Raw genomic sequence first — 68,771 nt, 5'->3', positions numbered from 1 at the left:
ACTGAACTCTTATTTTTGTTTTGCGATCCAGATAGCCGATGACAGAGAGTTCAGTTGGGTGCCTATGTGTGGGTTGGCCACCCTTGACTGGTTATGATCTCACCATGTCTGTGTGATGCTGGAGTGAGTAAGAGCCGGCCAGCCAGTTTCCATTACTAAACTTTATTAGCAATAACAAGGCTAATCAGAGAAGTATGAGGTTGACCGAGGGATTCTGTACAATACTTGATAAAATACAGTCCTGTGCAGCAATAGCACTGAGGAAATGTTGGCCTATATTCCTGTGCTGGCATGTCACCAGTGTTGTAGGGGGATTGTGTGCCATCATGATCAAATACATATCCTACTGTATACCACTATTGCATAACCTACAGAACCAGTTTGGTTATCCTGAAAAGCTTTGCTCTTGACCTACGTTATTGAAGAGGACTGTTGATCCAGTGGCTGTCTCTCTGGATGCCTCTGTCGTCCTCTAAGAGTTCTTCAATACCATGCACCACAGGGAACAGAAAATTGAACACTGACGCTGAGAATTCCTCAACGCAACCACTAAACTGCTGTTCTCTTTTGTAAAACCAAAGAGACACACCCGCCCAGTTGTTGACTCTCTGATGTGATAATTATTGCCTTTAGCTCGACTAAAAACCAAGAATCCCTCCTCCCTCCGTCTGTCGGTCTTGTGCCACTGTTGGAACTGCGGCTTAGCCAAAGCGGGGGAAATGGCCCGTTTCCCGACAAACGGTCAAAACCAAACAGCAATTTACTTGTCACGGCCGTGCAAGTCAGCGTACTAACGTGTGCGCGACATGGAAATAGCAGGAAGGAGCTAATTGAGGGCCTCGCTGTTCGCTGAGGGGTCAGGTGCGTCGATATCAAACAGCCTCCTCTTTGTCCGTAGACAGCAGTAATCGGCTTCGGTAACTCGATAGTGTCAGTCATTTTATACAATTCCGCATACACTGGCTGAAAGAACACCGATTAGAAACTCCCACTAATTCTGTGATCTTTCAATTAAACTAATTGCTTTCATACCAGCCTGCCTCAATGTAGCTGTGCACCTGCTCATAGAATCAAGGTCAGGAAACAAAGTTGTCACAATCGCTAAATGTAATCAAATGAGAACACCTGCCAGTGCTGGTCTGTGAGCTTCCACAGTGTCTTTCCTCCAGCGGTAAATAAGGATTAAACATGCTTTTCATTAGAACCTTACCCCCCCCCCCCCCCCCCCCCTCGCCCCAGCCCCTCCACACACATACAGGCAACTAGGAAAAACAAATATTACTATGTTGGAATATTTATGTTTATAATCACATTTATAAATCATGAATTACTGCACTGTCATACTGAATAATCTTATATCAACCCTTGCCTGGTTAACAAGTTGGTAATGTGCTTGATAATGTGTCAACATAATCACGTTGAACATGGTGGTTTAAATCAAATCACAACACTGAATCACTCACTTTGTGCCAAGTAGGCACTGCAAGTTTTCCCAGTATGATTGACAGGTGGCACTGGGAGGGAAAGCAGACACCAGAGTCATTTGTTTCCAATCATGTGAAACAGCATCCTGAAACAGGAGAGAAGCTGGCTGAATGAGGGGGACGTGTAAATATACTCTCTCTTCATTAGATTAACATACACCAGCAGAGACACACACTGGTCAGCTATGAGGTATTTGCTACACACACAAATGCGTTTATACATGCATACATACACGCACGCACACACCACACCCCCGCATGTATGCATACTCACACACACACACTTATCTGTCCAGCTTCAGTGCAACTCCATGCCCTCCAGTGTTGTCTCTGGTGCATCGTTGGTGCATGAGTTTATACTGGATGCTATTTTCTCTGCAAACTCAATAAAAGCTGGTTATTTATCAGGTCAGCTTATGGGACGTGACTGAGCCCAGCTGTAAAGTTAAAAGTGAAACCAGATGTTGCTCAAATTGAATTAGACTGGCTTAGTAATGTGAAAAGCAAGGGCAGTTTAACAGTTTATTAAGAAATCATCTGCTGCCCTATCAAACGCATTGCTACCAGCCAATAAACTGATTTCCACTGTCTTACTAGTGGTCTCATTCAAGTAGGTCCTCTCCTCCCTTCTCCTCTCTCCAACACTCTCCTGTACTACAAGGTGGGAACACATATCTCTCATCTGATGCTTCATTCATTGAAACCTCACTGACTACCAACCACTGGCCAAATATCTGGGATCCTTCTCTGAAGTGCTTGTCATTAAACTGATGACAGAACCGTGTGTGTGTGTGTGTATGTGTGTGTGTATGTGTGTGTGTATGTGTGTGTGTATGTGTGTGTGTCATGGGGATGAGAGGTCATTAGGGTGTTGGTCAGGCATGTGTAGACCGCCTGGCTCAAGTAATATTGAAGCAAGGGTCAGGTGAGTGGAGAGGCAATGGCTTTACCATGTGGCCTAGCACCTGGTCTGTGTGTGTGTGTGTGTGTTTCCTTGATAATTTCTCAACTGAGGCCTCACACTCAGATGTCATGTCATTCATCAGAAGGAGTGTTAATGAACTAAGCAGCCTTCATCCTCCATACACACACAAACAAACCTGCACACACACACACACATACAGATTCCTCACACACACTCTTGCCCTCTCGAATGATGATTCTCTACAAATGTAACAGGTACGTCCACTGAGGTACAGAGTTGTAATTTTAGTTGCAGTCAGACACACACACGCACACACAGACGTACACACACAGGCCTTGGTGAGAGAGCTGTCAGCACTCTGCTTAAAACCAACAAACACCACACACACTCTGACCCTGGCTGTCTATCACATTCACACACATCCCAACTCCTGGAATCTATGAACCTGGTATGTTCTATCACTCAGGCCCTATGTGTGTGTGTGTGCCTGTAATAACAATCTTCCATATCGACTTTCTCTTGCATCAGAAATCAGTTTTGGGGGGTTTGGTAGGACACTAATCTGAAACGTTATATATTTTCTATCTTCTTCTCTCTTTTTTCTCCCCTTCTTTCTCTCCTCTCTCTCTCTCTCTCTCTCTTTCTCTCCTCTCTCTCTCTCTCTCTTTGATGAATGCTCCTCATCTCTGCCTGCTTCCTGTGTGTGACAGGCTATCATTCCTGAGACAGAGAAAGATAAAGCGAGGGAAACTGATAGAGCGAAAGAGAGAGAGATAGGATGCTCCTGAGCCCGTGTATCAGATAGCAGCAGAGGGGCTAGGGCGATGGTTAGGGGTGGAAAGGAGACCAGTGATTTAGTGCTGGCCTGTGCACTCCTCTCCTCTTCTCCTTGGCCTGGGTCTTTCATGTTTCAGCCCAGGGTCGTCTCGCCTGCTGCCCCAGATGGTGCTGTCTGTCTGGGCTACCTTCCACAGGATGTGCCCCTCTCACCCCCTGAGCCTCAGACCCTACTCGGTTAATTGATTTCAGGGGGAAGGCCTCTGCTCTCATCCTGAGACGCATACATACGCACACACACCACTCACACCCTGGCCTCAGGCTGGCTGCACCCCCAGAATGCACACACACACGCGGCCGGCACAGCGCTGTCAACGCTAATTCAATTAGAGACGCGGGAGTGTGACTAAGAGCAGAACAGCAGAGTGTTTTACCATATGCACTACACACACACATATCGCTTAACAAACCTGGCCAGATCCCTTCAACCAAACACACACACACACACACACACACACACACACTGGCCATATCATTTAGCAGAACGTGCAGACATACTAGCCCAGTCCAGTTGCTTAATGAATTTCTCCTATGCACTTACAAGCCCATCCAAATGTATACACACACACAAGCACACATATTTTTTTTCCATGAATGAAAACAAGCTTTCCTTTCCAAACATTATTTGCAATGTTTTTACACCTTTCTTCCCTCTCATTCTCTTCTGCTTCTCTCCTTCTGGGCCTCCCTCACCAGATTTCATCAGGAAGGCATTCCTGTCATCAGCTATGTGTTGAGGATAACACCTAATTAACCCCTGATCCCTGAACCTCCAATGCAGTAGACACACGCACACACACACTCTCATCCACACGCTCATAGTGACAGATGGAAAGTCAAGCAGAGGGTCAGACAGCTCCTGCAGAGATGAGTAGCGAGGGCAACAAGTCAGTGTTCACTGGTTGTTGGGTTGTTACGGTGACGCTGTAAGAAATATTAGAGGTGTGTGAGGTTAGGTGACGGTCAGGGGGAGGGATGTGGGGGGTTAGGAGGGTGAGTTGAGGGGTGAGGGTCAGGAGGATCAGGTGTATGTGTGTTAATAGGGTTTCCATTGTAGGAGTGTAAGCAAGACTGTTTAACCTTGTTTGAGTGTCTTCTGGTAAAGCGGGACTGATGGGGCCAGCTGTAATATGGTGTGTGTGTGTGTGTGTCAGGCAGTTAAAAAACTGATTAAAAGCAGCGTTAACACATCTGACAGGAAACGATGGTCAGGAGGTGAGTGGAAACTGAGGAAAGCCCTGGGCTGGAACAATTGGACACACACACACACACTAACATGGCGGCAGGTGAAAATGGGCAAAGCCCTGGGCAGCAGCGATTGGTCACACATGCCCGATGATACCCGAGCAGAACCAATCAGCTCAGCTTCCTGTGTTTGACCTGACCCCTCACACGCAGTAATTGAATGTTTCAGACAGGAGGGGAGACGTCTCTCCCACCGAAAGAGGGAGAAAGAGTGATAGAGACTTGATTTGAGCAGAGTTGAGGAACAGTACTCTGGCCCGACAAGCTTCCTGAGGCTCTGGCCGTCATTCTAAATCTTCCTCTGCAGTAGGCTCTCTCATAAGTAGCCAGGGAAGCGCTGCAATGGGGCTCATCAGATACCAGCGAGCGTGTGAGTGTGTGTGTGGCTGACAACGAGGTGCTATTCCAGTTGGTGGGCTCAGAGCGGATGTGTACTCTGTGCTGCACTAAGTCACTCTCCCAGGGCCTCTCAGCATCTCTCTCCCCCAGCCACTAGACACCATGGTGGGCTGTGATGCAGCAGGCAGCCGGGAGAGGACCACCGGATCCAGGTCTGTCAGCACCCCAGGGCCGCCAGGGGACACTACCCTGCTTGCAGAGCGACGAGAGAGGCATAAGAGGACCCAGCGAGTCCATCTCAACGCCACACACACATCCCCAGGTGCTCAAACTGGAGCTAACTCTTCCACATATGGTGAAGGCATCTGAGTGCAGGAACAGACACACAAACACACTTGTGTAGTAGTCTGTAGAAATCAGCATGTAGAAGTGATTTGCTTATAACTTACAGAATCTGGGTCATTCTTTTGTGACCATGGAATGAATAGATAATCAATACCTAACATTGTTAAACAATAGTTATATCATAGCTTGTACAAACATAACGAGATGACTGGAGGAATTTCACATCAGTCATGCCTATTCCTGACAGAATGATTGACAGGTGTTGGAGCACTCTGGTCAAAGGAAAATAAAGACGTTTTCAGGGTCATTCAAGTCATTAGAAGAGATGAGGGCAGAGAGAGGCCGAATTTCTGACTAACAACTTGTCAGAATGTCTGCTGTAATGAGCATAATGGACACTTTTGTCTGTCAGGGGCCACTGATGATTATGATTAGGTGTGTGTAGGTGCGTGAGTTTGTCTGTGTGATGATTGTGTATAGTTGTATGAGTTTGTGTGACGATTGTGTGAGTGAGTGTGTAGGTGTCTGAGTTATTCTCTGTGTGAGGATTTTGTGAGTGTGTGTGCAGACATTAGATTGTGTCTGTGTGATGATGATTGGGCAGGGCACCATTTTTCCAGGGTCAGGGGTGGTGGTGTGTCACCCTACTTGAGTTCCATAGGGTATGTGTGTATTTAGGCATGTCTGTGTGTGTGCGCACATGAGCAGCACCTGTAATGGCTCCCAGCTGAGTCCTGCCTCCCCTAGGGAGATAATAGGGCTAGGCATGTGCGTGTGTGTCCATGTGCGTGTGTGTCCGTGTGTGTCCGTGTGTGTGTGTCTACCTGTGTGTGTGTGTGTGTGTGTGTAATGAGGCGCTGGCATGCGAGCGACGGACAGCCACTTCCTCTACAGGTGACACCTTTGACCTCTCATCTATTCTCCGCTGGAGGAGAAGAAGGGGAGGGGAGAGATGGAAAAAATGGAGAAAGAGGTGGGAGAGGACAGAGAGGGATGGGTTTAGATGAGTATGCAGCTGTGAAGGCAGAGAGAGGATCCACACAGCGATAGTAAATGTTAAAAACTCTTTATTGACTTTTAGTCCTATGAGAACAGAAAAGCTTTTCAGCTGAGCTGACATGAGGACAGAGGATCAACAATGGATGGGATTTTCTCTCCACACAAAGCTCAGAGCCACGCAGAGGGAACACAAAAAGAAACACTTGGAAGGTCGATTCAATGCCACGTCAACGCATACCAACAGGAGCACTAGTGACGTCATCCACCTCAACCTCCAAAGTATTTCATCATGCTTTGTCATTGGCTTTTTTTCTTTTTACATTAAAAATGTGGGCATATCTTGAGGATGCATGGATACATTCCGGGGGCATGTACAGCCGTTTGTGACGCCGTAACTAAGGCGACATTTGAAGGAAATAAATATTAAATATGATTAAATAAACATGTGCAACTCAATACTGATATGGTGACGAGTGTGAGGATCATAGCTTTTTTTTTTTCTTTTAGGGAGGGGTGGAACTGAGAGGAGGGACGGGGGGGCAGATCAGGACTGGCCATTGTTGTCACTACCACTGTATGTGATGATGTGACAGTACTTGATAGGGAGCACAGAGCATGCTCCTCCTCTGAACCAGTGACAACAGCCCACAATCACTTCTGGGGTGGTTGGGGGATCATGGCTCCTGTAGGCACAGAGCACTCCTCCTCCATCCTGCTCTCTCCTCGGGTCCTCCTTCCCTTTCTCCAGTTTAGACCTGGTCTCTCAGTCTGGCCAGCCTCTGAGAAAGCTCGTCCTGAAAACGACGAACAAACACACGCAAAAGCTCTGCAGGTGAGTCAAAGAACATGTGAATGTACAGTAGGGAGTTCTTTGGATACAGTCTGTGTGTTTTGGTGTGTGTGTGTGTACCTGTTCTGTCGATGCCACGCTAGCGCCCACTGAACCAGTCTGGCCCTGGGGGAGCTCCATGGTCAGATCCAACCTGAACATCACAACACAAAACACACTGTAACCGCGCCATCCCACTTGTGTATGTAGGGAGACAGGAAGAGAGAGTCTGTGTATTTAGGGAGACAGGAAGAGAGAGTCTGTATATGTCGGGAGACAGGAAGAGAGAGTCTGTATATGTCGGGAGACAGGAAGAGAGAGTCTGTGTATGTCGGGAGACAGGAAGAGAGAGTCTGTATATGTCGGGAGACAGGAAGAGAGAGTCTGTGTATGTCGGGAGACAGGAATAGAGAGTCTGTGTTTGTAGGGAGACAGGAAGAGAGAGTCTGTGTATGTAGGGAGACAGGAAGAGAGAGTCTGTGTATGTAGGGAGACAGGAAGAGAGAGTCTGTGTTTGTCGGGAGACAGGAAGAGAGAGTCTGTATATGTCGGGAGACAGGAAGAGAGAGTCTGTGTTTGTAGGGAGACAGGGAGAGAGAGTCTGTGTATGTAGGGAGACAGGAAGAGAGAGTCTGTGTATGTAGGGAGACAGGAAGAGAGAGTCTGTGTTTGTAGGGAGACAGGAAGAGAGAGTCTGTGTATGTCGGGAGACAGGAAGAGAGTCTGTGTTTGTAGGGAGACAGGAAGAGAGAGTATGTGTATTTAGGGAGACAGGAAGAGAGAGTCTGTGTATGTAGGGAGACAGGAAGAGAGAGTCTGTGTATGTAGGGAGACGGGAAGAGAGAGTCTGTGTATGTAGGGAGACAGGAAGAGAGGGTCTGTGTTTGTGCTCACCCTGCTTCGTCAGCCATTTCATGCATCAGCAGATCAACTTCATTCTGAGGAACAATGAACAAACAGACATGATCAGACGATATACTTCTCTCACTGGCCTCTCATGGTTCTAAGTGACAGTAGTTGGCGTGTGTGTGTATACTTGTGGTGTAGTCAGGGTGGTGGTGTTGCCCATCGTGTCCTCCATCTGAGCTGTCTGCACATCCAATGTCTCAAACTGGTGCTCAAATTTATCCATCAATGCAGAGATCTTCAGATGGAGAGGGAAGAGAGAGGTATACTTCTTATGCCTGCCTCATTTACATGTATGTCCTTGACACAGACCACATACAAGCAGTATATTTGACTTGAGTGTGAATGTGTGTGTGTGTGTGTGTGTGTAATCCTTCCTAACCTTTTCCAGATTCATGCTCTTCAGTGTGGCATCCATAGACTTCACAACCCCAGCCATGGACTTGGTGACCTGAAAACACAACAACAAAGATTTGACCAGACGATATTGATGCTGACTGCTAAATGGCAAGACTGTCCCTGTGCAGTTCCACCATTGTACCACTAGGTGGTGCTCTACCTTCACTAGGGCTCCTGTTTCAGGTGGAAGTTTGGGGTTTTAGGTCATCAGGACTTTAAATCTAGCTGGTCATTTGTGGGCATATCATCCTAATATCATGGGAGTTATGAGCTGACAATGGCAGTACTGGTTCTTGGGAGAAGGTTGAAAAAGTTTGCCATTTGATTATCGCTGGCAAGTCTCCTACTAATTTCTCAAACCCTTAATCAACCATGGGAGTGTTACTTGACCTTTGACCTCTTGATGTATCTACCTGGTTCATGGTGACGGCAGTCTGAACCCGCGCTGCCACCGCATCCACACGGGCACTCATCCTTAGGAAGTTGATGGACTGGTTCTTCTGACGGATGGCATTCTCCGCATGGATCCTGGCAACCTCAGTGTTGCCTTTCTGGATCGCCTGGAAAATAACAAGGAGAGACACACACACACCCAAAAAACACTTTATCACTGCATATCTGCTTACACTTTGTGTGATTTCTACCAGATTCTGCTTTTATGTTTTTTTTTACTTATTATGTAATTGTGCACACAATGTTACCTGAATCCTCAAATGTACTTAGGATCAATAGAGTGAATTCAATTAATTAAAAGTATATGATAACGAAGTGTGTCTAATTTCACCTTCTTCACTTTGCCCTTCTCTGCCCTTTCCTCTTTGTCACATTTCTTTGAGTTGCGTTGTAATTCTTTGGCAGCAAATTTAAGGTTGAAGAGGTGTTCTGTGTAGTAAGTTAAGGGTTTGCAAAGAGGTCTGGTGTAAATAGCTAACTGTTAGCACTTATCTATCTTTTTTGGGGGTAGTCTGGTGGCATTTAAAATTATAGTAGAAATATAGTGCCATGTTAATCTTCATGATACATCATTACATGTCAGCAAAACGTTTTCAAACATTACGACTATTAACGGAATTATCTAGCACGCTGGTCACAAAGCCAAGCACCCTATTCACCATTCAAATTTTGCTTACAAGCTATAGTAGGCAGTAGCCTACTAATTGTCAAACTAACCCATCGATCACTTTCTAGCTAGCTGGCAATTTAATAAATGTATCGTATAACTTGGGACACAACTTCCCTAAGATGTAAGTCGATACATCCAGGGCAAGCTTCAATGACAGGTAGCTAGCTAACTAGCTACATACTATTTACACTGTTGTTAGGCTATAGCTAACTAGTTTGTAAGCAAATAACGTGAGACAACTTGCAGCAGGCAGATTCAGCGTTCGCCTGTGTAGAGCTCATGAAAGGATACTCTCCATATTCGACATTGTGTCTCTGTTGAACTGATTACAGTTATGTATGCCCCGTATGTGTCCAGAAACATCCAAAGTAAAGATCCAATCCAATGCTAGCCCATCCAATGCTTCTTCCTCTGTTTGTTTTGGTTCTACGGGACGCTTGTAATTGACACTTCCGGCTACATTAGATGTACGTCATGAGACGATAACGAATTCAAGGGCGTGCTAGCCCAGTTTACGTCACGATCATTCGGGAGGGCTCAACAGGGCGCGTGTCCAAAGCAGTTTTAAAATAGAATGTTCTGTCGGTCGGTTGTTGTTCAAGTCTAGTGACGTCATTTTTATTTTTGGATCAGGGTAAAGTGACCTTTCAACTGGCACATTCATCTTCAGCGGCCGTGTTCTTTTGACGCGTGGGCGTACTGTCCAGTGATTCCTTGCAATTTACGAATTCTCCAGTAGGCCACATCCTCCATTAGACTGAGATCTGGGGGGGAGACCATGAAAGGAAAAGAGGGAGGGATAGGAGAGATAAAGGAAAGAGCAGAAGAGGGGGCTGCTTACGTGGCAGGAAGGAGGAGGGGTAGATTGATGATTTGGTCTGCGTTTAGTCTTGGCTTCATCACGGGACATAGCAGCCAGGGATGACTCACCCTCTTGCCTGATACAATATTCACTGTGGCCACAACACTGCATCGTGATTGTATGTGCGTGTGTGTGTGTGTCTGGGACTGTATGTGTGTGTAGCCCACGGGGGGCACAACAATTACCTTTTTATTATTATGCTAAAGCTTCTTTCGAGTTTTCTCAAATATTTTAGGCCTACCGTTCTCAATAGTTGATATAATCAGGCAACATTTAAATGTGATTTTTGAAGCGGATGGATATCAATGTCCTTACGTTTTTACTTAAAACCGACCGCAAGGCTGTTGGTGCACCCACTCATGACACCTGTAGTTCGCCAGCCCCCGCACAATATAGTGTTGGCCAATGTGCCTGCCTGGACCCTCTGTGCCTATGGCTGGACCACCCCAAACAGGATGACGGCAGGTCGTCATGGAAACTGCGTTACGCTAGGCTCTGAGCAATAAGGGGGGAGCAGGGGTAGAAAACAAGAACGAGAAGCTAAAGAGTTTCATTTCAGAACCACGCGCTCCATGGACAGCGCCAGTGAGCTCTAAGCTTTGTTCCACGCCGAAAGATCCTCTCAGACGAAACTCCAGACGAGCAGATTCACATCACCAGTCCACAACCCAACAAAACTAATTGGACCGGAGGCTTGTGAATACCGATTCAACTAAAGAAGGTTCGAAAAGGCCACTGCAACAGGTGAGTTACATCAGTTACATTTTAGGGCATTTTCGTTTTACGGGTTTTACAGGATTTTTACTGGTGTGCTATGTGCATTTTTACACTTTTGTTTGAGACTTGATGGATGCAAACAGATTGATACGGCAACTATTAAGTTTATAATGAACGGTCTAACTACGAAACTTGGGAATGGTAGGCGATTCTGATGAATGTGAATATGAATGAATATCTGAAAATAGTTTTTGAAGAGTTGAAAAGGCACACTGCTTTAGTTGTTTTCTAATGAGCATAGCTGTTTTGCAGTTTGGGCGCGAGGAGTTTAAAATAAACTATTCTCAGTCCGTTCGATTTTCTTTTATATTGCACAGTCCCGTTTGACCTTTTGAAGGCTAATAATCAGCAGTCGTTCCGTTAACGTTGGCTACAAGCATTCTCTGTCTGCGTGTCGCAGGCGCGGAGGGGCGAAAATGCGCGCGGATGACTCACCGGGTTGTTTGCGGGAGAGGGGCGGGGGAGCCACGGGAGGTAAAAGGAAAACAAAACCCCGCAGTGTGTGTCGATTCTTCTCCTCACAACATGTTGTTTCTCTTATCTCTTCGTTTCTGTCTTGGTCTTCTCGTTCAGCACTTTAATTAACAATACTTCGCCAAACATCCTGAGACTAACATGAAAAGATTCATCTCCGTGGTTTTTGCAAACCAGTACTTTTCGATGCTGCATTCATGAATTCCATCCACCCCGTCCTGCTTTGTCATACCCAAACATACCTAAAACAAATGTATCTTCAATCTTGTATCCTCTGCAACGGGTTCAAACTGGGTTTTTTTACACTCAGAATGATTCACAAAATTATCTCACGGTCCCATAATGTGTAGCTATTGACCAAACAAAACAACACAATCGTATTACCAAACACACTCCGTGCCAACTGCCACCGGGTTGGTTACTGTCTAATCTGATAGATGGAGATGGACAGACAAGGCTAACAGGCTGTGTTTATGTGTGTATGTGTGTTTGTGTGTGTGTGTGTGTGTGCGGGCGTGCGTGCGTGTGTGTGTGTGTGCGTGTGTGTGTTTGTCTGTGTTTGTGCGTGTGTGTGTGTTTGTTTGTGTGTGTGTGTGTGTGTTTGTGTGTGTGTGTGCGTGTGTGCCTGTGAGTGTGGAGGAGATAGGTGACATGTATGAGTGACAGAGCATTTAGACAGGAAAATTCAGCTGATAGCATATCACAATAGCTTTCATTAGAATGATTACTCATCTGGACTGGAAGCCTTGATATGTGCACTGGCAGACCACTGAGTTTGCCTGTGTGTGTTAATGTACAGCAAAGAGAGATTAGAGAATGAGAGGGTATGAGAAGGAGTGTGTGTGACAAAGTAGACATGAAAGGATATACATGTGTGCACACAAGCATTGAAAGTGCGTAGGAGTGATATTGATGATGTTGTACATACATGTGCAGCATAGGGTTAAGCACAGACACATGCACATGTGTCTTTAATTAGTGACATTGGTGTGATTAATCAATTTTGCCTGCGATGAGTCATTCTGCTTAACCCTTACTCCCCTGGAAAGAACACAAGCCATAAACACAACCTCGTTCTGTCTCCCCTCATACTTTCTGCGCCACTTAGTGCATCTCTTAAGTCAATCCATCCATCATCTTCCGCTTATCCGGGGGTCGGGTCGCGGGGGCAGCAACCTAAGCATGGAGGCCCAGACTTCCCTCTCCCCTGCCACTTCCACCAGCTCTTCCTGGGGGACCCCGAGGCGTTCACAGGCCAGCCAAGAGACATAGTCCCTCCAGCGTGTCCTGGGTCTTCCCCGGGGCCTCTTCCCAGTGGGACGTGCCCAGAACACCTCACCAGGGAGGCGTCCAGGAGGCATCCTGATCAGATGCCCGAGCCACCTCAACTGGCCCCTCTTGACACGGAGGAGCAGCGGTTCTACTCTGAGCCCCTCCCGGATGACCGAGCTTCTCACCCTATCTCTAAGGGAGAGCCCGGACACCCTGCAGAGAAAACTCATTTCGTCCGCTTGTATTCCCGATCTCGTTCTTTCGGTCACTACCCACAGTTCGTGACCATAGGTGAGGGTAGGAACGTAGATCGACTGGTAAATAGAGAGCTTCACCTTTCGACTCAGCTCCTTCTTCACCACGACGGACCGATGCAGAGCCCGCATCACTGCGGACGCGGCACTGATCCGCCTGTCAATCTCACGCTCCATCCTTCCCTCACTCGTGAACAAGACCCCCAAGGCATCTCTTAAGTGTTGAGTTTATACTGTGGAGATAACATTCATTATTGTGATGTGAATAACACTGAATTCATTTCTGCGCCCACCTCGTGGTTTTATGGTAGGTAATCCAAGATTTGAAACATGTAGCAAGTAAATGGTACAAGTATGAAAACATGAATTATCAAGCTACATAACAAAACAGGACAGATTAATATGATTATGATCTACTCTTCCCTGGTTGGTTAGGAATCTCTAACTGATTAACATAACTTGGAGAATCTAAGCAGGGTGTTGTTTATGCCAAACTCATTTACATAATCTGACACATCCTCCTGTCAATCTGCTCGCCACAGCAACAACACAAGGCTCGTAGAGAAGCTGTCAGCTAAACAGACAGCTGAGGGCCGTGAGATCATGAATGTGTGTGTATGCGTGCGTGTTTGTGTTGATAAAGCAGAAATGGCACCGTGATAGGAAAGTTGTTTCTGTTTGACTGTGGGCACTTAAAAGCCAACCAGTGTGACTTTTCTACGAAAATGCTCAGCTCTCCGCTTTGAGCTGAGTGTGGTTAGGCTAGAACAGGATGGTTCTTGTTCATTCCTGTATGTCTAAGTAGTCATCAGAGATAGAGAAAACAGACAGAGTGTTTGTTCACTATTCCCATCTCATGAGCTGCTAAGCAACAGTGTATGTAGCTGCCATAAACCTGTACCATAAAGCAGGAATGAACTATATGATCATAACATTATCTCTTTTTATCTATTTCTCTCTGGTGGGCTCCCCCCCCCCCCTCTCTCTCTCTCTCTCTCTCTCTCTTTCTCACTCTCTGTCACTTATGCACACTTTTGCTCTTTTTTCCTTCCTCCCTTTATCTCTCCACCTGTCTCTGTCCCTTCGTCTGTATCTTTCTATGTGTCACTCCCTGCCTCATTCCTCCCATCCTCTCCCACAGCATGACGGACCAGAGCACCGCTCAGCGGTTCCACCACCTGACTGCGGAGCAGGTGGAGGTCCTGGATCAGGTTCTGTCCGAAGTGGTTCCCATCCACGGCCGTGGAAATTTCCCAACACTGGAGCTGCGGCCCCGTGACATCATTGCGGCGGTCCGCACCCGTCTGCAGACACAGGGCATCACCGTGAGGGACGTACGTCTGAATGGATCCACTGCCAGCCATGTTCTGGTCCGAGACAACGGGACCAGCTACAAAGACCTGGACATCATCTTTGGTGTGGAGCTTCCGAGGCAGGAAGACTTTCAGGTACGAGGGGGACCCAAGGATTTACACACTCAGATATTGCAATATCAAATAATGATATTGATACTATATAATACAATGCAACATTATATGTTTTATAAGATCAACATTAGACAGGGTAATAATAACAATATTTCAGCGCTATGTGTATCCAGGCATTTCTGCATTACTCTCATCCTCTTGATCTTGCGCTTTGTGCCCCTGCCCCCAGGTGATAAAGGAAACAGTGATGGGCTGCCTGCTGGAGTGTTTACCTGCAGGGGTGAACAGAGAGAGGATCAGCAGCTCCACCATGAAGGAGGCCTATGTCCAGAAGATGGTCAAGGTCTTCACCGAACACGACCGCTGGAGCCTCATCTCCCTCTCCAACAACAGCGGCAAGAACCTGGAACTCAAGTTTGTGAGCAAGCTCAGACGGCAGTTTGAGTTCAGCGTGGACTCATTTCAGATCATCTTGGACCGTATGCTGGAATGCTACCTGCTGGAGGAGGAGTCACTGCAGGCAGCCAATAGACTGGAGACTAAGGAGCAGGCTTCAGCCAACCAGAGCAAAGAGTCTGTGTCTTTGCCCACCTCAAGGGTGGAGTCCAGGGATAAGGACATGGAGATGGAGCACTCAGACCAGACCCAGCTCACAAAGCAGACAGGATGCACAGCACAGAAGCCACTCTCAGACCAAAAGGAAATCCAAGTCCTGACACAACACTCAGACCAGACAGAACACTCAGACCAGACAGAACACTCAAACCAGGCGGAACTCTCAAACCAGGCAGAACTCTCAAACCAGATGGAACACTCAAACCAGGCGGAACTCAAAGCCCAGGAACCACACTCAGACCAGACTGAACTTCTCATCCAGACAAAACATTCAAAAGAGACGGAACACTCTGACCAGACAGAACTATCGGACCAGAAGAAAAATTCTGACCAGCCAGAACACTCAGACCAGATGGAACACTCAGAGCAGATGGAACCCTTAGACCAGTCAGATCTCTTAGTTCAGACAGAACACTCAGACCACAGAGAACACTCAGAACAGACAGACCTGTCTGATCACATAGAACTCTCAGACCAGACTGAACTCTCAGACCAGGATATTTCTGAGTGTTGGGCTGATACCAGAGAGACACCAGAGACACCAGTAGAAGGACTTCTTGACACAAGAGTCACCAGTGAGGGAACAGATCCAAACCAGTCAGAGACTTGTGCCTGCATTTGTGAGATGCAGGGCAGTGAGTATGTGTCAGAGGAGAGACCATGCTACAAAGCTGAGTCTACGATCCCACAGAACTCAGATGATTCAGAGGCAGAGGAACAGAACAAGACAGATACACACACAGACACAGAGACACACACAGACGCAGAGACACACAAAGACACAGAGACACACAAAGACCCAGAGACACACACAGACACAGATACACACACAGACACAGAGACACACACAGACACAGAGACACACAAAGACACAGAGACACACACAGACACAGAGACACACACAGACCCAGAGACACACACAGACACAGAGACACACACAGACACAGAGACAGACACAGAGACACACAAAGACACAGAGACACACACAGACACAGAGACACACAGAGACACAGAGACACACAAAGACACAGAGACACACACAGACACAGAGACACACAGAGACACAGAGACACACACAGACACAGAGACACACACAGACACAGAGACACACACAGACACAGAGACACACAAAGACACAGAGACACACACAGACACAGAGACACACAAAGACACAGAGACACACACAGACACAGAGACACACAAAGACACAGAGACACACACAGACACAGAGACACACACAGACCCAGAGACACACACAGACACACACACAGACACAGAGACACACACAGACACAGAGACACACACAGACACAGAGACACACACAGACACACACACAGACACAGAGACACACACAGACCCAGAGACACACACAGACCTTAAGTCTTTAGATACAACAAACACAACCGATCCTCAGGATGCTCCACATACCCTGCCCAACCAAGCCTTGGAGAGGAAGTCCCCCTCCCCTCCCCCCTCCAAAGCCCCCAGGCTGTCTCAGATGGTGGTCCTGAAACACTCCTCTCCCAAACCCCCCCGGAGGATGTGCCGTAAGGTATCCCCAAACATCGCATCTATCCCTGACCCAGCCACCGTCCATAACCTTGACCACTCCTCTGAGCCCAACTTTAATTTCAGTCCTGACTCTGACCATTCTTTATCTCCCGATGTAACTCTTCTCTTTGATCCCAACCCTGACGCTACCCCAGCAGCCAACTCTGCCCCTAACCCTGCCACAGCAACAGATCCACACGGCAACCATGACCTTTTACCTAACACTGACCGCAGTGCTGTCCTTGATCCACAATCCACAACAAATATTGCCTTAACCTCTCAGGTTAATCCTAATCCTATCCCAGACTCCAACACTGACCCTAACCCTACCATAAACTCCAACACTGACCCTAACCCTGCCATAGACTCCAACACTGACCCTAACCCTACCATAAACTCCAACCCTGACCCTAACCCTATTCCTAAACCTGATCCTAACACTAACTCTACTCCTGACCCTATCCTCACTCCTGATCCTAATCCTACAACTGAACCTAACACCAACACTTGCCCACAACCAACTCTGGACCTGAATGCTGCAGAACTACATGTTACCTCAATCTCTCAGGTCCTCAGAGATCTGTCATCAGAGATACAATCATCTAAGATCTCAGACTCCGAGTCAGACTCCGCCCAGATGATTGGTGACTCGTCTGTGACAGAGACCCATTCTGAGCCCTCAGGCAATGCTTCAGAGGGAACACTGCAGTCAGAACCCCCTGACTTGCTCACAAACACTTATATTAGCCACACAGGCACCACCACACACTCTGACACTACTACTCATACACAGACCTTGGAGGCAGAGTTGAGTGATGATGATGATGATGATGGAGACATCTACATTCAGTTGTCCGAGGAGTCATCTTCATCCCCCAGCAGAGTGAAACCTGTAATTCATGTCACACAGCACGAGACCCAGGTGCGATTGACAAGCCTTGACGCCCCTCCACCTCTCTGCGTCACTCCTCCTCCGCTCTCCCTCACCCCTCCTCCCCTCTGCCTCTCTCCTCCCCCCCTCGGCCTCGCTCCTCCTTCCCTTCCCCCTCCTGCCTTCTGCATTGCACCTCCTCCCTCCCTCAAGCCAATCACCGACCAGAGTCCTCCTCGTACACCTCCCCCTACCCGTAGCCCTCCTCCTCCCCTTGTTTCTCCTCTCTGTTTTACCCCACCTCCTATCAGTGTCACCCCTCCTCCCCCCAGTCCTCCTCACTCCTCCAGCTTTGGCCCCTCTCCTTTCTCCCTCACCCCTCCTCCCATCTGCCCTACATCATCCTTCCGTCTCTCCCCACCTCCTCTCTCCCTTTCTCCTCCCCCTCTCTCCCTTTCCCCTTCTCTCCTTCGATTTTCTCCTCCTTCTCTTCCCCCCACCCCTTCTTGCCCCTCCCCTCCCTCTCCTCCCCTCTCTCCGTCCTCTCCAGCCTTCTCCCTCTCCCCCTCTCCTCCACTCTCCTTCGCTCAGCCGGCACACACAGTGGAATCTATACCCTGTGTTTCCCTGTCTTCAACCCCGGAGCCTTCGTCAGAGAACACAGGGACTGAGAGACAGCTGTCACAGCCATCCTCTCAGCCAAACCTGCCTCGACAGGACACCCTGATAGTAGATAGTATGTCCCTAAAGGCCCTGCCTTCCCCCCAGGCCTTAAAGACTGCCTCATTCACACCTGCCACTTTCAACCCCTCCTCAGTCCCCCTGGCTCAGTTGGCCCATCTACCAGGTAGGACACATGATTCAGCTTCCACAGAGGTGTCTGGAGTGGACAGCAAGGCCCCAAAGGCATCCGGAAACACGCCTGTGCAGAAAACCATCCCTCGCACCTCCAGTGGCTTGCCCGTCGTGGAGGTCCTGGCAGAGAGCATGTATGGGGACTTTGAGGCCGCCATGGATCACCTGAGGTACCGGCTGATTGCCACACGGAACCCGGAGGAGATCCGGGGTGGGGGTCTGCTCAAGTACAGCAACCTGCTGGTGAGAGACTACCGCCCGGCCAGCGAGACCCAGATCAAGACGCTGGAGCGCTACATGTGTTCGCGCTTCTTCATCGACTTCCCTGACGTGCAGGAACAGCAGAGGAAGATCCTGTCCTACCTGAGGAATCACTTCATCGGCGAGGAGCGCAGCAAGTATCAGTACCTGATGACCCTGCGGCGCGTCGTCGACGACAGCACGGTGTGCCTGATGGGACACGAGAGGCGGCAGACGCTCAACATGATCACGGTGCTGGCGCTGAGGGTTCTGGGAGAACAGAACATTATCCCCAACACGGACCATGTGACCTGCTATTACCAGCCCGCGCCATACCTGGCCGAGCACAGCGCCTCCTACATTGCCGAGCCAAGCTACTGCAGCTACTATATACCACAGGGAGGTTCGACCCTACTGTACCAGCCCTATCCTTTACATCTACACACACAGACTGGCCTGGTCTAGCAAAGGACACACTGTGTAAAAACCACCAACACTGACCTAGACCTAGACCAACACTAATATATCATGTAGGTCTTTTTCCACACACACATAGCAGCTCCGTCTGTGTGAGGTCTGTGGTATGATTATAGGTAATTATCCACCCTTTGTGGCAAAATAATAATTCTCCTGATATTGAAGACATTCTGTGATGAATGTATGAGTCACACCTTGGCTCCCGGTCTCCCTGGGAAACGGGTGCACAGTTGATACACAAGCACAGGCAGGGAGAGATACACACACACACACACACACACACTGTTTCTCCGCTACACAGTCGAATGCACCCATATTGTGCTCACACACACAAAGCTCTATCTCTTCCAGACTCAAGAATCCTTGTTCAATATTTCCATGTTCTTATTGTGTTGTTCTAAACAAGTTTGTTCTGAGTGCGAAAGTGGCCTGTTGTTGGATCTTTCAATATTTTGCATGGGTAACGAGGACTGTTTCTCCCCACTGCCAAATACTATGTGAGGACTTAGCTCCCAAATCTTACCTAAAGGGGTGTGTGTAGCTGGATTAGTGTTTGTGAAATGCAAAAAGATTAAGAGGATAATTATATACAGTATTAATCTACCAGCGGGGGTGCCACATGGGCTGCCTAAGAAGGTTAATGGCATTTAGTGTTGCACACACAGACATAGACACAGACACACACGGTTTTTGCAATTTATACATTATAACATGTACATCCATAATTTAAACAACCAGAAACAGGTTCAGAAGCTTTTTTATAACTTAGTCAAAGGTCGGTAGGACAAATCAATCTATTTTTACAAGACTTTCCGAGAAATAAGTAAATTAATATAAAGTCAGTCACACACACTAAAACAAAATCACGATGTCTTTGCAATACACTGTACAGATGACTGAATACTGGATATTGTACACCAATGCACGATAGGGTATTGTTTTCAGGTGAATCATGTGAGTAATGTCATATTTCTTGTGGAGTCTTGGGTATAATGTGATGTATAAGCTACTGTTACTGTGTTTTGACTTACTGTGCAAATGTTGACTTGTTAAGAGGTCAGTCAAGTGACCACCCATGATGTGGTCAGGTTTTGGTCATCGTTTGGTCATGTCTAAGGCCTGATAAGATATGTAAAACCAAACCTGTCAGAAAACACACACACTCACGGAACTAGTCTGAAACCACAGAGAAAGAAGAGAAAAAATACAAGATTCATATCCACTCGGAAGCCCTCATAAAATGACTGTGACCAAAGATGGCCTAGGAGGAAACTCAAGTGCCTAAATGAGAGACATCAGCATGCCTGTATTACTGCACTGGGGTATGGGGAGGGAGGTGGGGGCATGGGAAGGGAGGTATGGGGAGGGAGGTGGGGGTATGGGAAGGTAGGTGGGGGTGGGGGGAGGGAGGTGGGGCTATGGGGAGGTGGGTGGGGGGAGGGAGGTGGGTGTATGGGGAGGGAGGTGGGGGTATGGGGAGGTGGGTGGTGGTATGGGGAGGTGGGTGGGGGGAGGGAGGTGGGGAGGTGGGGGTGGGGGAGGTGGGTGGGTGGGGGGAGGGAGGTAGGTAGGTGGGGGTGTCAGTTGTCGACTGACTGTTTTGATGTCCTATCTTATCTCATGTAGTCCTTTGTGGTTGCTTATTCATGTACATTTACTAAATAAAATGACAACAACAAAAAAACTCACAAACAGCCTAGCTTGATGAATATCATTCCAGAGGCTGCCCACAAACACCTCAGCCCTCACTTCTGCACCCTCAAGAACTATCCACTATAACCTTTCCCCTCTCTCACTCTCTCTCACTCTCTCTTTCTCTCCCTCTACACCTCCCTTTATTTATTTCTCTCCTCTTTCTCCACCCCCTTAGCGCTTTCCCTGAGGTCTGTGTAGCTAATCCCCCTCCCTCCCCTCCTCTGTTCTTCCTCCTGTCTCTGAATTTGCGTATGTCTGTGACTGAGTTGAGAGTCCTGATGAGACATAGCTCCCCAATTACAAAGGGCCTGGGTATGGGGCCAAGCTGGGAAATAGCTTGGTGACACCAGGGCCCTTCAAAATCATCTACCTGTCCTTCACATTTGTCGTGACGCACAGGATGTGCTGTGAAACAGGATCTTGCTATGTTTGAGTGTCTATGTGTGTGTGTGTGTAGGGGGGAGGGGGGTGAAAGAGAGACAGTAGGAGACAGATTGTGTTTGTGTGTTTGTGACAAAAAGAATGCTTGTGTGTGTGTGTTTGTGTGTGTGTGTGTGTGTCAAAACTGGCATCAAATCAAAGGCATCAGGTGGTTCACTCAGACACTTGGTAATTGATGGAGTCACAGTAATGAAATGATATTGTCTGACTACCACATTCCCCTTCCCTCCATCCCTCCCTCCCTCCACCCCTCCTCCCTCTCTTTCCACCTTCCTCCACCCCTCCTTCCTCCATCCCCTCTCTTCGGCTCCACTTCACACCCCCGATTAAACCAGGGGCGAGATGGAGCAGGGTGTGTGTGTGTGTGTGTGGTGTGTGTGGCGGCACACACATGCACGTGTGTGTCTGTGTGGGCAGCGTTTCGGACCTGTATTAAACCATTACAGTGTAACACCAGCAATGCTGGATTGTAGGTTTCCACAACAAAAGATACATGTTTGCTTACGTGTGTGTGAAAGATTGCGTGGATTCAAACTGTAGTCTGGCTACGGTGAGCGTGCGTGTGTGTGTGTGATAGGTTACAGCGTGCCTGTGTCCACGTGTTCTGGCGGGGTCTGTATCTGTAGCACGCAGACGACCCAGCCTCTTGTCCACTCCAGGTTCCCATGGAGACGCAGAGACTGACGAGCCGCGGAGAGAACATGAGTGAAGACGGCAGGGAGCGAGACACAGAGAGGGGGAGCGACGGAGAGAGAGGAGGGTGAGACTAAAGGAGGGCAAAATGAAAGAGTAAGGGGCATGGACGCAGGAAGTGAGAGAGACGCAGCAAGGGAGATAGGAAGAGAGGAAGACCGAGGAGCAGTTTCAGGTTAGAGGGGAAGGGGGTGGGAGAAAGGAGGATAGACAGGGGGAGGGAGGGAGGGAGGGAGGGAGGGGAGTTGTCAGGCCCTCAGTCACAGGGGAGTCACTCTGAGGTGGCTGCAGTGACGGCAGTAGTGACGTCAGAGAACACACACACACAAACACACGTACAAACACATTCACACACAGAGCAATTTCCTTAATAGCATCCCCTCTTTGCACCTAAGCGTACTCCACCTGATGCTCAATTGACAGCACAAGAGAAAATTAACACTGAGATTCTTTATTTAAATCCATCTTTTAATGTGAGGACAAGCTGGAATGTAGTAAAAATAAATCGGGATATTGCGTGGGTTGTTCAAAAGCTCCCTTTGATGGGGCATTTCTTGCTCAGATGTGTGTGCTTACATGTACAAAATCTGTATATGCGTATATATTGAAGAGGAGGTCAAGGTGCTCCTTACCTTCAATGCCCAAAGTAGCTCTGAGGAAACCTGGGGGGATATCTGTTGACTGCTATAACTGTTACACAGCATTTACAGCTTTCAGCCAACTGACTCATAAAGCTGCAGCACTAGTTACGGCTGGTGTATGTGTGTATGGGTGTATGTGTTGGATCCAGTGACCTAGCTAATCCATTCCGTTTGAAGAAGCCCATGTACAACTGACGACTCACTAAGCAGGACTCCTTTATTAATTAATCCTGACTGGAACGTACTGGACAAGCACTTCCTGTCTGGATGGAGGAAGTGAGTCCATAGCTCAACATATTACTCATATAGGCCCAAGGGGAAGGATGTGTGTGTTGGGGGTGGGAAATGTCTATAGGGTGGATGGTGGGCTAATTGTCAGTTATCGGACCTTTATCCAATCAGGTGAGTCACCATTAACAGATCGGATTGGCTCTGTGGGGGAAACAAGCATGCACGTCACTGCACCTCATCTCCATCTCCTCCGTCGACCTCTCGTCCACCCCGCCCCAGCTCATATCCTCTTGACCTTTAACCTCTCCCAGCCCCCGCCATTCAGCATGTTACTCCCCCTTCATCACATCTTCGTCTACACCAATCATCTCTTAGTTTAATGAAAAGCCTTCTCGTCCATCCATCCTTCCCTCTCCTGCCCTTTTTGCTCATCATCACTCCCACCTCTCTCCCTCCCCCCATTACACCTCTGCCCTCCCCCTCTTCTCACTCTGTTCTCCATCCCTTCATTCTCTGCTCCCCCTCAACACCGTCCCTCCTTACCTCTTCCTCCCTCCACAACCTCCTCCTCCTTCCTCCATCCACCCCTCCTCATCTTTCCTGCCTATCAAACAATAGTTGATAGGCAGGAAATATATCAAAAGTTGATAGTCACACACACCCACACACACACACACACTCACACAGGATCCTACCTGCAGCAAAGCACCATCCCACATGCCTGCATCTCTGTATCAAATAACACTTCCCCCCCCACACACACACACACACCCCCACACAGACACGCACACACCCCAGACTACCCCAAAACCCCCCCACTTCCCTCCCCATCTCCAAACCCGGCATGACTCAGTCTTCCCCCAGGCCAAGATGCAGAAAGGTAAAAATTACAGGAAAGAAGAAGACGTTTTTACAAGAAGCAGCCAAGAAAGACATTAAAAAAAGGTGGGGGAGAGAGGGGGAGGGTGGAGAGAGGGGGAGGGTGGAGAGAGGGGGAGAGAGGGGGAGGGTGGAGAGAGGGGGAGGGTGGAGAGAGGGGGAAGGTGGAGAGAGGGGGAGAGAGGGGGAGGGTGGAGAGAGGGGGAGAGAGGGGGAGGGTGGAGAGAGAGGGAGAGAGGAGGAGGGTGGAGAGAGGGGGAGGGTGGAGAGAGGGGGAGAGAGGGGGAGGGTGGAGAGAGGGGGAGAGAGGGGGAGGGTGGAGAGAGGGGGAGGGTGGAGAGAGGGGGAGAGAGGGGGAGGGTGGAGAGAGGGGGAGGGTGGAGAGAGGGGGAGAGAGGGGGAGGGTGGAGAGAGGGGGAGGGTGGAGAGAGGGGGAGAGAGGGGGAGGGTGGAGAGAGGGGGAGAGAGGGGGAGGGTGGAGAGAGGGGGAGGGTGGAGAGAGGGGGAGAGAGGGGGAGAGAGGGGGAGGGGGGAGAGAGGGGGAGGGTGGAGGACAGCAATTAGTAAGGCGAGTCTCTGCCGCAACACCGCCACTGTGTTCAGTCCCGCCACACCTTTCCTCTCCTGCCCGCATATTAATGCACGATTACCGCTCCCGTTAATACACTCTTTAGCATTGAAATTATGCAGCAGTATGTGTCAAAAATAGTTTTCTCGTCATCAGGTGTCGTCACCACTTTTTCCAAGAATAAAACCTCATAATTTATTTGACCAAAAACAGGATGGGTGATTATCTTGCAACACTTCTAGAATGCTCACTAGGTTGCACAAATTCACGCTTAGTACAGTAGACAGTGTGAAGTTTCCCTCACAGTGGCTCTGACGGAGTCTGGTGGTGCATCACTGCACCAGAGTCACCAAGAGGTCAAATCATTAACTATGCAAACAACGCTTGGTGTGATACGTCAGTGAGACTGGTTGCACGTGAGCTTAAACACACACACACACACTCAAATCTGCAATAGAAGTGGGATGCGAGTCAAAGAAAGAGAGGAGAGATAGGTTGTGTTTGTGTGTGTGTGTATTTGTATGTGTGTCTTTGAGTGTGTGTCTGAGTGTGTTTGTGTGTGTGTGTGTGTGTCTATGTGTGTCTCTTTATGTGTGTGCTTCTGCTACCAGCGGTGTGCTGATCAGCAGGGAGCTGAAAAGAGGAGGGGTGTGTGTGTGTATTTGTGTGTATTTGTGCTGATTGACGTCACAGACGCCCACTTGTTTCCATCTCTCGTCTGCGTGGCAGAAAGAACAAATTCCCATCCACAACCTTCTCCGTTCTTCTCCTCCTCCCCTTCCACCCTCTCCTCCTCCTCCCCCTCTCCTCTCCTCCTCCTCCCCCTCCACCCTCTCCTCTCCTCCTCCTCCACCTCCACCCTCTCCGCTCCTCCTCCCCCTCCACCCTCTCCTCCTCCTCCTCCCCCTCTACCCTCTCCTTTCCTCCTCCTCTTCCTCTTTTGTAAGGAATCTCTCTTTCTCCCCATAATCCGTCACTCCTTTGTTCTCCTCCAACCATCTGCTCCTCCTTTGGCTCGTCCTCCTTTTCCCCACAGACTCACTCTCTCCCCATAATCCCCCACTCCCCTAACACTTCTTCCTTTTCCTCCTCCTCTCACCCTTCCTCCCAATCCTTATCCGTTCTCCATCTTCTACCTCCTCCTAGAATAACCCCTGCCCCAATCTTTCCTGCCCTCCACCCCTCTTCTAGTCCACCCCTCTTCTAGTCCACCTCTCTTCTAGTCCACCCCTCTTCTAGTCCACCCCTCTTCTAGTCCACCTCTCTTCTAGTCCACCTCTCTTCTAGTCCACCCCTCTTCTAGTCCACCCCTCTTCTAGTCCACCTCTCTTCTAGTCCACCCCTCTTCTAGTCCACCTCTCTTCTAGTCCACCCCTCTTCTAGTCCACCCCTCTTCTAGTCCACCCCTCTTCTAGTTCACCCCTCTTCTAGTCCACCCCTCTTCTAGTCCACCCCTCTTCTAGTTCACCCCTCTTCTAGTCCACCCCTCTTTCCTCGTCTCCTCCAGCACACTCTCCTTCTCCTTGTTTCTCCCCCTCCTCTCTACATGACTTAGACCTCAGATGGAGTTGAAGACATGAGATATTAGTGCATGTGTACCACTTCAGCGTGACTACACCTCATCAGTACTTAGGAGGTGGTATGTGTGTGTGTGTGTGTGCTTGTTTCCTTAAGCATGAAACACCAGGGTGACAGCAGATGCTGGTAACCGTGGCAATGGAATGACCTTGTTCAGGACAGTGGCAGTGATGAAGTCACTTCTTCATCAAAGGTCAGCCTCGTTCTCAACACCCCTTTCTCCTGTAGAAGACAGGAACATTGAACAGTGGGTTCTAAAAATACATTATTTTTTATAGAAACATGAAATCAAAACAACATAGTTATAAAGTACACGACCGTGTGTATGTGAGAAGGGAGGGGAGGATGCGCACTGTGGTGACTCAGCCTGAGAGAAGGAAGTAAATAGAGAGGGAAAGAGAGAGATAAAGAGAGATAGAGAAAAAGTCATACACATACATATATCTGTACATATACATCTGTACAGACAGACAGGCAGACAGGCAGATGGACAGACAGACAGATGGACAGACAGACAGATGGACAGACAGACAGATGGACAGACAGACAGGCAGGCAGGCAGATGGACAGACAGACAGACAGACAGGCAGGCAGGCAGGCAGACATTACAGTGGTTTATCTGATTTTCTGTGTGAGGGATGAGACGAGCCGAGTAGGCGTTTGAATCTCAGCATCACAGAATAAAGTGAGCGTTGATTATAGACCTGATCATAGATGAATAGATGGGCTGATGGTTGGGTGGCTGGATGAATGGACGCATCAATAGGAGAGGGAAATATGACTTCGGTAAGCTCTCAGCAAAGATTAAAGTGTTTAGGAGACATGGATGTGTTACATTATCTGATATACTTTACGCCTGGCTAATCAATGTCCTCCCTGTTTTTCAGAGTCATCAACCCCTCTCACATCTCACTACTCTTCAGCACGCACCCTGTTCACTTTAAGACCTATATCGAGCAGGATATATCAACTTGCTCATTATAGTCATTGGAGAGTCACTTATAGAGTGAATGAAGCTGTATTGAATGGAAGTGAGCGAGGGAGTAGTTATCTAACTCACTGACGGAGCTCGCCAGGACTCAAAATAGCAGGGCCGTAGCGTACAAAGCACACTCCTGACACCTAGAGGCTGTACAGTGAAACAGCATGCCAAAATAAATCCTCACAAAATGGAGACTGCTCTCATATTGAGCCCTGGGCCCGGTTTGAATTGAAAATATGCATCCGTCCTTTTTCCTTACTTCTGTATATTTTATCTCATATCACTGAATTCAGACCAGCTGTGGATAATTACTTAAAATGAAACCTGCCCTGTTGTGTCAAGGTTAGAAATGACCTTACAGAACATCTTTTGGAGGGGATATAGATTGACTACTGTCACTGGAGGTTGACTGTCAAGATGTCTCATCATAGTGAATAAAAACGTTCTACATGGCTAAGAGAAGCTTTTCTAGCTCATGATTATAAGCTTTATTAAGTTTATACGTGGGAGTTTAGACCAGGTCCTGTGTTTGAGGGACCCCTGCGCCTCTGATGTAAAGTCAAAATCATTAAGCCTACTCCACAACATCTAGACAGAAATGATGGTTACTGTTTAGCTCGTAAGAACTCACGGACAGTCGTGCGCATGTATCAGTAACACTCCTTCAAAGCAGACAGAAGATGAAAGGAGGAATGAGACTAATGATGAGGGCGACTGCACAAACACAAAGCTCCCTATCAATATAGAGGCGCAGCAAGGTTGTATGTCTCTCTCTCTTTCTCTCACACACACACACAAATCAGCTCTTTAGCTCCATTTAATTCTCTTCCACATCGGCTCAAGAGCCCACGCTTCCTCTGGAGGCATATTTTGGGGTGATGTCTGGAGCTGGTCTCTGATGGCCATAGAGTGACCTTGTGTGTGTGTATGGGTGTGTGAAATCAAAGTGGGTCATGGTGCTCACGCTCCACTTCCTTAGTTGTCTTTGTGTGTGTGTGTGAGGGGGGGGCTTGGGCAGAAAGGGGGGTAGTAGCCCAGGCAGGGTAGTGTGGATACCACAAGGCCTTTCACTAGCACTGGCAACCACTCTATTGGGCTGCAGTGTATGCTTTTTTATCCACACTTACCACCATGCCAACCTGGCAGTCCTCTCTACAGCCTCCATCCCTTGTAGATTCTGTCTTTATTGAAGACAAGCTGTTGCCAGGCGGTACAGCCTCACAAACCCGTAGATTACATTGATGCAACACCATCTCAGGTATGACTACCTGCAGACTCCATTTTCTAAATTTTTCTTTAGCCAGTTTACTTGAAGAATGTAGAGTATGTGTGTGCGTTTATCTGACCAGTGTTGTGAAGATGCAGTCTTAGAAGACGGAGAAGCCACACAAGGACCAATGCCGGCACAAAACAACAACAAAAAAAGACTCAAATCACGAGCGGTTTGAGGAAAATTCCCAGGACTTCTTTTATTAAGAGAACTCCAGAACATAAGAGAAGGGATCAGACACCTGCAATTCGTCAAGAGAAGGTTCCAAATTCATCTTAAAAAAACCAGAGTTGTTTAGAAAAGCTGAACGGACAGCATAGATCGATGGTGGAGTGGGGGGGGGGGGGTAGGGGGCTGTTTTAGACGGAGGGGGTTGTCAGTCGGCAGGGTCGTCTAGGAGACAGGTTGGACGTGTCGCTGTTCCCGGAATGTTTCACATGTTCGTCTTCCTCTTTCTTATGGACAACACGCTTCAACACGCTTTTAACATGATTCAATGAAAAAAAAAAAAAAACAGGAACAAGAGACATAAGCGAAGGGAACTCACTGCACATATAGAGAGGTCAAAAAAAGAATCAGCCATATTTATGGGTGAACCGTTAATAACACACAAATAAGGTGGGGGCACATAGGGAACCGGGAAGAGGGGACAAGAACACACAACTCACAACTAAGCCAATCAGGGGGGTGGGGAGGAGGGAAGGAGGGGTGGGGTCGGGGGGACTCACTTCCTACACCAAACAAGCCTTCAACAATCATGAAATGCCATTTAAAAAAGATTTTAGTGTGTTCGTCTTGCTTGCAGACACTTTGATATGACCACTGCAAATCTGCAAGGTGCTTCCGTTATTCAGCGTTGCGTTTGTGCTAAAAATCTGTACGGATACTTATAAAATCATTGATAAAAATATTCCTCTGTTAACAATACGCCTTGGAGGGAAACCACGTGAGAGACTGAGGCGGGGGGGCTGGCTGGACTGAGGGGGGGCAGGGGTTGGAGGGTTTTGGGCTGGGGAGGGTGGAGGGGCGCGGCAGTGTTGCTACTCAGGCTTGGCCTCTTCTTTCTCTGCCTCCGGAGCTGCCTCCACCTGTGGGATGGGGACAAGGGTGAAACACGTCAGTACACGGCACCAAACACAGCCTGGACTGTGCGTTCTCGCTGCCAGAGAGAGGAGTGTCAGACATCGATCAACCTATGCTACAACTTCACATGGAGCGCCTCGCCTCACACACCTTTGGTATGGCGCTCTACTGAAACGTGCCTTTTGTTCTGCTGTACTCTGTAGGATAAGACTACACTAGGTCCCTAGAAATCTGTAATCAGGGGTTTTCAGATGGTCTTGAGTCTCATATCTGGAGATTTTGCTGATTTGTGCCCATCCAAAAGTTATACACCTCCCTTGCTGGTCTCCACCAACCAATTATTTAAGTAGTCTGCTCCTAATGCTTTCTAGATTACTTTCTTCTGTCTATAATGTGTGTGTGCGTGTAGTACCTCGTTGGTCTTGGCCTCTCCATTCTCAGAGTGGTTCTCCTCGTTGGCCTCTGCCTCTGCGTTCTCCTTCGCCTTGCTCTTGGTCTTCTTGTCCTCCTTCTTGTCGTTCACTACCTTCTCTTTCTGCAAGGGGGGGGGGGGGCACAGAACATGTCAATACTGAAACCACAGAAAATTATCCTTGCACATGTGAGAGACTAACCCAGGGAGTTAACCTTCAGGGGTCAGGAGGTGATGTTATCTGTATTCTTACCTTGGCTGCCTTCTTGGCCTTTGGCTCCGGTTTAGGAGGGACTGGCTTCTATGGAGATGGTTAACAGATATGATGATAACTCCTGAACACTACATCATCACAGTACCAGAAACTGATTGACAGACCCAAAACTATAACTGCTTTTAAATCACTTGTGTGTTGTTTAGATGTAAATCCTTTGTAATACTGTCCAGACATATTAATCATACATTTTAGAGCAACCTTACCTATATCAGACTTACAGAAGATATTTTATGTATGTATTATTATTTATTAATAGTGTAACTTCATCAGTAACTTATAATAAGGGGTGTATTGGTTGAATTAGCTGATAAGTGATCTGCATAAATGTGTAAGTAAGAGTATGGTGATTAATCTCTACAAATTTCAGAGGCAATTACCTACTACTGATGTTATTATGGTGCTTATATTAATCGTTTATCAGATTATGTGTGTGTAAAAGTCATGTTTAGCCATTTTTTTATGTTCACAGGTATATTTGAGTGTAATAAGATGTTTTACACTTCAAAAACAGATTTTATAGCTGTTTAAATACTTAGTTATCTATTGTTTAGCTGTTTATGTGTGCTACAACTTTGTTTCGAGTTATACATTATTATAATCTGTTTGTTAGTGTGGCATTTTAGTTTTGGGGATGTATTTCTGGCAGAGATATGTTTCCTACCGCTGATAACCGAAGGGATCTCCTCTGGGGCTGAAACAGTAGGTATAAAACATAATTACAACTTTATTAGAACTTTGTTACAACTACACAAACATGCATGAAGCAGTTTGGCATATATTATATCATAATTACACGTAATGAGTCGGTGTGACCCCAACTAAACAACAATATCTTATCCAATTTGTTGAATTCTGATTATTTTAAACTAATAAAGATCTTAGGGAAGTTGTTAGATATGCGGCCATCTTACCTCCTCCTTAATGTCCCCATCTCCTCCCTGTTGAGCAAAAAGACAGATTCATAGGTTAAAAAAAGAGACAATTTGGATTATTTCATTGCGTGGACATAATAGGCCACTGTAGTGATGACAAACCTTCTTAAGGTGCTAAAATGGCATATTATGAACAAATGTAAAGGCCTTACAAAAACTTTTCGAAATCAGATGAAAATGGTATATAACTTGGAAAATATCTAGTTTTATGGCAAGAAATACTTGGTTTATTACATTGTGATAATAATGTTGAAGTATATTTAAAGACCATAATCACTTTAACATGTGAGACCAGATCTAGAGGTCCTTAAGTCTTCACCTTCCTTTCTTACTTCATCTCTCTCTCATTTAATGGATCTCCTTTTGAAAACTCGCGCGGGAGGGTTTAGGCAAGGGGGAGGAGCTCAGACAAAGCTCTATAGCACCACCAGGCGGTTAAAGGACGCCATCGCAGCCATTAGGGACCACGAACAAAGAGAAAAAATATAAGATTTTATCGAGATACGACGACGAAGACAGATTTTTACATTCGTAATACTAACTAGAGATACCAATGGGTTTTCTCAAAGCAGTTTTGGGCAGAATGGGGGGCATTTGACGTTAACTGAACCGTTTGTTCTCGAGAGGTCGGCGACGAAAGAAGACTTGGGCTGCAAAGCATGGCTGCTGCTTGTGCTTTAACTGCATGGAGACCGAAAGAGACTTCTGACTCCCCAAAGGACAGCGGCTCATAGGAGAAAAACAGAGGTTGCAGCCCTCTTGTGTGCAGGAAAATATTCATTCAAACGTACAAAAAATATATATTATTTCTAGAAAATACTCTCAAAATACCGTCGATATATTTGTCGAGGAAATTAGGTTATAATTAAGTAATGGTTGAGAAGGATGGCTTCATAATCATTTGCATGGTATCAATAGCTGTCTACTTCGTAGACCCATCTAAATCATTAGCAGAATACGTACCTTTCTCTTGGGCATGTTGAATTCTTGGAGAATCTCGTACAAACACAACTAGAAACTGTTTTATTCAGTGGTGAGTTCAGTGCATGTAAAGAAGGCGAGTGTCTCCCTGTGCGCGGCAGTGTAGTAAACACACAGGAACAGAGAGGCGAGTGGTTGAATGGGGGGAGGGGTGCGGCTAAAGACATGATTGATGGGCCCTGAACCAATCAGCGAACGACATTCGAGGCTGCAGAACACTTGGAATGTTGGAGCCACCGGTGAGGTGTTTGCAAGGGGAGTGGAGATAATAGAAAATAAAATTATGAAATGATATAATTTAGCCATATAACAGAAGAAAGAACACCATAAACACCCTAGTGGCCTCAATTCATTCCTTTTTTACTCTTTAATATCACTCGAACTCAGATAAAACATGGTTCTGAATTCCATGCATCCTGCACGTCTAAAAAACAATTTAATACTCTAAATCTGCTCAAATTTTGAGAGAAATAGAGCACTATTTCGGCTCAGCGCTCGAGTCCAATATGGCGCCCTTCTTCCTCGACACATTTTTTGTTTGTCGGCTTTCCTAAATTCATCTGAGGAGAGAGGAGGCTTGCGTCGCCACTGTCAGGCGCCTGTAGGTGGCTGTAAAGCGCCTAACATGAGTGATGTTGACCACTGGTAGGCTAATACTTGCTGTGCTTCTAGCGGCCTATCAGCGCATCTGATCTAAGTCTCTCTCTAGCTATTGGAAATCACTGCAGTAGGACTCCTTCTCTCGGTTACAACGGACAATTTAGGTTATTCTTAATGAATAGGGCAACTGTTCGTTTGCAAGAATGACAACTCAAATGACTTGGATATGCGATGGTAGGCCATGTTTCCTACAAAGAAAATAAACAACGTAAACCCTCTGCGGTAGCTTATGGTGCCACCGGAGGGCGTCCAAATTCTACCCACCCGACGGGGTGGAAATAGTCTACCACTCAAATGAGCTCTTATAATAGTTCAAATTTAACATCGGACGTTAGTTTCTTTTGGTAGATTAAATCACATTTGTGTAACTTTAATTTATGACCTTTTATAACCTGTAGCTAATTCTTGTTGTAAATCTGTCGTAGGTGCCAGACTGTAGACATGGGAAGTAAGCCATATTTTAGGGCAGGGTATATCCTTAACGTTTGTGTTTTCCTGCTCCCGTGTTAAATAACACATATATTGCGTATTCTATCAAGTAGGCCTATTTAGAGCCAACATGAAACATTAGTGCAAACAAAAATAATGAAAAATTCGTTAACGAGTGGGACTGAGAGAGATAGAGAGGAAGAAAGAAAGAAATAAAGAAAGGGGCGGGGAGGGAAAAGAGAGGCGGAGAAAGAATGTGAGGTCCATCAAGCGTTGAGTTGTAGCATTTGCGCAGACTAATCTGCGCTGTTGCTACCAGGATTTGACTTCAAGTTGTTTTATCTGAGTCAGTCATCTCTTCAAGATTAATTCAAAATTGCCTTCTTTCAAAGGAAAAAAAACAAGCTACATTACTGGACCATCGTCTGTGTCAGGGATTCAAGAACATGGTGATCAAAGTGTACATAGCATCGTCCTCTGGCTCCACTTCGGTAAGGAAAAAGAGAACAAAATAATATGAATAAACTTTTGCATTGGCCTGGCATACGCAGGATGCTGTCGTTGATCCTGAGTATGCAGGGCGTTTGTGATGTAGCTTACTTGGACTTGTCGTAATAGTTTACAAACAATTGTCAGATATTGTTTTCTAGTTCATTAATTGGCTGTATCTGTTTTAGTATCATCAGCATCATCCCCACTGTAAGTGTAGTAAAATAGATTGTGCAAGTAAATCAGTAACTGCATTAAAACACACTGGCCTCTTTTCATTAGAAAGTGTGATACAGGGACAAATGCTCTCTCTCTCTCTCTCTCTCTCTCTCTCTCTCTCTCTCTCTCTCTCTCTCTCTCTCTCTCTCTCTCTCTCTCTCTCTCTCTCTCTCTCTCTAGTACACCACAGGAGTTAGAGAGGAAGTTAGAAGTGCACTTCTCTCTAAATAAGGGGACGTCTCACTCTGCAGCTGTTAGTTAAGGCAGAGTCTATGTCAGCTTGTTTCCTGGCATGACAGTGGGTGGTTCTCTGTGAAAATGGGCCTGTTGTCAGTTGTCAACAGTTTGCAGGGGTAGACAGACGAACAACTAAGAGTCCACCAACTGTTACAGTGTATGTAGGGAATGAGAGATGGCTGTACAGGGAGGAGTGGAGGCAGAAGCTGCAGCCATAAAGGAGTGGCACCGACTCGAGCTACGCTGCTGACATATTTGGACATCACTCCTGGAGTGGAAAGAAAGCCAGTCCATTACATGTTGTATACTGCAGTCCACTCTCTTTCTCCCCACTCCTGTCCTCTCCTCTCTGTAATAGGACCATCAGCTGTAGACATGTGGGTTCCACCCTTACAGACACCCTTACAGCGGAATGATGCAATCCTCATGGGACCTCAGTTATACAGCTGGAGCTCAGGAACTGTCAGTTACAGCCTGTTGAAGACCTGCTGAGACTGTTTTAAGGCTGTTTCGGCCTAAAAACAGCCTTTTTCGAGTCCTCAGCACCCAACTCAGAAACAATGGTGTTTAGGAGGGCTATGCTTTTTTACTGCATTGTTGACAGTATTCATGCTGTTGTAGACATTTGCCCTCAGAAATAGAGTATAGTTCTACAGTAAAGCCTGAGTCATGCTTGTAATAACACATTGATAACGCATTGGTAATAAGACAGCAGTTAACAGTTCCCAGACAACTCTGGCATCGCTGCACTGAAGCTATCTGGGAGAGTGCATTACTGGTCATTGATTTGTTGTTTAGAGTGTGTGCAACTGTCTGGCAGAGGACACACACAAAGATACACACACAAACACACACGCATTCTCACTCATTGTGACAAGCAGCAGTCTCTTCATATTTCACTCTGCATCTGTCCTGTTCTATCAGTCTGAAAGAGTTCCCATTTGTTCCCACAAAATGTGTAGTAATCACATGTAGTCAACTCTAATGTAGTTAAGTCTCATTGGAAAAACACAGATTCAAAGTCATGATCAAACAAATCACAACAGAGTCTCTCCAGCTGAGTCCATGCGTCCATCCCAGTGTATGAATATCTATTGCCCTATGAGGATAGTACCCAGGCACGGTAACCCCCAACGCCCCCTACCCCCATTTACCAAAAAAAAGAAGGGACCAGCCACAATGGGCCCTAGAGCTGATGTCCTCCTGGTTAGTCACACCCCAGTGAGCCAGTCAGTGACAGTGGCTCTACTACCAGATCCCATGGCCTCCTTTACTAAAACAGTGTCCATATAGTAGTTCTCATGTGACTCTGTCTAGATGAAAGCATCTTCTAATTAATGCAAATGACATGCCTTTATGACACAAAGACACTGTTTATACTGTACATTTCTTTCGCTTCCTTATCAGGTGACCTCTGCCAACCCAATCTGTCCAATCAGAGGGCCCCTCCCTGCAGACTGAGTAAATCAGATGAAGTTAAACAGAATTTTCACCCTAGGTTACCACGGTAAGGTTGCCTGTGTGTGTTCTAACCCAATCACACAGCCGGCTAACCCAATCACACCAAGAATGCATCCACCCACAATGGGCTGTAAATTTAGCAGAGAGAGTGAAGGAAGGAAAGAGAGGAGGGGAGAGAGGTGGAGTGGTGAAAGAAAAGCATAAAGGTCTCATATCTCTGGGGCTCTAAAGAACAAGTTATTGCCAGTCATCACATTTCAGAGAGAGAGAGACAAAGAGAGAGCGAGAGCGAAAGAGTGAGAAAACCAGAGAGAGTGAGATTTTTGAAAGTTGGCCAGAGGAATGCTTCAGAATGAACACTTGACCCACTAAGACAGTCTTGCATTAGATATTTCCTGAATGTGGACAGAACTTAGCCTTGCCCAGAGAAACAATTTTGTAAATTGATAATAAATTGTTAGGTTTAAGCAAGATGGCAACACCTATAACTATAGCCTATTAGACTGCAAGATCAAGCCACATCCCTCTTCGTCTATCCAGACCTTCTAGATTAAGAAGGCAAATGGGCTGAGGTGGGCATTGTTCCTGCAACAACTTGGTCCTGATATGAGGCCTGAACAGGGGCATGCTACCCCTCACCTCCTGCCTCCCCCTCAAGATTTGACCTGCCAAAAGTGGCCCACAGAGAGGATGTCATCCTGGTTAGTCACAGCCCAGTAATCCATACCCGCCAGTGTGAGTAACCAGCAGAGAAGAACAGTCCTACTGCCCTCGAGGGGCTGCTCATGTTACAGTGGTGCTGTGATCACCGTGTGTGGATGTGGTCCTAGCCCCGGAAGATCACTAAGTGTGTCCTACCAGAGGGCCTCAAACCCGGGTTAGAGGACAGATACAGGGGCCGTGACGGAGCCCTTCTGTAACAAGCAGCTACAAGGATCTGGAGAGAGGGACAGTGACTAGGAGAGAGAGAGACAGAGGGGAGTATTGTTTGAAAATGCAGGATGTTGGCTCCACCTGTAGATAAACATGATGTAATTAGGGACCTGATGGAATAAGCACAAAGTCCTATAACAACATGACAGCTTTTTACTGCATCATTTTCACTCATCATTTTTTCACCCTTTCTTACTCTGTCAACACTTATATTACAACCGCCAGTACGCAAAGTACACGTTTATACTACAGTAATTCAACTTAGGACTATGAATGCGTGTGCTTGTGGATGGGTTCATACGTGATTTAAGGGAGGCTGTTGTTGGTATTTTTGTGTAGTGTGTGTGTGTGTTTGAGAGATTCCAATACTGTGTGTGTGTGTGTGTGTGTGTGAGAGAGAGAGAGATGTCTGAGTAAGGATCCTCCCCACAGTGAGTGTAGCTCTGGGGAGAGGTACTGTAGGAGTAAGTTTAACCATGTGCTGTGAAACCTGGCTGCTATGAGACAGTGTGGAGATCAAGCTGTATCAAGCTGTGTTCCAGTCCTGAACAGTCAGGACTGGAACTTCCACTCAGCTACTCCTGATACAGGTCTCACACCCAGTTGTCTGTGAAACTGTTCAAACCAGAACAAATGGGATCTGACCTTCCTAACATCCCTCTGCTGACAGACAGGTATTGATCCGAGTCTGTGTTAAGTCACATCTATATGTGGTAGCCAGCTAGGCTATGTTTACAGCTCAAAGGAATTGATTTGGTCTGGGTTAGATTGATCTAGTGACTGAGTCATGTGATGCATTACCGTAGCTATTTTTGTTGTTTACAGTAAACCGTAGAAGTATTCAGGCAGAGGCATAATCTTAATCATAAATGTATCTTCATATCCATTCATTCTTGTCCAAATTGGGTAACCCTTTTATAGATTATAGTCTTTGTTGTGTGTCCAATTTTAGAAGCTTGAATGTATTTTACTGTATGCACTATTTGCATTATTTATTTGTATATTTGCATTATTTGTGCATGCAAAGATTTGGGGCGTCTGATCTCAAGTCAAAGCTTTTCATTTGCCAGTTAAAGCCTGTTGTATCCTACCGAGTTTCCAACAGGAACTACAACTATGGAGTCAATCCAGGTGTCATGCTGTAGAGCTGGCAGGACATGCTTGTGTTACGGGTTGGAACGCCTTATCAGGTCAGACTGTAGGCATACTGTAAGTAGAGCAGAAGTACAGCTTTGATAGACTGATACAAATCAATAATTAACAAACTGATAAACAGTAAGATTGTATGTAGGTTTCACAGCACCCATACTCAACACTGGTTAGAACCACCTTGGACCACATTGCATCTAGCACACTTTAGGTGTTGCCACAACTGGTTTACTTATACACTCTGGTGTAGTACATCTGACCAGATAGTCATTTTCTCCACAAGTCCACATGTAGCAAGCAAATGTTGAAAACAGTAGTGCTCTAAATGATTTAAACAGGAGATTACAAGTTGTGTCTGTTAAAGCAGGACCAGCCTCTAGTCTAGCCTGACCCTAACCCATATAGTTCTGTTTTTCATCTCTCTCTCTCTCTCTCTCTCTCTCTCTCTCTCTCTCTCTCTCTCTCTCTCTCTCTCTCTCTCTCTCTCTCTCTCTCTCTCTCTCTCTCTCTCTCTCTCTCTCTCTCTCTCTCTCTCTCTGCCCATGTTACACACTGCACTAAATCCGTCCTTCCTTTCAGCATTCCGAAGTGAGCCAGCAGAGATAAAGGGGGGGGGAAAAAGAGAGAAACGAAAAGTTGTTTATCGCCACTCCCTCAGGAGGGGGGAGGGGGTGTCGGTCTACCAGCAGCACATAGGAGGGACGGAGGGAGATGGAGAGAAGGGGGGAGCGAAACAGAAACAAGGAAGAGGAAAAGAAGGGGATTCTCGCTGTGCAATTAGAGTGGGGAGGCAGATGGCAGGTTGCCAAGTTCCCTGCCAAATTAATTTAGCCTGGCACCAGGACAATGAAGGCTTGTTAGGGGAACGGCTAGAGAAGGGAAGACAGCAGTGTAGGAGAAAAGACAGAAGGAGAGGAGGGCGGTGTAGAGAGAAGAGTGCAAGCGGGTGAGGAGAGAAGAAATGATGGAGGACAAAGAGAATGTGAGGGGAGACCCCAAACACTTCTGACTGGTCTCAGAGTGTGTGTGTGTGTGTGTGTGTGTGTGGACTGACCGTTCTACATGATGGCCCAGGTCTCCCCCCCAGAGGCCCACTGCCACTGCTACAAGAGGCTCATCTACATGGTGGCCGAGGTCTGCCCGAGGGAGCGCTGAGGGGGAGGGATGGGGTGCGCATGGAGAACAGGCTGTGAGTGCTTGAGGACTTTGGCCTGCGGAGGAGGACAATCATTGAGGGATTCAGACAGTGGAACTGTTCATCTGTTGAGAACATCCAGCCAACAGCGTCATTCCCACCGCCTCTTATCACACTCCATAGAGAGACGCGCTAATCCACTGATGTCTTTGGGAGTGTGTGCACAGACAGACAATAGATGCGTTGTTTTTATAACTCCTAATCACAAACCTTTGTACCCGCCCTCCACGTGTGTCCTTCCGTGTGTTTATGTGTGAGTGTGTGTGTGTGTGTGTATGTGTGAGGGTGTCTGTGCGTGTGTGTGTGTGTGTGTGTGTGTGTGTACTTTTTGAACGCTGCAAGAAGCAGAGTTGGCCATGTGTCTCCCTGTAGCTGGCCTTATTTGGCGTGTTTGACCACTTGCCTCCTCCTGACTACCAGAGGACTGCTGGCTTCCGTCTGTCCTTATAGGGCCATCTTCCCCCTTACACACACCCACCCTCCCCACGACGGCCCTGATTGGACTGTAGTCTCATACCCCGGCCCACACACACATAAACACAGACACACACCTGCTAAATATCGGACATCCACTGTGTACAGAGGATGCTGTCTCTAGTAGGAAAGTGGCAATACCCCACCATGTAGAGTATATTTAGTTTATACTACAGTGTTTCACTTGACCTAAGATGAGTATGTTTCAGAGACCAGTTTCTGTTCTATGTGCTCTAACCAACAACTTTTCTTCCCCTTTCCCCCGCTGCCCTCCTCCCTCAACTTCCTCCCTAATCCCCCTCTCGACTCCCTCCCTCCCCCACCCCCCTTCACCCCTTCCAGATTAAGAAACAGCAGCAGGATGTGATGGGGTTCCTGGCGGCCAATAAGATTGAGTTTGAGGAGTGTGACATAGCGGCCAATGAAGACAACAGGAAGTGGATGAGGGAGAACGTTCCGGAGGAATCGCGGCCTGCTGTGGGGAACCCCCTCCCCCCACAGATATTCAATGAGAGCAAATACTGTGGGGTGAGGGCCAAACGCACACACCCTCACACACTGTAACATGCCCACAGAGAATCTGCCTATCTATGTGTCTGTACACACACACCTGAGTAAACACTTCTATTGAGTGTATTTGCATATCACTTCCCCCCCACACACCCTGTGGATACTCAAATTGTGTACCTGAGCAGCATGATACTGCTGAATGCCTTTAATGAGTACTCCTCCAACAGGTCTAGCATGTGTCCTTTATGATTTTCCTATAATAGACCAGCTTAGAATAGAGACATCACAGCTACGCAGAGCTTGTCGATTCAGTGTAGCAATGAATGGATGTCCCCTTTTAGTGCTGGTAATGCCTGAATGACCTGTATACAGAGATATAGCTTCAGGACACTCACAGCTGTGGTAGAATTTGTGCGTGCCTGAAGTGCTTGACCACTGTGTCCATTCAGGTCTTTTAAGTGATAAAGCTTCAGTTTCCGTTCAGTTCATAAACAGCTCTTCTGTTCTCCTCCCTCAGAACTATGAGGCGTTCTTTGATGCCAGAGAGGACAATGCTGTCTACGCCTTCCTGGGGCTGACCGCCCCGCCTGGCTCCAAGGTACATCACCTTAACACCACCCATACCATACTAGCAAAACACCATCCATACCATACTACCAAAACACCATCCATACCATACTACCAAAACACCACCCATACCATACTACCAAAACACCATCCATACCATACTACCAAAACACCACCCATACCATACTACCAAAACACCATCCATACCATACTACCAAAACAACACCCATATCATACTACCAAAACACCACCCATACCATACTACCAAAACACCATCCATACCATACTACCAAAACAACACCCATATCATACTACCAAAACACCACCCATACCATACTACCAAAACACCACCCATACCACACTACCAAAACACCACCCATACCATACTACCAAAACACCATCCATACCATACTACCAAAACACCATCCATACCATACTACCAAAACAACACCCATATCATACTACCAAAACACCACCCATACCATACTACCAAAACACCACCCATACCACACTACCAAAACACCACCCATACCATACTACCAAAACACCATCCATACCATACTACCAAAACAACACCCATACCATACTACCAAAACACCACCCATACCTTACTACCAAAACACCTCACATAACTTTCTCTCTCTTTCTGTACCTCTCTCTTTCTCTCTGGCAACTTGGCACCCTCTCTCTGCCTTACACGGTCCTGCAGAGAAGTTAGACTTTCACCTTAGAGACTGGGGGGGGGGTTCCTCAGTTAAACATAAGCTGCATATAAAAAGCAATACCATCCATAAGTCTACATGAATGGAAATTAATTTATCTCTCCTCTATCCACCTTTCTCTTTCTTTTTGTATTTCTCTTTCTCTCTCGCTCCATTTCTCTGTCCCCCACTCTCTCTCTCTCCCTCTCTCTCGCTCTCTCTCCCTGTGCTACAGGAGGCCGAGGCTCTTGCCAAGAGAGAACAGGGGCAGCAGTAGCCAAACTGTGACCCTCAAAACACAAAAAACACCCAACCTAGAACCAGGACCGGAGGACCGCTAACGTCACGTCGCCCCACTTCCGTCTCCAATCATACTAGCTCTTCAATTATGTCTTGAATGTTTTTATCGTTGATGTTCTTTTGTAATCTTTGTTCAGCTGTGCGTTATGCGATCAGCTGAGCGCGAGGTACTAGAGCTGAGGATGATGTGAAACCAGCAACAACCCTGTGTTCCGCCATCACACCTCAGCCCTATTGGTCGATCTGTTAGAATGTTCAAATGTGTGGCATCTTTTTTTATGTGTACTTGCACAAACAGACATGAGAGATTGTGTGCACACTTAGAATGATACTCAAAACTAGTATCTGCCATAGATGAGATAGACACAGACCTGAGTTGCTCACATGGGTTTGTCAGGATGGATCAACATGTTACGTTTTCTGGTAACGTGATCAGTGTTGATCATTCAAATGAATGCTTCAGGTCTGGCCAGTCCTCCCACCAGAATCCTTAGCACCTTCGTCAAGAGTTATTTTATACCAAGGACCCTTTCTTAATAATTTGATTAGCTCTATATTGTTTATTACTGTTTTGATAGCAAGGTATTTTCTTTGAAATGTGATGAAACGAGACAACATGCCAAATCTTAATCTGTAAAGGAAGCGGGGAAGAGAGCGGAGTTGTTTTGATGTAAACATTCATCATTGTCAATGGGTAAAGGTGTGCATGCGGCGATAATCATAGTTTTGTTCGTTTTCAACATTTTCCTGTCAAAGCTGTAGTGTCATAATCTGCTTGGTCCTTCTGAGGCCTGCTGCACTCAGCTGAGGCAGACACACAGGTTCCTCACGTATACTCTAGCTCAGTAAACAGTAACATCTTTAAGAGCGAACTCCATTGAGACGATCTCTCTCTCCTCTCTGCCCTCTCTTTTTCTCTCGATCAATATCTCATTCTCTTTCTCAATGTCTCCCTCCTCTCTTTTGTCTACCCTCCCGCTTCCCTATGATAGTCTTATTTTTGTGTACAATAAAGATTTGAGTTTACAAAATCTTGAGTTTCATTCACATCCTGGAAGGCAATGCCCCTTAGAGTTTTCAGTGTATTTTAAACACAAAATAACAATCTGAACCTTTTGAACCATGAAGGAGTTCCTCCTAGTCACGAGCGTATATGTTTAAGGGAAGTTGATGTAAGAGCTTCAAACCAGACAATTCCTTACTTCAAACACCAAGCACCCCATGTTAGCCAGGTAAGCTAAAGGCGATGCTTTTTACTGTTTCTTACTTTCGAATATAGTTCATGTAAGCCTAAATGGATTAATTCACTCATGAGTAGAATGTTATATTTCTTCCAGCGAATGAGCTTTCAGCTTCCGAAAGGGAAGTGTTACATGAGGTCCAAGGAACTTCCTCCTGTTTTCACAGTTCAAAAACCTCAGAATTTGTCTTGATAACGGTTGTAGATCTTTGCTGCAGCAAATAGGTTCATAGCCAACCTTGGTGTGTAGAAGTTACCTAGAATGCCTGGAGTGTAAACAAGTGTGGTAATGTCTTTGTCTAGCACAATCCTGGGAACCACAATTTCTCATCATTAGTGCTCCCTTCATCCCTTCATACGTTTTTACGTAATTCACATTCGTTTCACACAGAGGTATTATTGCAGGGGCGTGTGGGTGTGGGTGATTGTGTGTGTGCTTGTTTGTGGAAAGGAATGAGTCAAGTGCAGAAGTGAAAGAAGAAGAATATTTCCAGTCAGCTCTGTGGAGTTTTAGTCCCTTTTTCGTGCTCTTCAGGCGAGGATATACGAACGGACAAGCCGGAGAAAGGGACGAAAGCGAGGGAGAGAGATCCCCCGGTGCCATGCTGGGTGAGGGCTTTCTGAGAACTCTGCCATTCAGGGTCGAGAAGCAGAATGCTCGCACTACTGGAGCCTACACGCACACAACAGCCACACACACTCACTCCAACAGCTGTTTCAATGGAACAATACTGGATGCAAACCCACTCACCTTGTCTGCAGGAACAGGTGGGTAGAGGCTTGACCTTTTTTGTTTGAGCTGGTTAGTATCTGACATATTGAAGCCAGTCTCATTTTAGTGGGAAGAATCGACTGCTCATGTATTTGGTGATGAAAACATAACATTTTACATTTACTGAAATGTATATATCATCATTTATTCACATCACACACTCAAATAGTTTAACCAAAGCATACAAAGACTGCATTTAGTAAGTACAAGTGATACTGTAATCAATTTCGCAGATACAACAAGCTTATTTTGCTATCTGACGTGTCTAGGTCTGTGGCCGGAATTGCCAGGCCTGACCCAAAGCCTGGGGCTGACAGTGAAGCCTCAGGCCGCCACGGCCCTCTTCATCCCCCCGTGCCTCACTGTGGCTCCCCCTTCATCTCAGCCCTCCATTAGCTGGGACAGCAGTAGTCTCCTCCAGCAGTACCCTGACCTCCGGCTCGGCCTGAACCGAGGAATGCACGATGCCTCAAACAGCCCGGAGGGAGATCCTGATCCTGGGCACGGTGTCCTACTCCAGGCCTCTGGATGCCCACTCCACTTACATGAGCCTGAGAACCTGGAGTCCCAGGGGGATCGGGCGGTTGCTGAGACTGACCAGGGTTATCTGGCGATGGGGGACAGTGTGGTGCAGAGCCTGGAGCTGCCTGGAGCAGGGAGGGAGCCTCTGTCGAACTCCCTGCTGAATGGGATGCTGGAGAAGCAGCTGGATGAGGTGTACCTGCAGCACCTGACAGACAGCTTGGCCCATTGCAGCTCCGTGCCCGGATGTAGTCTGCTCCAAGGCCTGGTCCCACCTCCCCAGCCCGACCGCCAACCACAGGGCCCGGACTCCCTGGCCGTGGCCCTACAGGGGGAGGAGCGAGGGCAACAGAGTAGTGTGATTAGCTACATGAGCGCCCATGACACCAACTTCAGCTCACCCGTCCTGCGTATATCTGATACTGGACACACACACACACCTGCTCCTGCTCCATGAAGGCTCACACACACAGACACCCTGGCAGCGAAACACTGTGCAACTGCCCCAATCTGACACCTGCTGTTGGTTTTCGGTACTGCAGGACATCCATTTTCCACGACAGCGTTCACAAGGGGGCTCCCGCCAATAAGCATGTCTACGTGCATGAAGCATGTTCTCTGTTATTGTTTGTATCTGTTCTGTTTTCTCTACTGAACTGGTTCTCAATAAAATCTAGCCATCCTTCTTTAATGGACAATGTCTTCTCTTGACTTCATACGCACATGCAGGCATCACTTACTTCCGAATGTGATTGTTTTGGTACACGTGTGTATGTGTGTGTACGTGTGTATGTGTGTGTGTGTGTGTGTGTGTGTGTGTGTGTGTGTATGTAACACTGATCCTCTCCAGAGCCTATTACTGCTGGTTGGGTATCACTGCTAGCTCAGGGATTCCTGTGCACATTAGTGGCTGCGTCAACTCTCACTGTGTAGATTGCCCTCTCTCTCTCTCTCTTTCTCTCTCTCTCTCTCTCTCTTTCTCTCTCTCTCTCTCTCTCTCTCTCTCTCTCTCTCTCTCTCTCTCTCTCTCTCTCTCTCTCTCTCTCTCTCTCTCTCTCTCTCTCTGTCTCTCTATATTTGTGTGTATGTGTGTGTGTGGCCTGGCTATTCACCCCCCACTCTCCCCTTCCAAAACCATCCGACTGTTGCTCTCCTCTCCAACACTCTCCCTGTCTCCCATCAATCCTGGCATGACTAAGATGAGGATGCATGGACTTTGGACACCCGCTCTGCTGCTCTGTCTCTCCCTGGGTGAAGCTCCAGCCTTGACCCCCTCATCCGAGCCCACTGAGCCCCAGGACGGGGCCACAAGGTTGGGCTTGAATAGCAGCGAGCATGGCCTGTCCCTGGATCTCCCCATGGCTCTGAGAGTGTTCAGTGTGGACTACCATCATGTGCAGGCGCCATTTGAGATCGTGCTGTGGATTATGCTGGCCTCCCTCGCAAAACTGGGTATGGCTGTCTATCCGCTGCTGCCGGACAAACACACACTTAATAAATAAAACTCATGTCAAATGCAAACATTCAGTTTAGGCTTTCTCTTTATTTCCATCTCTCTCTTACTCTTCCCCCTCTCCCCCCCTCTCTCTAACTCTTCTCCACTCTCACTCACTCTGTCTTTTAATTCATCCATATTTTCTGTACGCTGCCATAAGAAATCCGATTTGTCAGATTTAGTGGGGAGGGAGTGTTTTGAAGACTGTGTCTGTGTGTCTGTGTGTGTGTGTCTGTGCGTATGTGTGTGTGTGTGGTAGAGCATCAGCCACTCATTGTTGCGGTTCCCCTCCTGCCGTTTAAAAGTGCACACATCCTGTAACTCAGGCAATAATAAAGGCCTGTCATGTAACACAGGAAACAGGGTCAGAAGGGGAAACTGCTAAACACAACAAACAGTTTGGGATTGAAAGAAGGGTTTTCTGTGTGTGGATCCAGCCCCATCCCATCTCAATGAAAGTCTGTGCGTCTGGTCTTGGACCTGGTGATGTCATGTGGCACGGAAGGATATGAGAAATAGTTTAACAGGAAACACTGGATGAAAAGTGACCCATAACCCTGATGTATTCCTCTTCAGTCTCCTCCTTCGATCTTCATTTCTCCCCATCTCCCTCTCCTGCCTTCTCCTTGCTTGCAAGATTTTATTTAGTTCCCTTCCTTGTTCCCTTCATCCCAATTCCCTCTCTTCTTTGCTCTCTCCTGTCGGCTCACCTACCTCCCCTACCTAACCTACCTTACCTACCTCACCTACCTCATCTACCTCACATACCTCATCTACCTCACCTACCTCACCTACCTCACCTACCTCACCTACCTCACCTACCTCACCTACCCAGGGTTCCACTGCTCAGGACGTGTCCCGGCCGTGGTGCCAGAGAGCTGCCTCCTCATCATGGTGGGGCTGCTGGTGGGCGGGGTCATATACGGTGTCCGCCACTCAGCCCCGCCCACCCTCAGTGCCGACGCCTTCTTCCTGTTCCTGCTCCCGCCCATCGTATTGGATGCAGGCTACTTCCTGCCCGGACGTCTGTTCTTCGAGAACCTTGGCACCATCCTCTGGTAGGCTGCTAGAAAATGGGATGGTGTTTTGTGCGTTTGTGATGTGTGTGTGTGTGATGTGTGTGTGTGTGTGTGGGGGGGGGGGGCGTTGTATGTGTGTGTTCTGACCTATAAAGTTGAAAGCACCCCACTACCATGTTGGGTAAAGCTATGCTCATGTTTGTCTCTCTGTGTGTGTGTGCATCTCCCCCCTCCCCCCCAGGTACGCGGTGCTGGGCACCCTGTGGAACGTGCTGGGGATCGGCCTCTCCCTGTACGGGGTGTGTGTGCTGGCACACTCCTCCCTGGGGGACGTGTCCCTGCTTCACTGCCTGCTCTTCGGCTCGCTGATCGCTGCCGTGGACCCCGTGGCCGTGCTGTCCGTCTTCCAGGAGATCCACGTCAACGAGCAGCTGCACATCCTGGTGTTCGGAGAGTCCCTGCTCAACGACGCCGTCACCGTGGTGAGGGGAGAGAGAGGAGGAGGGGTGGGGGTCGTAGAACTTGGATTTTCAAGTTCTACAGATGGAAACTCTCTCTCTAAGTCACCCCCCCTTCTCGCCTTTAACCTCTTTCTATAATTGTCTCTCTCTCAGTCTAACTTGCATTCTCGAACTCTCTCTCCCCCCCCCTCCCAGGTGCTCTACAAGCTGTTTGAGTCGTTCCTGCGCATGCCGGTGGTGTCGGGGGTGGACGTGCTGCTGGGGGGGTGCAGGGTGCTGGTGGTGGGGCTGGGGGGGCTCTGCGTGGGCCTCTTCTTCGGCCTGTTGGCGGCGCTGACATCGCGCTTCACCTCGCGTGCGCAGGTCATCGCCCCGCTCTTCGTCTTCCTCTACTCCTACCTCTCCTACCTCACCTCCGAGATGCTGCACCTCTCCGGGATCATGGCGTGAGTCCCGCTGTCGGATGTGTGTGCGTCTGAGGATGTGTGTGCATCTGAGGATGTGGGTGTGTTTGCGTGTATGTGTGTGATTCAGGGAAAATAATGGAGAGAGATTCTGTGAAATTGCCAACATGACATTTAGAATTGATGGCTACGCATGTATATTTGTAAACGCGTTTGTGTGTTTTGTGTGTGTGGGGTTGTGTGTGTGTTTTGTGTGTGTGGGGGGTTTTGTGTGTGTGTTTTGTGTGTGTGTGCGGGGTTGTGTGTGTGTTTTGTGTGTGTGTGCGGGGTTGTGTGTGTGTTTTGTGTGTGTGTGCGGGGTTGTGTGTGTGTGTTTTGTGTGTGTGTGTGTGGGGGGTTGTGCATGCGTGTGTGTACGTCCCGCAGCATAGTCACATGTGCAGTGACTATGAAGCAGTACGTGGAGGCCAACGTGTCTGAGCGCAGCAACACCAGCATCCAGTACTTCCTCAAGATGTGGAGCAGCGTCAGCGAGACGCTGATCTTCATCTTCCTGGGCGTGTCCACCATCCAGGACGTCCACATGTGGAGCTGGCCCTTCGTCTGTTCCACCCTGCTCCTCTGTCTGGTCTGGAGAGCCACCGGTAGTCTGAACACGCAGCTGGAACCCTCTGTGTGCTGGGAATGGCCCGATCGGAAATGACTGAGCGATATAGTGGTGTCGCTTTACCCTCCTCTGCTCTTTGCTCTTTTCTTTTCTCCATTTCCTTCCTTTCCTTTCTCTTCTCTGTTCCTCTCCTCGCCTCCTAGGAGTCTTGCTGCTGACAGCAGTTGTTAACAAGCTTCGTCGTAATGCCGTGACCTTTAGAGATCAGTTCATCATCGCCTACGGTGGCCTGAGAGGGGCAATCTGCTTCTCCCTCGTCTTCCTCATCGATGACTTCCCCAAGAAAAGACTCTTCATCACAACCACCATCGTGGTCATCCTCTTCACTGTATTTGTACAGGTGAATGTACAAAGGAAAAAGATATTTAAGACCATTTACACATTGCACCTCATTTGGATTTCAGTTGGTGTGTTTGTGTATGTGTGTGTGTGTGTGTGTGTGTGTGTGTGTGTGTGTGTGTGTGTGCGTGCGTGCGTGTAGGGGATGACTATCAAGCCCCTCGTGGAGCTGTTGGAGGTGAAGAAGAAGAAGAGAGCTCTGCCCACTGTCAGTGAGGAGATCCACAGCAGGGTGAGACTCCAGCACTGCTTCCCATACACTCAGCCTGGACACTGGGGGATGCAACAGGACCGAGTATGTTCATGTCCATACCAGTAACAGCCTGATGTGTGCTCCCTCAGCTCCTGGATCACCTGCTGGCAGGCATCGAGGACGTGGTGGGCTACTGGGGACAGCATTACTGGAAGGACAAGTAAGGGACTCCCCACTCTCCACAAGCTGCCGATTCTGTACTTCCCAATAGAACCAGCAGATGGCGATAAACACCACTCTTTTTTTTTCAATTGACCCAAACCAATGTATTATTTCCCATTGAATCACCCAGGCGTATTTACTGTTGCGATGTGTTTCCTGTCTGTGTCAGGTTTGAGCAGTTCAACAGGAAGTACCTGCGTCGCTTCCTGATCCGTGAGGAGCGGCAGGCGCGCTCCAGCATCCTGAGGGTCTACCAGGAGCTGGAGAGGAGGGAGCAGAGAGGAGAGGAGGAGGAGCCGCCGTGAGACGCCCATGCTTCCACCTCTCCTTCTTCCTCCTCCTCTTTCTCCCCCTTCTTCCCTCCTCTCCCGCTATGTCCCGACTGTCAATCGTCTTCTTTCTTTGTCGTCTGCCCGTCCTCTCCTCCTCTCCTGCTCTCATCCCTCTCTCCTCTCCTCCCTCAGCCCTGACCCTCGGTCCCAGAGCAGGTCACTCCTGCCAGAGGAGATGGACAGCATCAGACGCATCCTCTCTAGAAACCTGCACAACTTCAACAACAAGGTAACCAGCTGTGTGTGTGTGTGTGTACCATCGCTGTGTCATGACATAACAGGAAGGACCATGAAAATAGAATGCGTCCTGTGTAAGCATGTGTGGCATACATACACTTCAGTGTTATATTGAGTGCCCGTAATGTAAATGACTTGTGTGTGTGTGTGTCCCGCCCACAGCAGACGCCAGCGTACAGCAGACACACTCTTCACCAGGACGCCACAGTGGATGGAACCAGGAAGCCCCTGCGCAGACACCAGAGTCTGGGCGAGAGACACTCACACACCCCACACACACCCTGGACACAGGTACACACACACCCCACACACACCTTGGAAACAGGTAGATACACATACATGCATGCACACACATACACACACAAACTGACAGCGTGTGTGTCCTGCAGGGAGGGGACGAGGAGTTCCGAGGTGTTGAGAGGGTGAGGGCGGGACTCACCAGGTCTCACACAGGTACAGCAGCCCGCCTCACGCTCAGCTGACCTTTTCACAAGTTGATATTTCTATGCTTCTCTACTGTACCACCTAACCCCAGTGTTGGCTACTGTAACTCCCTTTCTCTCCCATCCCCCCTCCCCTCCCTCCCTCCCTCCCTCCATCCCCCCCCCCCCCCCCCCCCAGTGGTGGGATCCAGCCCGTTCCTCCTGGACCCCCCGGGGCCAGAGCACCCCCTCTCCCCGTCCAGGCTGGAGCAGAACCCCACAGCCCCACGAGCCCCCAAGAAGCTCAGCTTTGTCCTGGAGAAAGAGAGACAGACGTGAGGAGAGAGACTCAAACAGTGACAAGTATGAGAGGTCACCACCACATTCTCACATGTTAATATATAATGGTCTTGAGGATGGGAACGGGATATGTTCTGTGGACGGTATTCAATAATAAAAACAATAGTGGTTCACAATGTTTGGTTTGTGTTCATGAGATTTCCATCCACATGATACTGTCTTGAACAGGTGCTGTTTGTATTTCATTGATGAGTAAAGCAGTTGGAGTCAAGATAGTCCATTCTGTCCTGAGCTGCCCTGCTATGTTTTGGAAAGTAGAATGAGAGAGAGAGAGAGAGAGAGTCCAAAGTTGGGAGAGTGCTGAGTGAAGGGCAGAGGGTGCTGACAGGATTTCTTACATCTCCTGTCTAATTCGTTTTCCAAGCGTCTTTCGTGCAGTAGCATCCAGGAGAGAAATGCTTGTCTGTCATAAATACTTTCTCTCACACACACCACATACACACGCACACACACATACCACATTCCACAAGAGCACATACAGTACACACACTAGATACACACATCACCCAAACACACTACAAATCTGACTTTGTAGCTCCTTTTCATCGCTCTCTCTCTTGTAATTATTTTTCTCTTTCTCTCTTTCTACTTTTTTACTTTTACCCTCTACCCTCGCTTTTCCCCTCTCTCTGCCCCTCCCGCTCTCTCTGTTTACAAAAGTTCCCCTCACCCAGGGTAACTCAACCAGTATAGGCTTACTCTGCTTCCTAAAATAACAGTCACCCCCTACACTGCTGCTCCTCCCACCTCCCCCCCACCCCTCCACACAACCTCTCACCCCACCCCCCTACCCTCTGCTGGGAGTGTCTGTTGCTGTGTGTGAGTCCCAGCGAGGGTCAGTCAGTGGGCTATAGATAGTGGTGGTTGAAGGCAGAGAGGGTCTGTGTGGAGAAGGCAGCAGGTTCAGGAGGCCAGGCTAGGTTGAAAGGACAGGATCTGAGAAGCAGAGCTAGCTGGGGGGAGGGAGACAGGGGGCTGACAGGCCTTGTGTCAGAGTGCAGTATGAGGCTGGGGGCTGTGGCTTTGGCGGCAGGACTATTTGGGGGGTTGGGGACGTTGTGCTTCCTGCTGGCTTTCGGGACGGATTATTGGTTGCTGGCCAGTGATGGCTGTGGAGGCTACGGACCAGTGGTTCTGGAGGTAGAACCTGGCAAGAACCAGACCACCAACACCACAGTGGAGGTAGGGGAGAGTGGATGCAGCTACACACATGGTGTTTGTACACATACACACGTGCACACGCACACACATGCCAGTCGTAAATGGATCACTGTTATGAAATTTCACTTACTGGTCCACCAAACAGCTTCAACCAGTGACTAATAGCTATATTATAGTGAATAAGGAAGCTTGCTTTTCTCATAAGTAGTTTGAATACAGTGCCTGGCTGTTCAGCATCATCCATCATGCTCTGACAGCTGTATGGAGAATATCAGTCATCTGGCTTTTCTAAGTCATTTGCAGGAACGCACACACGCCACGTTCACGGTTCTGTCTCTTAAAACCTCCCAGGTACCATGGGCTCTAATCACAAACACGTTACGTCTAGACAGGTCCTGGTCCTAGCAGAACCTGGGGCCCACAGTCACTTTGAATCAAATCATCAGCTAAATGAATCAAATGTCAACTGTAAAAGTGTTACGTGAGTGTGTGTGTGTGTGTGCGTGTCTGTGTGTGCGATTGGCATGCTTTAAAAGGGGATTGTAATCATTTTATTGAAAACAGACAGAAGATCGGAATTCAGTGTATGTCTCTCTCTCTCTCTCTCTGTTTCCTTCTCTTTCTGTCCACCTCTCTGTATGTCCCTCTCTCTCCAACGGAGGTGGTTCCGTCTCTCACGCTGCACCACGAGGGCTTCTTCTGGAGGTGCACGTTCCAGGCCCAGCCCTCCATGCACGCTGTCTGGGCTGTACTCTTCAGTAAAGTACCCTCTCCTTACCACACGCCCCTACAGCGTACCACCAGATCACAGGCCCAGATACCCTTTAGTCAATGTGCTGTACCTGGTCGTTATCACACAGCTGTTTCAATCAATCTCACAAGCAGAACATTGTACCGTGAGAGCCGACAGGTCAAGGTGCTCTTCAGGGAAAGACAGAAGTGTGAATGTCATTCAGCATCCAGCGGTCAAGGTTTGGTGCTCCGCCGTTGACTCCTCCCTGTCACGTTCTTTCTCAGCTAACCAACCAGAGACCAAGGTGTGTATCCATGGTTACCTCTTTCCCTTTCCCGTTGCCGTGGGACCTGTGCCCCACCCCATCTACGACGCCACGGCAGGTAAAGCACGCATACACGCGATTATACATGCGTGTAGGACAACACGCAAGAAAACAGCCACACACACTGATCGTGTTCATTAGATCCGTTCTGTGTTTCGAATAAGAATGGGCCCTTCGTGTTTATTTCCTATGTTGGGTGTAAGGGTGCTGTCGTTCAGGTTTCCCCTCGGAGGTAAAGCTGATGGTTGTGGTTGGCATGTGTGTTCCCCAGTGTTCCGAGGGTTCTGGACCCTGCTGATCGTCCTGGGGGTGGTGTGTGCCCTGGTGGGGGGGTTCCTGCTGCTGTGTGCTGTCCCTTTCCTCAGTCCCAAACTGTACCGGCTGGGTGGAGAGTTCCTCATCTCCGCTGGTATGAATATGCCCCCCATACACACTCACACACACACGCAGGGTCCTTCTCTGTCAGCTGTCCATATCCGTCACATGACACACACACTTAGCGTGCACAGCAGCAGATGTCAGCTTGCAGTCCCTATGACGACAGAAGATGTAAACATTGCTGCCGTGACAACCGAGGTGGGGTCTGCATTCCATTGGTGTTTCTCATGACAGACAGAGACAGACATATTCATTCATACACACATACACAATTTAATGATAAACACACAGTGAGATACATATTTAATCCTCTGTTTCTTTCTTTCTCCTCTCTCTCTCTCTCTCTCTCTCTCTTTCTCTCTCTCTCTCTCTCTCTCTCTCTCTCTCCCCCCCCCCTCTCTCTCTCTCTCTCTCTGTGCTGCAGCATGTCTGTTCCTGACCTTGCTGGTGCTGTATGTCCTTTGGGCAGAGCTGGTGGATGTTCAGAGGTATGTCCTCCAGGAGAGGGGGGAGACCTGCCACAATGCCCAGGTCTCAGTGCTCTACGGCTGGTCCTTCATGCTGGCTGGAGCTGGGGTCCCTCTGGAGCTCCTGGCTGGATTTCTCTTCCTGCTCATAGGCAGACATTTGCAGGCTAGCCAGTAGAGAGAAGAGGAGATAAGGGGAGAGGAGATGAGGGGAGAAGAAAGGAGATGAGCAGAGAGAGGAGAGGACTACTCAGTGCCATGTGAATGTGTCATATTGTGTTTTCTCAATACTGACCGGGGGAAATATCACCAACATCACTATCTCCTGGGCGTAAGGAGTTTGGAAACATTCAGATAGTTGTTAGCATTTCTGCACTACACTGAGCACATATTCTACTGAAGTTGTTGCAGGAAACCATCACCATTGACAAACATATATATATATATATATATATATATATATATATATATATTTCATTTTACTCATGATTTATCAATGAAAGATAATACTGTATATTCCATGCCACTCTAACCAAACAGAGTTTTTGACTGTAGAGCAAATATTGTTTAAACTCATTCTGTATAACATTATTGATCAAAAACCATTAAAAAATCACTTGATTTCATTGTATCATGTTTTCCTTGTGTTCAACAACCAACAGTGATGCAGAAGGATAGACCTGCAACGAAACACCTAAAACACAAACGCTTAAAAAAATAAAACCAAAACAAGTGTTTGTGAAAAAACAAAAACAACCATAACACCTGCGCCTGAAACAAGAATGGGGGTTTTTCTGAAGAGAATAGAATTGTGAGAACACTATTTTCAGATGTACGTTGTATATTGGAGAGGCTTGTTGGAAGCAGCTGCATGCTCTTCACAGAACCTGGAGCTAGATCAAAGACAGGGGAGAGCAGAGGAGGAGAGACACAGGAGATGGAAGGGGAAGTGGATAGAGGGTGACTATTGGGGTAAGGGTGTGTTTGTGTTGGGTAAGGGGGGTAGTTGTGGATGGGGGGGTTGATGTGAAATGAACAGCTGTTTCTGGAGTTAGTGTGTGTGTGTGTGTGTGTGTGTGTGTGTGTGTGTAGCCAGCGGCCTCTTTTCCCCCTTTGCCCCAACATCCTCTCTCTATATCTCTTTGTTTCTCTTTCACTGTATCTCAGGCCAGGGAATCCTTCCCAGAGCTTCAGAAACACACACACACCTCTTGTGTGATGGTATCGTCACCGCTACGCTACGAGGACCCACTCGGGGCCCAGATCCCTGAATTGGCCACGTGTGCTAACAAGCTGGTGGGCTCTCCATCACTACGATCAGCTTTCATCTACCGTGCTCACAGAGAATGGCTGTCGGCTTCAAAGACTTCACTGATCAAACACACACACACATCCACACGCACACGCACGCACACACCCACGTGTATTCGTATAGAAAAACACACAACACATAGACACACGCACACACACACCTTCACATGCTGAGTTCAAACCGCTTATCAGTGTCAGCTATAGAAAACCAACATTAATTGCTGAGGGAAGGAGAGCACGGTGTTGCTGCTGTGTGAAGTTGTGTTTGGATCTCACTGTGATACCCATGGCACCACACAGTAGTGTACACAGTGGCAACACAAACACTGACTCCACACAGCGTGTGCACGCACCACCTATTCGGTGTAACAGTCTTAATGCATTCTGCCTTTCAGCCAGTAGATGGCAGTCCAACTTTCCTTTTAGACGAGCACACACAAAATCACCCCTTTTCACCACCACTCAAAACAATGTCAGCCTTCTGCATCCAGTCGTTGTCTAGGATGTATAGGCCACACGAAATGGAAACAAGGAGTGAATAAGGAGTCCACCTTAGAGTATTTAGATGAAACCCTACTGGAGAGTGAAAAAACACGAGGGGCTGTGGCTTAATCAGCGTTAATTAACCCTGTGTCTCCTTCCATGTCACACAGCACAATGGCAACACAGCAGTACCTCATTAGGGGAATGATATAGCCAGGACAGCAATTATGGTGTAAAGTGATATAGCGCTATGCTATGTAAATGAATACAATGTCATTGACAAGATGATAAAACTATTATATGCCTTATGGATGACCCAGAGAATGTAAAGATAGGGATAATGGGATAGTGTGTGTGAGCACGTGTACAATAATGGGATGGTGTGTATGTGTGTGTCTGTCTGCATGTGTGAGTGTGCTTGTGCACGTGTCGTGTGTGTGCATTTGCTTGTGTACACGCGTGTAGCTTGCTGTGCCTTCGCGCCCTAGTGTGTGTTTGCTTTTACAGACATTCACTGTATCACCTATTCAGGTTGAAAGCAGGAATGTGAAGAGTCCTGGCTGATCCTCAGTAGAAGGCTTTAGTGTTGGCCCCTCAGAACGGACCTCAGCAATCAAACATCTTAGACATCAAAGAGTTGAACCCAGATCTGGATCTGGACCTGAAGCTGGATCGGACTCAGGGAGGAGAACACAAAGAAGCTAAGCCCTCTCAGAGCTCTGTTCCCGGGAACACCTGGGTCGCCCACTCCAGGGGCTCTAATCCTAAATCCAGACAACGAGGGGGTGGGGGGGGGGGGGTGATGGGGGCTGCTAGGTATGGACCCCCCCTCGTCCTTTAGTCCCCTAACTCCCTGGGTGAGCAGATTACATGTTATGTGTGTGTGTGTGTGTGTGAGGTGCCAGGCTGATACAGCCTCTCAGATGAACGTTTCCCTCCTGTCTAAAACGTCGGCCCTGATAAGAGCCGGCCGGCGAGGACAGTCTTAGCGTCTCTCTCTCCCTGCTCTCTCTCTCTCTCTCTCTCTCTCTCTCTCTCTCTCTCTCTCTCTCTGTTACTCTGTCTCTCTCTCTGCCTCTCCCTCTCTCTCTCTCTCTCTCTCTCTCTCTCTCTCTGTTACTCTGTCTCTCTCTCTGCCTCTCTCTCTGTCTATCTCTCTCTCTCTGTTACTCCGTCTCTCTCTCTGCATCTCTGCCTCTCTCTCTCTCTGTCTATCTCTCTCTCTCTGTTACTCTGTCTCTCTCTCTGCCTCTCTCTGCCTCTCTCTCTTTCTCCCTCTCTCTCTCTCTCTCTCTCTCTCTGTTACTCCATCTCTCTCTCTGCCTCTCTCTCTCTCTTTGTCTATCTCTCTCTCTCTGTTACTCCGTCTCTCTCTCTGCCTCTCTCTCTCTGCCTCTCTCTCTCTCTGTTTATTTCTCTCTCCCTGCCTCTCTCTCTCTCTCACTCTCACTGCCTCTTTCTATTCTTTTTCAACCCATCAAATCCCCTAGCCCCCGAGCTCCAGCCTTGGTGAGATGCAAGCCCACCCCTGCCGCCCCCTGTCTCCCCCGGCCCGCCTACCCCCCAAAGCCTATGACCCCCTGCCAATCTAGTGGTTGGGGGTGGGGGCGTGTAGAAGGGTAGCAGGTGGAGTGATGTGGGGGTGGAGGGGGAGCTGTAATGTGTGTTTTTTATTTAGCTTGAAACAACTTGCGCGCTCTAATCAAAGCGTCGTCGGTCCCTCACGCAATAACCCCCCCCCCCCCCTCCCGAAGACGCACACTCACACACAGATTATGTCTCAGACAGTTGGAGCTCCTGCCTTCAATTAACCTCAAAAAGACTGGATCATTTACACACATGCACACACTCACTTACACACACACACACACTCCCTCTGTGAAAGGTGCCATAAAATAGAGAGAGAGAGAGATAGTGAGGGTGGGGGGTTCCAGACGATAGACGTATTGTGTGTTGCCTGTACAGATATCAGTGGCAAGTGACAACAACAACAAAAAACTAGCAGTGGTTTAATATTAGTGGGTTAGTTTGGGCTTTCTGATAATCCCAAATACCTTGCTGTTTTAAGTCGTTTATCTTCCTTTCTCTCACTCTCACTCTCTCTCCCTGCTCTCTCTCTCTCTCTCTCTCTCTCTCTCTCTCTCTCTCTGTCTCTCTCTCTCTCTCCTCTCTCTCTCTCTCTCTCTCTCTCTCTCTCTCTCTCTCTCTCTGTCTCTCTGTCTCTCTGTCTCTCTCCCTCCCTCCCTCAGATTTTTCAGCAGGCAGAAACAGACCATTCCATGCCCGTCACTCAGCCACCTAGCCCGTTACCATCCATCCTCCTCCCTCGCTCCCTGTACACCTACTCTGGATGAAATGAGGAAGAAGAGAGGAGGAGGAGGAAGCCGTTTAGTTTCAGGGTGCTTTGGCTCAGGTGATTGACAGCTTGCAGCATATGGAGCCCAGAGGAAGGTTTGCCCATACTCACATCTGAGGAAACAAATATTTGCCTGAAGGGGAGAAGGAGAGAAAAAATATTAATTAGTTTGCCTACACACAGAGAGAGAGAAAGAGAGAGTGAGAGAGATAAAAGTCTGCTAGACATATCCATCAAAAAAACAGCTGAGTTACTAGCAAAATGTAAATTTTCCCCAAGTTGACAGATCTAGCTTGGGAAGGGCTGAAGGGAAGAACCCACACACATATGCACACCACACACACACACACACACACACACACACACACACACACACACACACACACACACACACACACACACACATACATACACACACGTGTGCATACATTAACATCTGTGCATACATTAACATATTCTGAGTGGAATTAACATTTAGGGATGCATCTTCTACGCTTGATAAACATTTCTGTAGCCCCTCCAATTATTTCTTAATTACCAACTCTATGTCGCTCTCCACAAACATTAGACAGACAAATTAAAAACATATCAATCGGAATGGATAATGTCCCCACTCCCACCCTTATAGTGTGTAAACACACACACACCACACACAAACCACACACACAAACAAACTTACACACCACACACACACCACAAACATACACCACACACACACACCACACGCACAAACCACACGCACACACGTATCCATCATGTATCTTTTCAAGATATGTCCAGACTTAGTGTTTACTGTTTAGTTTGGAGTCCTTGCAGGGAGTAAACACACGAGGCTTTGCAGATGTGATGAAAGCTGATCCTCACAGATCACTGAAGCCTCGATCAATATTTATGTACACACACACACTCAGCTCCCCTAATCCCCTCATCGCTATGGCTGCCAGCCACAGGATCAGGTAACGACTGTTTCTATGACTGTCATTATTCCGGTAACAGTACACAGCCTGCTATTGGAGGAAGGTGTAATGGCCAATGGTCAATAACCAATAGCGTGAGTTTCAGTAGCAGTGTGACAGTTTCTGATTCTGAAGCTATGGAGATGTGTGTTTGAGGGTTTGAGTGTGTTAGGTGACCCCAAATTCACACCCAATCTTGTTTTGCAGTCTTGCAGCTGCCAGTGTATGACATTGTGTAGTAGTGTGTTTGTGAGTGTTTATGTGTGTGTTCATGGTCGTCTGCATAGTGTCTGTTTCATGTATCTAAACAGCTCCATGTGTGTATGTGCTCATGGTGGCGTTCAAAGCTGCAGCTCGTATCCTGAACAGCGCAGTGTGTGTATGTGTGTGTGTGTAAGAAGAGGCTTCCTCCGAGACACACGCACTCCTCAGAACAAAAAGACATGAAAAATGTCTTTGTCTCCTTTGATACTTTACGTTCTGACGATGACCACAGCCTCCCGAAGCATTGATAAGGTAATTAAGAGGCTATAAAAAGTGTAATTAAGCCGCATCCGTGGATGAGTGTGTCTCGCTGCAGCGCTGGCGTGGGCGTCGCACATCAAAGCCGGTGGCACTGCTTTAAAGACAAACACGGGCATTGAAGTCCAGTTGGGTGAGCGTGGCGCTCGCAAAACACAACAAGGTGGCTGGTTGAATACCCACCGGATCCATCTTTGTGATCATGGAGCACCGGATCAAAGCTTTGAATGAAAAAAAAAAAGAAAAGAATTGATAAACAGTTTAAAAATGTGCCATCACAACAGTCTTAGTGTAAGTGGTGGGTTTGTGGGGGCCTAGCGCAAAGCCCTCTGTTTCTGATGGTCTCTCTGTCTGTGTCGCTCTCTTTCTCTCCCTCTCTCCACCCTCTCCCTCTCTTCTCTGTGTGCACTGAACCAGCACAAATTCGGGTTACTGTATTTATTTGTTTATTTAGTCTTATCTCTTTTTCATTTCAGAGGCTTCCTATCAGAGAAGTGCAAACCTCAGAGCCAAAATGGCATGGGATGAGTGTGTGTGCAAGTGTGTGTGTGTGTGTAGGCAAGTGTGTGAGCGTGCGTGCGTTTTAGGGAAGCGGCCCCCCCGTATGTGTGTTTCTGTTTGTGTTTCAAGGGATTGCCGGAATTAAAATGCAAACACATTGGAAACAGTGGAATCATCACTTCTGTTATCAACACAGGAGCAGTTCTCTGCTCTCCCGGTAAACAAACTTAGGCGGCACTTAGAAAGTAGAAGAAAAGAACTATATTCGGTTTATTACGTAGCCTGTGTTTCTAGGGGGCTGGGAAATCAGAAACGTGTTCTCTCCGTTGTGCTGAACACACACATATGCACACACACACACACTCACATTCAAAAGAGGAAGTGAGAGGTGGGGTGAGACCTAACGAGGCAGTGATTGATGTGTACCTCTCTGCTTGAGGTGAGGAGAAATTATTATTTTGCCTTTGGCCTTCTACCATGGCCTCGACTTACTCTAATCCATAGTCTGTGTGTGTGTGTGTGTATGTGTGTGCTTGTATATGTGTGTGTGTGTGTACGTGCTTATTTGAGTATGTACAGAGGAGACCAGAGACTGGTTTGCGGTGTGTGGAGGGGGTACGTAGAGAGAGAGAGAGAGAGAGAGAGACTGAAAGAGGGAAGCAGGGAGGTCAGGACTCCCAGAAAAACAACAACACTCTGTCTGCTCGTGTGCGTATGTGTGTGTGTGTCTGCAGATGTGCTGCATGTGTGTGTACGTGTGTTTGTGTGTTTCTGGTCCACCCAGTAGGAGCGAGCGGACGATCTGGCCAGGATCTGGTCCGCTCCTTTCATGTTCCAAAGCCAAACAGAGCAAGGGAGCCACTGGCCCCTCGCTGAGAAGATCAGATATCCCTGACTCGGGACATCACAACTCCATTTCTCCTCCTCCTCCTCTTCCTCCATCCCTCTTTCCTCTCCTAGCTTCCTCCCAACCGTCCACTGTGGTTAGAGCTGAGGCTCCTAAGGGAGTGACCAGGGAGGGAGGGAGAGAGAGAGAGAGATGAGAGAGTGAGGTAGGAAATCACTGTGAGAACATGGCTGAAGACATCTGGGCCTACCGGTGATTTGACTGTGCCCACACAGGTCAGAACTATGTCTGTCTGAAAGGGCGGGGGTCAACACTCTGTCTGGGGAGGTCACAGTTCCGCCCGGGGCCTGGGGAAGGGATGGCGGGGCGGGAGGCGGGCAAGGGGGAGAGGCCGTCTGAGGGGGGCATTGTCTGGGTCAGAGGGGAGCGGAGGAGCCCACTTAGCCAGGATTTGTTTAAGAGTTGGGGGGGTGGGGGGGCGTGGGTGTCAAAGACCGGAGGATTTGCTTTCTGGGTGGATGAGAGAGGAGAGGAGAACAGGAGAGGATGGAAGGATATGAAACAGCCCAGATGAAAGAGTGCTGGAGGTCCGGGGTGTTGTGTTAACCCCTGTGTGTCCGCATTGACACCCCCCCCCCCCGCACACACACAAACCCCACTCCCCCACAGGACGGCCTCAGCGATCTCCCAGACTCTCGACCATCCATCCAATCCGGATGAGTCTGTGTGTTCGGAAACGCCGCCATGAAACACCACACTCACCAACACGGACTGCTCTTTTAACAGCCTGACAAAACGTGTAGCCTTGAATGTTATATCTGTCCGTCTGCCTCCGCTCCTGGGTGCTGTGGTCTCTGTCCTAGTCATGAAGACTGTTCTTTCTAATGAGAGCTAGAAGGGCTTTGTGGAGGTGGCAGGTTATGGCTAATCTCTTTGAGGGAGTTATAGGATATTAGGAATACATGCTGGGATAGTACCAGGCTTATCTGTGAGGGCTTGATGCCTGGCTAGATGGAGACTTGTCTCTGAGGGAGCGATGGTACATCAGAGCTTGATGCTGGACTGGGACTGCACATGACTGAAGCGGTCTGCTGTGACCGATTCCTCTCAGGCTTCCGTCTATCTGCCAACCATAACAGCAGAGTTGAGAAGAAGTCAGTCCTCAGGGGAAAACAGATGAAACACATTCTCTGTCTGGTGTTTTAGCAGAGAAGTCCATTCAGATCATTCCTCAGGAAGCTCATATCTGGGGGTGGAAAAGAGACCCAGTGTTGTCCAGACCTCCTCTGTTTTAGTCTTAACGTTGCTGCATCTGTGCTTGTTTGTGTGAATTGCAGGAACGCTTTCGTGTGCGTGTGCATGCTTGTGTGTGTGTGTGTGTCTGTGGGTGTGTGCGAGTGCATGTGTGTGTTGTGTGTGTAGGTGCGTGCTTGTGAGTGCGTGTGTGCGTGTGTCCCTCTGTGTCGGTGCATGTGTTCCTGGGGCAGTATCTGTAACCGAGCAGTCGGGGAGGTCAGTGTTCACCACGAGGGGTTAATACAATCACCATTACTGCTTCCTGCTCCTGGGGTTGGGGAGGGGGGGGGGCAGAAGAAGTAGGGGTGGGGGGATAATGCTACTGACGTGACATTGACAAATTGCCTTGTATTTATTCAAATGGTGTAAGGTGATCCCATGGCGGTGTTGTAATGTGTGTTCTCGGGGTGTGTGACCCCCCTGATGAGCTAACACTAACGAGAGGCTCACGTGAGGCTGTATCTGTGGGTCCCCTAGTCTCACAAAGCTTCTCCCTCCAGGAGTCTACAGCCTCTAGTCTCACATAGCTGGTGCCTCTCTAGTCTCACATAGCTGGTGCCTCTCTAGTCTCACATAGCTGGTGCCTCTCTAGTCTCACATAGCTGGTGCCTCTCTAGTCTCACATAGCTGGTGCCTCTCTAGTCTCACATAGCTGGTGCCTCTCTAGTCTCACATAGCTGGTGCCTCTCTAGTCTCACATAGCTGGTGCCTCTCTAGTCTCACATAGCTGGTGCCTCTCTAGTCTCACATAGCTGGTGCCTCTCTAGTCTCACATAGCTGGTGCCTCTATAGTCTCACATAGCTGGTGCCTCTCTAGTCTCACATAGCTGGTGCCTCTATAGTCTCACATAGCTGGTGCCTCTCTAGTCTCACATAGCTGGTGCCTCTATAGTCTCACATAGCTGGTGCCTCTCTAGTCTCACATAGCTGGTGCCTCTCTAGTCTCACATAGCTGGTGCCTCTATAGTCTCACATAGCTGGTGCCTCTATAGTCTCACATAGCTGGTGCCTCTATAGTCTCACATATCTGGTGCCTCTATAGTCTCACATAGCTGGTGCCTCTCTAGTCTCACGTAGCTTGTATGGATATAAAACAAGAGACAGAGAGACAGGCACACACACAGACACACATATACATGCACACACAGACGCACACACACACGCACCAGGTTGAGTCAGAGAGCGGTGAGGTCAGCCCATGGCTCAGGTGGAGTTAGTGATGGAAAATGAGAAGCACCTGTTGTAATATCCAAATGATAGAGGGAAGAATACAAACCAGTTGAGATGAGAAGAGAGGTGCGAAGAAATAGAAATGATTGTTGAGAGAGACGAGAAAAAGGAAGGAGGGGTGGTGAAGGAGGGAAGAAAGGGCAAACTCCTGTCCTGATGGGGTCTCTTTTTCACCTGTCTCCTGCCTTTCTGGTATAATTGTTCATTTCTACATCAGAAATGGTTGATATTACTGAATGTGGAGGTTTCTAAAGGGTTCATGGTTTTCAGTGGGCAGATTCAAATGGTCCTAATAATTTTTTCCATTGGAAATTTTCCCTCCCTCCCTCCCTCCCTCCCTCCCTCCCTCCCTCCCTCCCTCCCTCCCTCCCTCCCTCCCTCCCTCCCTCCCTCCCTCCCTCCCTCCCTCCCACTCTCCCTCCCTCCCTCCCTCCCTCCCTCCCTCCCTCCCTCCCTCTCTGGCATTCTTATCTGTGCTCTGGAGGCCAAGCTGACATTTATACCCAGCACTAATGACACAACAGGAACCCACTCATTCTCTTCCCTCTCTTTTCTCTTTCTCTCGTTCTCCCTTCTTTTCACTTGCTCGCTCTCTCTTCCCGGGCAATTAGAGGCTGACTGAAATCCCACACGGCTCGCGAAGGTAATCAAACATCTTTTTCTTGGCCATTTAACACAGGGATTAATTTCTTACCAGGTTAATTAAAGAGGCCCATTAGACAATGGTGATTATTTCAAAGGTTACTGTCGCAGGGACGTTTGCTATTCCCTGCTACCCCCCCCCCCACCCCACCCCACACACACCCCCACCCTCACCCCCTCTTCACTCTCACTGTCTCACACATACACACCCACACCACAGAAACGAGAGGGGGAGCGGAAGAGAGAGAGAGAGAGAGAGAGAGGGGGGGGGGGAGAGAGAGAGAGAGAGAGAGAGAGAGAGAGAGAGAGAGAGAGAGAGAGCACATGACAGGAGGAACAACTTGTGGAATAGTCTGGAGCCCCAGATTGACAGCTGATATCACTAACCTGAGTCTCCTTCAGCTCTAACAGAGTGGAGCCTAGACTGTTAGCTTGTCACTCTATCTCTGGCTGTCGGTTCTGTCCTCCAGCCTTTTCACTGGGCTGTCTGAGCCGTTTGGATCACTGACCGTGAACACACATGTGCTAAGAAATCATACACACTGTGCTAATGAGCCAACTCAAGCTGCACTATTACTGAGGACATGACTTCATGTCTTGACTTTGGCAATTGGCTTGTGAGAGTGTGTCCATGTTTGACTTGCGTGCGTATGTGTGTTTGTGTTTTCACCAACCTTAGCTTTGAAACTTGTTTTCTTCAATCTGAATGATGAGTTCCGATACTGCCCACTGATTGGCTGATCCAGGGGTCAGAGGTGACTGTGGACGGGGGGTCGGAGTCAGTGCCATGCCAACAACGTCGAAGTCCAGTTGTGGTGTTCTTTGGCCCTCTTACAGAGACATGGTTCAGTAAAGTCAGTTCAAATTAGTGCATTGACTGCATGACTGTTGCATGACACACACACACATGCATAGACATACACACGCACACATCCACACACCCGCACGCACATGGCGCAGACACACAGAGAGAAGAACATTTCGGCTAATTAGTGACTCCTCTGAATGTCAGCCTGCTGCTTACCCCTGCACGGTGAGAGGGAGCCCTCAGGTGACACCCCCCCCCCCCCCCCCCCCAAACACACACACAACCCACACACACTCATTTCCATGCTAATTGGAGGTGAGGACTGTGCGGTGAGGAGGTGGCTGGCGGCAGCCCTGGCGTATTAATCACAGACCAGGTGAGAGCCCAGCTGACTAGCGTGACCCTCACCTCCTCAACCCCCCCTTCTTCCCTCGCTACAGTAAGCCCATCCTCCCACCCTCCCTCCTGTTCTCTTTTCTCACCCCAGTCCTCTTCCCCCCCCCTCTCCCCTCCTTTTCAACACCTCTCCCCTCGTCCTAGCACCCATTCCCCCCTTCGAATCCTCCTCTCCCCTCTTCCTCACTGCCTCTTCTCTTCCCCTCGCCACTCTCTAACCATCCTCCTCACCCGCCCCACTCCCCTCCTTCAAACCCCCCTCCTCCCCCTCCTCTCTCTCCTCCACCATCCCACTCATCAGTCTGGATGAAACAGGGAGGTAAGAGACTGAATGTGTGGCCCCGTCGGCTTGTCTCTCAGGCATGTTTTCCTCCACTCCAAACAGACAGACAGCCAGTGGTCCTCCCACCCAACCTTCCAGAATGTCCCTGTGTTTTAAACATAAGGGGTGATTCTGCTGACGTGGTGAACTGTTTGGGTCTGGCTGCTGATTCACCCATCGTGGTGAGAGGAGAGGGGAGGAGAGGGGAGGCAGCAACCGCAGTAACCTGCTGTTACTGTAACAGGGGAGCCAGATAACCCAGTCATAATACAGTAATCGTATTTGGGTTCAGAAACGACAACACGCTAATTAAATTAGCCTAATAAGCCCCTGTAGATAAAAAGAGTTGTTCCGGCGCGCGTGATTGGCTCAGGGTCTTAGGGAGGCCGTCCTCGGGGGCAGGAAGACTCAGCGCGGAGCGTCACCGCTAGAGGGAGAACTGCCAGCTCAGGAGAGTATTTGTGTGTGTGTGGTGTTGGCTGTGTGTGTGAGTTTGTGTGAGTGTGTGTGTGCTTTGTTGATGTAACCATAGAGGCTGACAGGTGTGTAAACAGTATAAACACACACACACACCAACACACACACACTCACACACACCCCTCCCTTCATATACCCAATCTGATCTCCCAGTCAGTAATCCCTAAACTGAATGAGACCATTTCTAAGGCTTTGTGTTGGGGTAATGGTGCACACACACACTGAGGGAGGAGAGACCACAGTGTGTGTGTATGTGCGTGTGTTTTGGTGTGTTTGTGTGTCACGGCAAAAATGAGTGTCCATGGAGATGAGGGGCAGGGGAGGGGCAGAACATGGGCAGACCCCACCCATGCCGGCTGCACCCCAAGCTAATCCTGATCCGTTCAACACACATATTCCATTGCCACAGACATAGATTGCAAATGTCTAAGGGTTGCATCCATGTCCTATAGCACACTAACACACATCATATGAGTATGGTGTGATGATGGTATTTCAAAAATCTCCTCAAAGTCAGAGTGTCCTTGCTGACAAGTTACTTGTACAAAACAAGGTTGCAGGAAATTTCTCTCGGATCCCTCAAGACCTAAAACTTTTTTTGTTGTCATCTAACAAAAACCAAACACAATGCAAAAACAAACCCATTCTTGGGCTATTGTCTTCCGGCGGTCTCAAAACACACAACTGTTCATCTGGCAGGGTGATTCAGGGCTTTGTGAAGGGGAAGACATAAAGAACGTGTGAGAGTGAAAGAGAAAGGGAGAGAGAGAGAGAGAGACAGAGAGAGAGAGAGGGGGATCCGTATTGTTTCCGACAGAGAGAATGGAGGAGGAGAGAACAGTCAGAGCGTCTGGAGTCGGCAGCTCGGCCAGGAGATTCTCCACACGGTATTAGGAGAGGAGGATCACACAATGTTCCTCCTGCACTCCTCCGCCCCCCTACCCCCAAACTCCCTGAGGCAGAGACGCGTCGAGGCGCACCCCTCAGTGCCCCCCCCCCACCCCCACCCACCCCCCCGCCGCACATACACACACACCCCTCCAGCCCCCTCCTGTCCTGTGAAATCTGCATTCCGTCTTAACCCTTTGTTTCATCACAGACAAGGTAATCTGTTTATGTGTGTATGTGTGTGTGTATGTACATGTGTGTATATATATATACATATGTGTGTGTATATGTGTGTGTGCATTTGCCTTTGTTTTTCATACACACATTAATCTGCAGGCCACAAGCCAGCCAACACTAGCAGAAATCACACCAAGCCCCTAGACAGCTTTGACTGCTTCGACACCTCTCTCTCTGTTCCTCTCTGTCTCTCTACCTCTCTTCCATAGGGGGATGGTCTTCTTGGTGCAGGTACAGTGTTTCACAGAGAGCTTTGTGATCAGCAGTATGCAAAGACGATAGCAGAAGGGGCAGCACCAGGGAACGGTCGGCAGAGAAAGAGAGAGAGAGAGAGAGAGAGAGAGAGAGAGAGAGAGAGAGAGAGAGAGAGAGAGAGAGAGAGAGAGAGAGGAGGAAATAGAGAGAAACGCAGAGCGAGGGAGTATCATTGTCTTGTGGAAATGAATAGCTGTAAACAGCATGATGCATCTTTAAAAAGGGATTTGGTGGAAACAGAAAAACAGATCCTAGCTGGAACCATACATGTCTGATTATAGTCAGCTCTCTCTTTCTCTTTCTATCTCTATTTCCCTCCGTACCCCCGTCCCCCGTTCTCACTCTCTCTCTGTCTTTTTCTTCAGATAATGGAATTAGCCATTCTGTGGATGACGCTCTATCTGAAGTGCTTCCTGCCTTTGTCCTCCTTTCTTCTCTCCCTCCTTTTTTCATCCCCCCCCCACCCCCCGTCCCATGGCAACAGACTCACGATATTCACATCACAGATCATCAACAGGCTTTAAAAGTGGATGTGTTGTTATGCAATCCATAACCCTGAACACGACTGGCAGCTTTGTTTTCCTCAACTCTCAGCGTCCTGCCTGTTCATTGGCTGCTTGATCACCTCACTTCGTTCTCCTGCTTCTACTTCTCTGCTGATTAATTACATGGGGATATTGGCACACGTACGTGCGCGCACGCACACACACTCATACAAACACACACTTCACCCTTCCTACCAACTTAGTGGCACTATTAGTAATGATTTAACCCTATGAGGTGGATGTAATATATTAACAGCTAGATTATTCTGACGTTAAAACATGTTCCTTGTGCTGACAGCATCATCAATCACACGCAGCCCCGCCCCATAACACTCCTTCACCGGGTCTTAATTGCTTCAGCATGGGGCGGGGGAGAAGAGAGAGAGAGGGGACGGGACAAAGCTGCAGAAAGAGAGGAAGAGAGAGATAAAGAGAGAAACAGGGAGAAAGAAAGGGAGAGAGAAAAAGAGAGAGAGAGAGCTAGAGCGAGAGCGAGAGAGAGCGAGAGAGAGCGAGAGAGAGAGAGAGAGAGAGAGAGAGAGCGAGAGAGAGAGAGAGAGAGAGAGAGAGAGAGAGAGAGAGAGAGAGAGAGAGAGAGAGAGAGAGAGAGAGAGAGAGAGAGAGAGAGAGAGAGAGAGAAATATATGAGTACGTACACCAGTTTGGGAGATGCATGTGGGTTGACATGTAGCCAAATCCTTGTATCTACCACCCCAGCTCCCAAAACAGTATGAGTCTTCAGTTTGAGGCACCATTTGGCTCCATATTTGTCATGACCCTGTCTGGCACGGCTTTCTAGAATGGGGGGCTGCCCTGGCAGACAAAACGACTGGCTCCCAGCAGTAGGTTTCAGGGTTGGAGCATGGGGTGGTGACTGGCTACGGCCCACTGAATATATAGAGTTACCCACCCCAATAGATTATGTCCTAAAACATGAAGAATTTGCTGTAAATTTGCCCCAAGCATTTCTGTCTGCCACTGTGCCACCCAACAGAACAACAAGTGTATTCTAGAAGAGAGGCCCTGATTGGATGATTCACACAAGAGCATCATACCTGCCCAATCAGAGCGTACAGACTGGGTGTTTACTGTGGTGATAGCCGTGCCTGCAGTCACAACCTGCAGGTCACAGTTACCTGCTAGTCTACCGTGAAGTGAGACTATCTGCCTGTCTGACACCTTGTGCATCTATCTGCCTGTCTGACACATTGTGCATCTATCTGCCTGTCTGACATCTTGTGCATCTAACTGCCTGTCTGACACCTTGTGCATCTATCTGCCTGTCTGACACCTTGAGCATCTATCTGCCTGTCTGACACCTTGTGCATCTATCTGCCTGTCTGACACCTTGAGCATCTATCTGCCTGTCTGTCACCTTGTGCATCTATCTGCCTGTTTTAGGAAATTTCAAGGCTGTTTTTATCAGCACCATTATCTAGACTTATTTCTCGATATCGTTCTTAGCTCTCTCTCTCTCATACATGGATGGAGGGATGAGCGAGATGGTGGACGAAGAAGATGGATATACATCCTCTATCTTTCTCTCTCGTCTATCAAAGTTTTCCCCATACATCCCCACCCCTCCTCCTCCTCCCTCCTTCCTGGGTACTTTTACCTTGGTCTACTGGTGTGAAGGTAGCTAGGAGGACCTTGGCTCTGCCTTTTACTGCCTACATCTCCTATGTGATCCACCATATTACCTTCCCCCCATAGTCCTACTGTTGCTCTCTCTCTTTTCCTCTCTATCTCCCTTTCTCTTTTTCTCTACCTCTTCTCCTTCTCTCCTCCCTCCCTTTCTCTTACCCTTCTCTCTTTCTTTCCCCTTTCTGTGTTATTCTTTTACCCTCTGTCTCTCTC

General features: G+C 48.1%; 7 protein-coding genes across 9 annotated transcripts; 5 read left to right on the top strand and 2 right to left on the bottom strand.

Moving 5' to 3' along the window:
* Positions 1 to 6,225: 6,225 nt before the first annotated feature.
* Positions 6,226 to 9,874, bottom strand: LOC136953903 (charged multivesicular body protein 1B2). Of its 2 annotated transcripts, none has more exons than XM_067247368.1 (8): positions 9,723 to 9,874; positions 9,093 to 9,190; positions 8,722 to 8,868; positions 8,292 to 8,360; positions 8,040 to 8,147; positions 7,898 to 7,941; positions 7,085 to 7,157; positions 6,226 to 6,968 (listed from the first exon to the last, which is right to left on the bottom strand). In XM_067247368.1, exons 1-8 carry the CDS (start codon positions 9,736 to 9,738, stop codon positions 6,924 to 6,926), a joined length of 600 nt encoding a protein of 199 aa, XP_067103469.1. In that variant the 5' UTR covers positions 9,739 to 9,874; the 3' UTR covers positions 6,226 to 6,923. The 2 variants fall into 2 exon arrangements, with proteins under 2 accessions (XP_067103469.1, XP_067103468.1); XM_067247367.1 differs by having other exon boundaries at positions 9,093 to 9,157; positions 9,723 to 9,797.
* A 4,338-nt stretch (positions 9,875 to 14,212) lies between these two features.
* LOC136954545 (terminal nucleotidyltransferase 5C) lies at positions 14,213 to 21,951 on the top strand. The gene is made up of 5 exons (XM_067248169.1): positions 14,213 to 14,518; positions 14,727 to 15,007; positions 16,594 to 16,603; positions 18,465 to 19,032; positions 21,869 to 21,951. Exons 1-5 carry the CDS (start codon positions 14,213 to 14,215, stop codon positions 21,949 to 21,951), a joined length of 1,248 nt encoding a protein of 415 aa, XP_067104270.1.
* A 6,306-nt stretch (positions 21,952 to 28,257) lies between these two features.
* hmgn6 (high mobility group nucleosome binding domain 6) lies at positions 28,258 to 31,882 on the bottom strand. Of its 2 annotated transcripts, none has more exons than XM_067247697.1 (6): positions 31,752 to 31,882; positions 30,768 to 30,794; positions 30,518 to 30,547; positions 29,833 to 29,880; positions 29,580 to 29,702; positions 28,258 to 29,172 (listed from the first exon to the last, which is right to left on the bottom strand). In XM_067247697.1, exons 1-6 carry the CDS (start codon positions 31,764 to 31,766, stop codon positions 29,125 to 29,127), a joined length of 291 nt encoding a protein of 96 aa, XP_067103798.1. In that variant the 5' UTR covers positions 31,767 to 31,882; the 3' UTR covers positions 28,258 to 29,124. The 2 variants fall into 2 exon arrangements, with proteins under 2 accessions (XP_067103798.1, XP_067103799.1); XM_067247698.1 differs by having other exon boundaries at positions 29,833 to 29,877.
* Positions 31,883 to 33,140: 1,258 nt separating this feature from the next.
* On the top strand, positions 33,141 to 42,124 carry sh3bgrl (SH3 domain binding glutamate-rich protein like). Its single transcript, XM_067247461.1, has 4 exons — positions 33,141 to 33,349; positions 39,358 to 39,543; positions 40,043 to 40,123; positions 41,029 to 42,124. The coding sequence occupies exons 1-4, from the start codon at positions 33,305 to 33,307 to the stop codon at positions 41,068 to 41,070; spliced, it is 354 nt and encodes a 117-aa protein (XP_067103562.1). The 5' UTR covers positions 33,141 to 33,304; the 3' UTR covers positions 41,071 to 42,124.
* A 748-nt stretch (positions 42,125 to 42,872) lies between these two features.
* LOC136954606 (uncharacterized) lies at positions 42,873 to 44,318 on the top strand. Its single transcript, XM_067248229.1, has 2 exons — positions 42,873 to 43,101; positions 43,375 to 44,318. The coding sequence occupies exons 1-2, from the start codon at positions 42,936 to 42,938 to the stop codon at positions 44,082 to 44,084; spliced, it is 876 nt and encodes a 291-aa protein (XP_067104330.1). The 5' UTR covers positions 42,873 to 42,935; the 3' UTR covers positions 44,085 to 44,318.
* A 508-nt stretch (positions 44,319 to 44,826) lies between these two features.
* LOC136954544 (sodium/hydrogen exchanger 2-like) lies at positions 44,827 to 49,828 on the top strand. Its single transcript, XM_067248168.1, has 13 exons — positions 44,827 to 45,079; positions 45,958 to 46,180; positions 46,383 to 46,623; positions 46,798 to 47,048; positions 47,433 to 47,650; positions 47,817 to 48,013; positions 48,155 to 48,244; positions 48,355 to 48,425; positions 48,597 to 48,728; positions 48,892 to 48,988; positions 49,159 to 49,287; positions 49,386 to 49,449; positions 49,618 to 49,828. Exons 1-13 carry the CDS (start codon positions 44,827 to 44,829, stop codon positions 49,755 to 49,757), a joined length of 2,106 nt encoding a protein of 701 aa, XP_067104269.1. The 3' UTR covers positions 49,758 to 49,828.
* Positions 49,829 to 50,616: 788 nt separating this feature from the next.
* On the top strand, positions 50,617 to 53,473 carry LOC136954345 (transmembrane protein 182-like). Its single transcript, XM_067247955.1, has 5 exons — positions 50,617 to 50,960; positions 51,601 to 51,697; positions 51,957 to 52,055; positions 52,269 to 52,406; positions 52,800 to 53,473. Exons 1-5 carry the CDS (start codon positions 50,781 to 50,783, stop codon positions 53,018 to 53,020), a joined length of 735 nt encoding a protein of 244 aa, XP_067104056.1. The 5' UTR covers positions 50,617 to 50,780; the 3' UTR covers positions 53,021 to 53,473.
* Positions 53,474 to 68,771: the final 15,298 nt, after the last annotated feature.

Source organism: Osmerus mordax, chromosome 12, assembly GCF_038355195.1.
Source record: "Osmerus mordax isolate fOsmMor3 chromosome 12, fOsmMor3.pri, whole genome shotgun sequence".
Taxonomy (NCBI): domain Eukaryota; kingdom Metazoa; phylum Chordata; class Actinopteri; order Osmeriformes; family Osmeridae; genus Osmerus; species Osmerus mordax.
Note: the sequence above shows the minus strand (reverse complement) of the source record. Positions and strands in the feature narration are given on the sequence as shown.

Excerpts from the sequence above, each read along its gene's own strand:
- LOC136953903 (XM_067247368.1), bottom strand. Across the intron at positions 8,869-9,092 it reads AGAAGGGCAAAGTGAAGAAG|GCGATCCAGAAAGGCAACAC; the intron begins GTGAAATTAGAC and ends GTTATTTTCCAG. Across the intron at positions 8,361-8,721 it reads CTGCCGTCACCATGAACCAG|GTCACCAAGTCCATGGCTGG; the intron begins GTAGATACATCA and ends TTGTGTTTTCAG.
- LOC136954545 (XM_067248169.1), top strand. The coding sequence starts at position 14,213 with ATGACGGACCAGAGCACCGCTCAGCGGTTCCACCACCTGACTGCGGAG. Across the intron at positions 14,519-14,726 it reads CGAGGCAGGAAGACTTTCAG|GTGATAAAGGAAACAGTGAT; the intron begins GTACGAGGGGGA and ends CCCTGCCCCCAG. Across the intron at positions 19,033-21,868 it reads CTACTATATACCACAGGGAG|CACGCAGACGACCCAGCCTC; the intron begins GTTCGACCCTAC and ends CTGTATCTGTAG.
- hmgn6 (XM_067247697.1), bottom strand. Across the intron at positions 29,881-30,517 it reads GATCCCTTCGGTTATCAGCG|AAGCCAGTCCCTCCTAAACC; the intron begins GTAGGAAACATA and ends CCATCTCCATAG. Across the intron at positions 29,173-29,579 it reads GAGAGGCCAAGACCAACGAG|GTGGAGGCAGCTCCGGAGGC; the intron begins GTACTACACGCA and ends CCCATCCCACAG.
- sh3bgrl (XM_067247461.1), top strand. The coding sequence starts at position 33,305 with ATGGTGATCAAAGTGTACATAGCATCGTCCTCTGGCTCCACTTCG. Across the intron at positions 33,350-39,357 it reads CGTCCTCTGGCTCCACTTCG|ATTAAGAAACAGCAGCAGGA; the intron begins GTAAGGAAAAAG and ends CACCCCTTCCAG. Across the intron at positions 40,124-41,028 it reads CCGCCCCGCCTGGCTCCAAG|GAGGCCGAGGCTCTTGCCAA; the intron begins GTACATCACCTT and ends CCTGTGCTACAG.
- LOC136954606 (XM_067248229.1), top strand. The coding sequence starts at position 42,936 with ATGCTGGGTGAGGGCTTTCTGAGAACTCTGCCATTCAGGGTCGAGAAG. Across the intron at positions 43,102-43,374 it reads CACCTTGTCTGCAGGAACAG|GTCTGTGGCCGGAATTGCCA; the intron begins GTGGGTAGAGGC and ends TGACGTGTCTAG.
- LOC136954544 (XM_067248168.1), top strand. The coding sequence starts at position 44,827 with ATGAGGATGCATGGACTTTGGACACCCGCTCTGCTGCTCTGTCTCTCC. Across the intron at positions 48,014-48,154 it reads TCTTCACTGTATTTGTACAG|GGGATGACTATCAAGCCCCT; the intron begins GTGAATGTACAA and ends GCGTGCGTGTAG. Across the intron at positions 49,450-49,617 it reads ACTCACCAGGTCTCACACAG|TGGTGGGATCCAGCCCGTTC; the intron begins GTACAGCAGCCC and ends CCCCCCCCCCAG.
- LOC136954345 (XM_067247955.1), top strand. The coding sequence starts at position 50,781 with ATGAGGCTGGGGGCTGTGGCTTTGGCGGCAGGACTATTTGGGGGGTTG. Across the intron at positions 51,698-51,956 it reads TGTCTGGGCTGTACTCTTCA|CTAACCAACCAGAGACCAAG; the intron begins GTAAAGTACCCT and ends GTTCTTTCTCAG. Across the intron at positions 52,056-52,268 it reads CATCTACGACGCCACGGCAG|TGTTCCGAGGGTTCTGGACC; the intron begins GTAAAGCACGCA and ends TGTGTTCCCCAG.